The sequence below is a fragment of the Fringilla coelebs genome (assembly GCF_963513975.1).
Source record: "Fringilla coelebs genome assembly, chromosome: 2".
Classification (NCBI taxonomy): Eukaryota; Metazoa; Chordata; class Aves; order Passeriformes; family Fringillidae; genus Fringilla; species Fringilla coelebs.
In genome coordinates, this window is record NC_140029.1 from 13,908,233 (window position 1) to 13,971,988 (window position 63,756).

A 63,756-nucleotide genomic window follows, 5' to 3' on the forward strand; every position below is an offset into this window, starting at 1 on the left:
TAACCACTACCAAAAAAAACACCTGGCAGTTAGGCAAACTCAGAAATATTCTTTAAATTCACAGCTTTCAGACAGACTCATGAGAATTGGTGCCTGCAGATCTCTCCAAAATCCCAAAATGGCTGAGATGGAAAGGGATCTCCAGGAACTGTCTAGTCCAGCTGCCTGCTCAGAAGCTGGGTCAATCACAGTGGGTTGCTCAGGGCTCTCTCCAGCCAGATATGAATATCCCCAAGGCTGGAGACTCCACAGCCTCTCTAGGTAACCTGTGCCAGTGCTTGATCTCCCTTACAGTAAAGCAGTGTTCAGGTTCTGATAAATTTCACCTGTTTCAAATGCTATGTGTTCCTCTTGTCCTCCATTGGGCACCAGCAAGAAGTCTGCCAGAGTCATCTTTATTCATCAAACATTTATAAACAATTAAAAGATTTGCACTGCCAATCCCTCACCCTGAACATTCTCTTCTGCAGGCTAAGCAGTCCCAGCCTTCTCAGCCTCTGCTCACAAGACAGATGCTACAGGCCCTCTAACTATCTTTGTGGTCCTATTCTGGATTTGTTCCAGCAGCACACATCATTTCCCACACAGAGGAGCTCAGCTGAACACAGCACTCCCCCCAGCTGCTCACCAGGGCTGCCAAGGGGAAAGGACCAGCTCTTGACACTTGCTGGTAATGCCCATGGCAGCCTTTTCCCCAAGGCTACAGGGCTGGCTCTTGTCGTGTGTACCAAGATGAGCAAGTCCTTTCCTCCAAGGTTGCTTTCAGCCAGTCAGCCACCATCATCTACTAGTGCCTGAGGTTATTCCAGTCTTCATACAGGACCGTTTCCTTTGTTTTTGTATTTGATGGGATTCCTGTAGGTCCTAAGATCTATCCAGCCTGTCTAAATTCCTTTGACAGCACATCGATCTCATGTATCAGCCTCTCCTGGTTTTGTACTGTCTGCAGACTTGCTCTGTGTGTGCTCCATGCAACCACCCAAATCATTAACAGGATGCTCAGCAGGACTGGATCCAGTATCAACCCTTGGGGTGCACCTCTAGGGACTGGCCTCCACCACTGGATTTTGTGCCAGTGATCACAATTTTGAGCCCAGTAGGGCAGCTGGTTTTCAGTCCACCCCTCTGCCCACTTCACTAGCCCCCACCTCATCATTCGTCTGTGAGGATGCTATGGTAGGCAGCATTGACAGCCTTACTGAAGACAAACAACAGTCACTGCTGCCCTCTTGTCCACCAAAGCAGTCCATCTCTTCCCAGAAGGCTGCCAGCTTGGTGAAGCATCATCATCTTCCCCCTATGAATCCACACCAAAGACTCCCAAGCATCTTCTGACATTGGCCAGCTCCATCTGCACACACGGGTGCATCCCATCAGATGCCACTTGCCTTTATCTGTCCAATTTGTTTAAATGTGCCCTAACCTGATCCTCCTCCTCTGAGGAAAAGTCTTCTTTGCTTCAGGCTTTCCTTCTGGTCTCTTAGCCATCAGAGACTGCTAAAAGCTGGACTAAGAAGTTAAGACCAAGGTGAAGAAGACATGCAGTATCACAGCTTATTCCATGACCTCTGTTACCACACCTCCAGTCCCTGTCAGCAGCACTTTTCTCCTAGTCTGCCTGTACCTACAGCAGCCTTTCCTACTGGTCTATGTCTCCCTCACCAGACCCAGCTCCAGGTGGGATTTGGCTTTCTTTTCTCCACCATGATATCCCTTCCAAAAGCCCAGCCTCTAATCCTGACCAGCTCTTTGCCCACTTCAGGCAGGGCTCCATGCATTCCCACTGTCCTGATACACAAAAGGGCTTCCCCTCCTTGCAATCTCAGCCTGTCTTAACCACATCCTACCCCACCATATGTCTGTGATCCCAGCCAGACTGTATCCCTGTAGCTGCACACAACTCCTCCCTTTACACTGCAGGCTTTTGTGTACCGGCACTTCAGAGAGGAACCCAAGAGAGATGATTTCCCAACCATCTGCCAGCTTTTATCACATGCTCATGGCAGATCATTTCTGTGACACTACTGTATTTTTCATTTCAAGTGACTTAGGTTTCACTAGAAAGTGATCCAGTTTGTTTATGTACCTCTAAGACAGTTAAAGAAGGCTGAAGTTAAGTATCACTTCTGCTTTCCTCAAGAACAATAACAATTTTGTACAACACAGCTTGTCAGTTTCTAAGAATAACTACTTTCATTTTCCAAATTATTACAATATCCTGTGCAACAGTACTCTGGCATCTGCTGAAATGCCATGTTCTACCATGGCATGTGTGTGTTCTACCCTGTAGTACTTTACAAACCATCTGCACCACTGTTACATACTGTTATTACAACTATGCTAGCACATTACTTTACTACAAGAATTCCTAGAGGCACCTTAATTAAAAATCACATATCTCACTGGACAATGCACTGTCACTTTCTACACCAGACTCAGCATAATATGCCACAAGAGAAAGTTTAATAATAAGAAGCAAAATCAACATAAATGGGAATAAAATTCAAAAATTAACAAAACACATGCACAGTTAGGCAATCTTGGAGTTATTTGGTTTGGGGGTTGGATGTCTGGGGTTTTTTTTCCCTAAATTAACAGCATCAGCAATAGTTCCCTCAGGGAAGCTTGGCAAGAGGCAGTGAAGCTTGTTACTCCATGTGCTACTGCAGGTGTAAGGCTGCAAAGTCCAGGCAGGAGAGGAGAGGGACCTCTGCTATAAATAGGAGGGAGAGAAATCCAGAAACTACTATGGCATCACCAGTTTCAGGGAAACACAAGTGTAACATAACTTGACAGAAGAGCACCACTATGAAGCCAGATCAGCATTGCAAATTACCATGCAAATGCAGATCTGAACTGCTGAGCCACAGCAGCACCTAACAGGAGCAGATCAGAGCTGTGACATAATAGATGGCAATGCACTGCTTTTAGCACATATCACTGGTGCTCCCCCTCCTCTTTTTTAATTTTAATAAAAACCTCTCAGGCTTCAAACAAGTTCTTGTTGCAAATGCAGGATGAACATAGTATAAAAATAGTCTGCTGTAGTGTTTCATCTGCGTTATTGCACAGAGCTCAGCTCAATTACACCAGCGTCTGGTCATAACTCAGTGAATGAATGCTTGCTGCAGAATAATCCGCCCTTCAAGTGGCCCTTCAGAGAGCAGAAATGAGCAGCAGTGATTAGCTGCTAAGTTCCTAAGTGGAGTAAGGCTGCTTTCAAATTGATTTGTGAAGACTTGCTAACTTGGCAGCAGTGCAACTCATTGAAGCTACAATTAGCAGCAGGTGCAGCAGGAAATGATACGGCTTAAGTGTGTTCAAAGGGACAAAGTTGGGTGCTGGCAAGGCCAAGAGAACAACCTAACTCAGTGTTTCCACATCATCACAAAAAGGGATATTCTGAATAAAAGAACTCTGTCAGTAAAAGAACTCTGTCAGGGATGTCAGTAACCTTCCTGATTTCCAGCTAATGATGGAAGAAGAGTGGTTTTCATTTTCACAGTACTATGCAAACACTGAGACTTCACGTTACTCTGAATGCATTGCTCACGAGTCTCACCTGAGCAGCACAACCATTTGTTTTAAGTCTTTCAAAACAACAGCCCTTAACAGCACAGCACTGAACCACTGGCTGCACATCACAGAGGAGATCTTCTAAAGCACATTAGCCCTTTACCACATGGAGTCACAACTGGGTGAAGATCACTTCTTTGGAGCATTCCTTTAGGTGAAAGCCACAAACCATTCCAATTTGAGAGCCCTGCACAACCCTATGGACACACAGATGCAAGGGCTGTGTAAAAACACCTTGTTTCTGGTGGTATGAGTACAATGAAAAGGAGGTTGATTGTGAAACACCGACTCAGGTATATAACCAGGCAAATTCGGGTATTTCAGGGGGGAACAGAAGAAAAGGAGAGCACAGTAATGGGACAATCCCATTACTTCTACAATTATCTTGCAGAAAGCACAAAGCCTCCCTGTGGCAGAGGCCTAAGCCTGGCCAGACTTGGTGCCACTTGTTCACAGTCAATTTTGTGTAATCTGGAATATCTGAGTTACTGCAATACTATCTTTGAATATTCCTCCAAGGACCCCACTAACAGCCCTGCTCTACTATCCTGTCCTTTCTGTTACCTCCCATATTACTACTGCCATACCTTCTTACTGTCTCCAGTTCTCATTAAACCCTCCCAGAATGCAATAACTATCAAAACTAACAGAAAATTACATAAGAAAAATAAAGCTGGATAGCTTTAATCCTTTTTATAAAACTCAGTTTACTTAAGAATTCAAAATAATTTGAAATCTTACTGTTCAGAAACAATTCTGGTAGGTTATTTCAGAGCTTCCCTGCACCAACTATCCTGCCTAATTTATTCATGAATTAAAAAATTCAAATTCACTCTTTTGCTAAAACTCTCCTTTAAATAGCTCTCTGGCTGCTCATCCCCTTTTAACGTTTCTAGAGAGCAAACAGGTCTGATCATTATTCTTCACTTTACTAGCTAAAAAAAATTAAAGCTCTTTCACAGTCATCTCTGGTATAACTGTCCTTTTGTCTCATCCTTCTAATTGCCATCTTTTGTACCAGTAGTCACTTGAGTTAATCTTCCCTCTTTCCTTTCACCCTTTAATGAGGGTGATCAAGTGTTACAACATTTAAGGAAAAATCTCAACAGTGTCTTAGTGCTCCCACTTCCCCACTCTTGTGTTACATCCAAGGACCCCACATGTACTGCAGCCATGTACCCAGACAAGACTGTCCGGTCTTTTGCCCTGAGTTCTGTGTAAGCTCAGTAAAAATTTGACAGGTTTTACTTACCTTGATTTTTAAGAGCCATCTTTGAATTTTCAACTACATTACTCTATTACCTCATTCACATTATTTTCACTTGGCACACCATGGAAAACATGGAGGTTTCCCAAGATTCTGTAAGCAGATCTGCATCTTTTGAGACCTTTCTCCTCCTTTCCTTTCTAGAGTACAAGTGTACTCCTCTCTTTTAATGAAAAATTTTGAGCTTTCTCCCTCATTCCTGAAAGGATTTTTGAACAGTGAACAATCAGCAACTTGTTTTTTAATCTATTGTTAAATTTACTCCTTTCACAATAAATTTACTCCTGATCCCACATGTAGTTATGTTATAATCAACTATACAAAAGAAATAACAGAAAACTGAAAAAACTAAATTTACATCACTTTTGAGAGAAAAAATATGCTAGAGCAAAAAAAAACAAAAAAGGTTTAACAAAGTACTGATGCCACATTCATTTTCCCTGAACTCAGTAAATAACACACTAAGCTGTGAGTTGCTGAAAAGATGTCCTGTCTTGCATGATTTTGATATTTGAGAAACATTGCTCACATTTTCACTTTAACAGTCGAAACTTTCAGAATGACTCTAGGTAGCTTTGGATGAGATGACCTCCTGAGAATCTTTCCAACCTGAATCACCACAAAACTGTTTTTATTTTCCCTCATTTACATATTGTTAAATTCCATTCTTTCTGCATTTTTACTTGTCATCTCACTTGCTGATTAACTATTCAGGAATGAATCCTGTAAAATCACAAGATTGCCAGGATGGGGAAAGTTACATCTAACAAAAATCAGCTTTGCCAGACTAATGACATGTTACTTCAAGAAATACAAACTTTTCTGAGTACTTCAGTCAGAACAGATTTTTCCCCTAACTTGAATGTTTGCCACATTTCCCCACCCAAGCTTCCCACCTCTGCCCTCCCCTGTAAAAAACAAATGGTCTATATAAGTGGACAATAAAGCTCTGACACTAGCAAACTAATTTAGTCCAAATCTGCAACATTCTCAGCAGTATCAGCTCTTTTCCTGCAGACTCGTGGTAAGTATTATAGGTATTACATTAATTAACGTGCAAAGTTTCCATCATAGCAACATTTTGTTTTTCCAATGTCATTTTAAAGATTTGTTGAGCAAACAGAGCACAGCAAAATAACACTTTTAAGACTATTGCCCATCACTCTAAGCACAGAACAGCTTTGAAGACTGAATGACAGTCCTCACTTGTTACCCCCTGCACAGCCACACTATGACAATCCACGCTCTGAGCAGCATGCACTCTAAAAGATAAATCCGCGAAGGTGAGAAGAAGGATGAGACATGCCAAGAGAAAAGTTCAGTAAGATGTCTGGTCAAATGCAAAGACACTGTAATCCCAGAGTACTGATTTATCTGCTGGACAACACAATCTTTCATTTTAAACTCTGACAATATGAGCTGTTATTAAGGCTTTAGGTATCAAAATTTCTGTCTGTTCTGCATTCTCAAAAACAGCTCAGCAAGCCATCTGACACTCAACTCAGTTTTACAGAAGCTAATGAGTATTTACAAAAGCACTGTTTAAATTTCTAGTGGAACAACCATGTTGCAGATTTACCATTCTTAAAGGAATATAGGCATTTTGGATGGTTTTTACAAGCAGGCAAATTTACACAAGTAGGAGTTATATATTTGCAATTTGGCACAACCTCCTTCCGTGGACAATGTTTCAACAGCCTTCCCACATTACAAACCAGAACAACAGAAAATGACCAAATAGGATGCTTGCAAACAAACCTTGGATTTGAACTTCATGATCTTGTACTTTGGTGAAATGGTGTCATTAAATTCCTTGAAAACACTCATTATAGTTACTGGAGTTTCTGTCTCTTTACCAGTAGATAGGTCAATTTCCTCAAAAACAGAAGAGAGGTTTTACAAATAAACAAAAATGTCAGCAGACATGACAATAAGTTGAATTTTACTTTGCTATTATGAATCATGTTATCTCTTTTTTTTAGAAAGAACTAATATGCAATCAGCCAAGAAATCCCAAATTTAGAAAATATTACTTGAAATAGAATGTTTAAAAAGCACTAAGTTCTCTAGTAACACTTCAAGCCCACTTTATTTACAAAGCAGCAAGCCTAAGGGTAAAAAATTGTCTGCCTTTGTTAGCTAGGGTCAGGGGAAGTCACAGGGCTCTACTCTGCAGCTCACATGTGATACAGTGTACACATTGTTTTTAACTTTATCACCTACATCAGACAACACTGGCTTCCAACAGCTTCCATAAACACTGCTAAACTCCTAACCTGCCATAAGCAGAATGAAAGGCACTTATGTTTGATGTGTTTAAAAGTCACACTTACTGTTTCACGTGGCAGCAGATAAACAGTTCTCTCAATATTTTTCACTGTCACACAACAGCTGACATAGGTGGTTGCAGATTCAATCCAAACTTTGCCAAACAAAAATACCACACCTAAGGGAGAAGGGCAAAGAATTCAATATGCAATTTTACAATTAATCATTTCTAATCTTCCTTGAAGCAGCTTAAAGGTGCTCTTGCATTGAAACACAACCATTGCTGTGTAAGGTCCTTGAACAACAAATCTTTCCAATGCATCAGCACGTTCTAAATTGTTGTAAACACCAGCTTTACAAACAGGCACCTGTATCATTCTTCCTGTCTCTACCTCCATTGCTATAGTAACACCTGGTATGTAAAATCCAAAATGGCATTTCACAGTCAGTCTCAAAATTCTGTTCTGATATTCCATTGCTGCCTATATTAGTTTGATAATCCCTGGAGAGAGGGAGGAAGGAGAGAGATGGCAGTGAAAGCTGAAGATTATGAGAATGCCTATGCTGTCAATCAATCCTCTAACATGTGTTATCTCCAGTTTTCCACTCTTCAGCTAGACCAGTACAGTTGACTCCTTTTCACTCCTTTTCCCTACACTTCAGTACCGTGAGATCAAAACTCCAATACCAATAAAACCTGTAGAAAAACATTCTGAAGACAACAACTAGAAGCTGATCAGCTTTCAAGTGACTATTTTTAACAAATGAGAACACCAAAAGATGCATGACATTCCTAGGAATCCTGGGTGCCAAAATAGCAGTTGTAACCAAGAGAGACACTCAGAAAGATTTTACAGAGCAGGACTAGTGGCAACTGACTTCACTGTGGACAATGTCCTTACAGTACATGCACATCTTTGAGCCCTGAGATCTTGGCAATAGAACAAAATGCTGCAAACTGCTAATCAAATTATGCCAAACTTAAAAATAACACAGTACCAAGTCACCCAACTGCCACAACTAGTTTGCAAATTACAAGTACAAGAAACTTCCAAGTACAACTCAGAAACCTGGCTTTACCAGGTTCCCTTCAAGCTCCAAATAATTTGGAATTTGATAATATGGATGAAACTCTTCCTACAGCATACTACTATTGATGAAAACAGAAATAACCATGCTGAGACTGTCTCAGAAACAGGGTTTCATGTACAGAATCTGCATTTCTCCTTGGCCTGGCAATGCACAAACAAGTCCTTGGTTAAGAGTTATAACTTCTCTTTGCCAGCAGATCTATCAGACATAAAGGCACCTTTCTTACTCCATTAGATCAAAGATAAATCAGTGAAGATGCACTAAGATGGATGACAGAGTCAACGTGACAGGCTATGAAAAATCATTTTCTGAGTGCTTGGAATAGATGTGAACAAGACTACTTTTGTCAAGGACAGAGAATGCTGCAGTTTTGAAGATGATTCGAGCAAGGATACAAGTTTCAGCTGCACAAAGTATCTTAAGAAATTTTAATACAGAGGCAATCTTGAAGATTTAGACAGTTTGAATAGAAGTATCGAGAAAGAGCTCCAATTGGAGCTCTAAGTGACAGGGAAGATGAAGTTCTTGTCCCCAGCAATCTTTTACTTTTTTGTTAAGGGATAAAAAAAACCCACCTGAGATAGGTTTGTATCATACAGAAAGATGAAACTGTGAGAGAGACCACAAAACAGTAACTGACTGCTTGAACAGCTCGAAATATTAAGAGCATGGAGTAGTTAATCTGTCAGTGGAGTACATATAAGCAGGGTACTCGAGTAGAAAGGATACATCAGCCAGTCAAAGATAGCAACCCAGGCAGCTTTTAATCCTAAGACAAACTTCTATCAACTCTAGCAAACTCTAGCACGGACAAATAAGTGGTCTTAATAACCAGACTTCATACAATTAGATTAATTTAGAATGGAAGGAACCTTTTGAGATCATCCAGTTGAACACTGGCACACACTATCATCTCCACAGACAGTATAGACAGTAAAAGCAGAACTAACTTCAAAGAGTTTTCAGAGACATTTCATGCAAAACAAAACAAAACAAAACAAAAAAAAAAAATCAACTGAGAGATATCAGGCCCTATCCCCTGCAAGACTATGAAAGAATAAAGAAAGAAAAAAAGAAAGAAAAAATACTAATAAAGCTTATAAATCAAAGCCTGTGAAAAGAAAGATCACGCTACCTAAATGAACCAAAAGGTAAGCAAAGTGAAGACACAGGGAAAATGTCTTGCAGAGGGTAAGAAAATAAGGGCAGGTTTTATTCGTTATTTCTTTAAAATGTTAATAGGATCACAATTCTTGAGTTCTCTGCCTAAGATCATAAAGGGAATTATGAAAAGAAAGCCTCCAAAAAATCATTAAGTTTGAAAGAGTCTTATGATTATGCTATAGTATTTACTCTTCAGGCAATGCATTTGACATCACAGCAAATGAGGCACAAACAAAGATCATGAACATGTTAAACAAAAAGCAATATCGAAATTTTCCCTTCTACATTACTAATTGAAAACAGGTGCAGTCTTTATTATTCAATCCTGAAAAAGTCATAATGAGAAAAGAACACTCCTTGCATGCGAGGAACAGAAATCCTTTCATAATTATGTTCCATTCAGCAATCACTGACTTAAAAGACAAAAAAATGGAAAAATAACAATAGCGGGTTCTTTACAAGTAGCAATTTTATATTAGAGCCATTGATTTCATCAAGATATCTATGATTATTACCACTCCCATCACCAAGCTGTTCAGCCCAGCAGAGTCTCATATTTTATAAGTTTGGCATCCCAACTCACAATAAAAGGTGTTAGCAAAGAAATGTATCTGACTCAATGCTTACAGCTTCAACTGAAAAAAACCTGCAACAACACGTGAAAGAACCTTCTGGTAAACACACATGAAGCACAAACTAGAAACCCAATATCCTAAAGCTGCTGATGGAATGAGGGGATAGATGGGAAGTGCTCAGAATACAAATTGTTTTGTCACAGCTGAGCTCAGAATGATGCAACTTGAAGACTACGAGAGCCAGCAATGTTAATTCAAAGACAATCTTCAAGATTTAGATAATTTGAATTAGGTGATAAGAAATACAAGACAGACCTTGTATTTTTCAGACCACCTTCCTCCCTTGAAAGACATACCCTTCCTTTGCATAAAATCATGCAACTGCTATAGTACAGGTTTTTTATTAATCCATGTGAATTTTGAGCTACTTTTCCAAAAACAAGAAAGCATGCTCAGTTGTTGCATCACTGAGCAAGAAATTAACAACTTCAGCTTGCTCCTAGAGCGTATAAAATTTTAAGAAAGACAATGGGTCACCAACACTGAACATTGCTAATAAGTCCCTTTTACTTTCCTACCTCTATCCTAGGCCAAGAGATGACATTTTTCCCCCAATCACAGTGCCCTGCTCTGCCTCTTCTGTACAGAGGTACAGAAATACAAGAGATTAACATCTTAGAGCACAGAGACACAGGGCAACTGGATGTAATTCAGTCAAGTTTGAAAAGTCCAATTTTCAAAAAAGAAAATCTGAACAAAAGGAATCAGATTAGCATTTTCTACCTTTAACTGAACAGTTACCTGGCTGACTGAACTGATCTTCATAAGCATCCAGCCAATAAAATCTGAAGACTTGATCATCACTTTCCCCATTCACAAGTGGAAGGAGATTGGGGTCCAGTTGAACTTCTGCTGTTACTAGATCAGCTTCATCCTCATCAATTCTGTCCCAACATGAGAGACCTGGGAGAGAACAACTTCTGCAGGTTTTGCAGAAGAACAAAAAAAACCAATTAAAATTGTGCCTTTGCTGTAATTACCATTTTGCTTTTTTCCAAGCCTATATTCTCACACATTTTGTTTCTCTTTCCACTACCAAGCAACATTCCCAACAGCTGGGTTTTCTCAGGTTTCTTCTGAAAAGAGGGATGGAATGACAAAGACAGAAACCTACATTTAAGTATGGGCCTTGATACACCACACACAGGCTTTGAAAATCTGTCACCTGCTATTTCAGCCTTGGTCAATTCAAGTCTTTACATATCATATATATCCATCCATCTATACAAGTTGCTTAGTGGGAACAAAGGATTATTTCAGCAAAACTACCTTTTCAGTCACTAGATGTTTAGGTCTTTTTCATCATTCAACTATTTTACAGTTTGAAGGATTTTATTATGGAAACATAAGATTCAAGCTTTTCCAAACAGTTTTAAAAAATCCAAAACCAGGGAAAAGGCCACCTTTTTTCCTGTTTCCAAAGATATAGCTGTTCACTATTACTTTTAGCAACAAAACTTTTACCTACATCTATTACAAAATACTTTCAGATTTAGAGTAAGTATTGTTAGAAATTCCTTGGTTTTGCTTACTGACATCAAAGTTCACTATTCAACACTTACATAGAATCAGCTCAGTGTGCTGAAATACATGTTGTCACATGCTAGATCCCAAAAACATCAAATCTTTTTCAATTAAGTAGCTATCAGCATGTTATTATTCTTAATGTAACTACAAAGAAAAAAGCATTGCATAGCATTATTATCATTCTGTCTATATCACAATTATGCCTTTGGCAAAGACAAATATGAAGCTAAATGTAAGGTTAATGGAAACTGAGAGCCTTCTTAGTGGAAGAAAAAAAAGAAGCAAAAGAGATTCTTACAAGACAGATGTCTCTTTCTTCTCTGACTCCAGCTGCTCTGTCTCTTTCTTCTCAATTTCATTGTCCCTTTTCAAGCTTTCACCTGTCTCAGGTATAGTTTCCACATGCTCTGCTTCCATAGGTTCATCAAAGTCCTCCTCATCAAAATCCATCATTCCCTGATCATCATCTGGAAATGCTGCAGGTAGAACTAAAGGTTTGAATGAAATTACACACTGCACACTATAGCAGTATGCAGAGATAGCACACTATAAGCATGACCATAATATATAGTAATGATAGCTTAAATATGATCCTTTGTTCTATCTAAACTAATAAAATTTAACAAGTGTTTTAAAACTACTAGACCATATTTAAAGAGCTTCCAGAATTGGGATTTAATTTACTTTTGATACCTTTAGTAGCTTTCTCTCCTACTGCCTTCACTATTCCCTCATTTTCTATAGGTTTTTGCACATGCTTGATGTCCTCATTTTCAGAGACTCTGACAGATTTTGCTGTATTATTGGGGTGTTTAGGATGAAATGAAGCTGGAGGAGGAGTTTCCTTTCTGACATGAGCAGGAGCTTTCTTTGATATAGGGGTGATTACCTGAAAAACATTTCCACCATGAGTTAAAAATAATCTTGTAAGAGCAAGGAAGAAAAAGATAAAAAACAAAATCTTTCACTAGCTATTTGCAGATCTAGTAACCGGGGATAGAGGAAAAATTCCACATATTTTGCACCACGATCCTCTCTTACTACATCTCCCCATTTTTTCCAATTGCTTCTAGTTTTGAACACAACTGTTGAGTAGCACTGGTGATTATTTTCAACATAAGAGTTGAAGTCACAGAAGGTTTCACCCATCAGATGTATCTACACCACTCCATTTTCCTTCTACAGACCATTACCAACTATCTCTTCATATTTCTAGCTATAAAGTCCTTTCCATTTACCAGAAATCCTAACAAAATGCTAGCCTTCCATCCTCAGCAGCCCATCCTCCTCTCACTCCAAAATCTTCCACTAGGGCAAACTTCTATCCATAGCAACAAATTTCCATTTGTTTTCCATTTCTGCAAACGATTGGTTTCTTATCCTTTTCCACACTGCTGCTTATTCACCTCCCTTGTGCTCTCCTCGCCACAAGGGTCTGTTCTCCTCTTTGGTAATAAACAGAGCAGAAATTCACCTTCATGTGATGCACTGAACATTGTAACAACAGTTTCACCTATCAAATGTACCAGCTATAAACTCCTATTATACTACAGACACAAAACTAATCGTACTGTTTCTGTGTTCACATGAAAAGCAATGCAGAAAAAAGCACAAAGTTACACTGTAACACTGCTATGGAACCTTAGGAGAAAGTCAACTTCCAGGAAGAGAAACAAAAGTCAACAGTATTCAAATCAGCAAAAACACAGATCAGCACTTATTAATAATGAGAACATTTTTCCCCCCCTTTACCTTAGGAGTTTGGGACTGTACAGAGAAAGGATTGAGCGGTACTCCAGCAGATCTTTTCCTTTTCAGCATTATAACTGGTGGTGGACTTAGCTGAACTGTCTGAATATTGAAAGAACAGAGAAAGTGACAAAAGGAAAAGTTTTTTAGTGTTTTCTTTTGCCTTGTTTAGTAACATTTTCCATCCAAGAGAACAAGGGACACCAATATTTTTGTCTGATGAAGAAAACACCTCCTGATACGAAACCCAGCCCCATAAAATAATGTTACCTGAGCAATCAGTCCATGAAGACACACATTAAATGTTTTGGGAGAGGAAACAATCTGAGAAAAACTGCCATCAGTAAATGAAACAGTTCTCAAACAGTGGGAAGTTCAATAGCTAACTGTGCCTTTATTGCACAAGTATCAGAATAATTTGTGCTGCTTTTCATGTCTGCTGAAGCAGTAGTATTGAAGATACATGCCTCATGAAAGGCTGAAGGGCTCTTTCAGTACTGTTCCACTAGAGGAAAACACATTTTCATTTATTTACATTTTATTGATTTACAGATATTTTATACTTGACCTTATCGACAGCTAATAACAACAGAAATTTTACAAAACAAACAAAAAACCAAAAATTCAGTAGCTAATTAATATTTAAGTAAATAGAAGTCATAGTGCAATTATTTTCTCTAATCAATGTTCCACAAATTTGACAGCATTAAATTGCATTTCTTTAATATTACCAGGGGGCAGGGGCAGTTATAGTCATGGGGGGTTTTACAGCCTCAATCAGACATCATAAGGAGGAGTAAAATAATAAGAGCACAAAATTAAGAGAAGAACTAAGGTTGTTTCCAACAGATTTTATTAACATACTTACTTCAGCACTAATATCTTGAAGAATATCCCCAAGTAAATCATCCTTAGACAGGTCCACTGTTTTCTGTAAGGCAAGATTAGCCAAACAGTTCTCAGTTATATGTGCACACCCAATCAGGAGAACAGCAGTAAATGACTAGAGGATTTCCACAAAACACACACAATGTTTTCAGAAATGCTCCAGACACAAGGGATCATAATAGAAGTTTGTCTCACTAGACACAAAAAAGTGAGTCTTTGGTTTACTCCACTCCCACAAAAACTGTGAACAAGTCAGAAATATTTAAATCCAAAAATGTAAAAACTTACATCTGTGTTTTTCTTCCCAGCACTGGCCATAAACATAGACTTAATTGTGTTTGGTTTTGACACCACAGATTTTTTCACATTCTTTTTATCGATTGTAGATGTTTTGCCACCTTTTCCTACCAAAACAAAAAATTAGAAATCATGCATTTTACATAAGAAAAGTTCAGTGTTTACAAGTCCAGTTATTAGCAGCAATAGGTGGCCAAGGTAGTCTGCTTTTTCTACCTTTACACTTCTGGCTGAAATGAAGCCTAGTCATCTTTCAGCTTTGTAGCACCTGTCATGCACACACAAAAAATGAAAAACCCTCTCATCACCCTGTCTTTCCTAATCATGCCAGAAATGCCTTTTGCATACTCCAGAAAAAGGACAAAGATACTTTACATGGAAGCATTTCCAGGGAATAAAAAATGAGTGTCCAAGCACCAGGCTTGTATTCTCGACATCAGACTCAGTTTCTCAGTTTGCCACCAGATTCCATAAAAAATGGGAAAATCATATGATCCTACATTCTTACAAGCATGTAAGTATTTTAGTGGTCAAGAGAAACCACACATCTTTTAGGCACTGGCTTTGAAAACCAAGACTCCTCCCAGATGCATTTTTTCTAGAAGTGTGTCCCCATTCCACAGAAGACTGAGCAGCAGTGCCCCAGGCGTGCTGAAGCAGTTAAAAGTGATGTGACCTCAATTTGTGAGCCCCCATCCTCTGCACCACTGGGGTGAATAAAATCCACAGGCACTGAATGACAGAATTTCAAATAATCTGTCATTTGGCCATATTTACCACATTTACTGATGGCAGGAAGTTGCCCATTTTGGGTACCTTTTAAAAGACCCTGGCAGACAGTCTCCATTGGTCACATGCAAGTGTGACAAGTGGTGCAAGTGGTCACATACCTTTCTTATTGGAAATAAGAGCATCATCATCCAGATCTTCATCAAAGATTTCCCTTCCATCTTCTACATAACCTATCCCATCTGTAGAAAAATTGTTAAAAAACTGTGGTTTAAATTCTGTCTTCTGATATTCCTGAATTTTTTACATATTAAACACTTTCCCCCCTTTTAATATAGAGCAAAACTTACAAGAGCAAGTATTAAAAACCACAGCACTCTCAGCTGTATCTTCTATTAGATTAAATATATTATTACATATTTAATTAGACATTATCAATAACAGTACTTTTTTTTTTGTAAAACTGTAACACTGATAACTGGAAATAAAATTTCAACAACAGGTCTTCATGGAAAAATATTTTCATTATCATACTAACAGACTACTATGAGAACAATCCCAGATTAATTTCCATTAAAAGAATGCCTTTCTCTTGTCTCCTAAAACAAATTTTAAGAATGTACTAACAATAACTTACCTCAAAGCATGAGCATTACGAAGCCTAATTGAATTATAACACTAGAACCAAAATAACTCTCTAAATTAACTTACCATCATCAACAATCCAGTCATCATCCTGGCGGTCTCTGACCATCTTGGAGTATTCATCCTCATCTATTTCATCATAAACACCCGTGAACTCCTCAACCTACAGTTAAGGTATATGAGGATTAACAGTTACCATACCATCAATACTGCAGATCGTCAGGCAGAATGTAAAAGTTCCTAAGAATGCATGCAGGGTTCCTACACTGTTCACAACTTTTGGCAGTGACAAAAGACAAGTTATCAGTTCTTAAAATTATCACAGTATACTGAAACTCAAAATCTGCTGAAGCACTGGCAGAGATTCCATTTGAAAGCTACTTGCTTTATTGCTCATTTCATTACCAAAAAAGTTTTAAAAAAATAAAAAACCTAGCAGTAAAAACTTGTGGCCTTGGCTCTAGTCTCAAACAGCAATCTGAGCTGAACGAAAAGGAAAGGGATTTGATGTACCCAAGCAGAGTGTTCACAGAAAATTTGCATGATAATGACCTAAGGACTTCTGGTTTCTTTACACTGATTCACCTCAAAGAGGAAGTCACTTCCTGTTGGCACCAAGATTGGACAATGTTACAGTATCAATGATACACTGCCAGATTTCAGTTCCACCACTTAAATTGTGGTCTATTTGTGGAAACACAGCTTATCAATATTAATGGATTTCAGTCATGTAAAGTTCAACATAATATGAAATTTTTTAAAAAAGTACTTCCTATTATAACATTAACTATGCAATTTTTAAAACTGGTCCTTCCCTGTAGCATAGTTGTCAAGCAATGGCAGTTAACAAAACTGGGTTCGTTTTGAAAACAGAAAGAAACAAATAAATTATATTAGAAAGCAGAAAGCTACAGCTACACTCAGAAAAACACACATTATTAAAAACACAAAAGCTGATCTGAAAAGGCTTATTTTGTTTCCTCTAACTTTGACATATCTATAAATGGTGATTAAGCTTCTCAGCTCACATTCACTTTTAATTAAGAAGAAAAGATGAGGAATTTTCACCTCATATTTTAATTTTTCCCCAGCTTTGGCTTTTTTCAGACGTTCAAGGGCTTCTTGTTGGCCTCTTCTATTCTTCCTCTCACGTCTAGAACGTGATGCTGCAAAACTTCCAGACTCACTCATACCTGTAATTAATTAAAAACAGGAGAAATTAGTTTAACAATGAGTGTTAGTTTTGGTACTTAAGCGTCAGTGATGCCTTAATAAATGACTGCAGTTTTGCTAAAAACCAAAACCTACTTGGCTAAAAGCACAGTCACAGATGGCTCTTCCTAAGCCAATTCTGGAATGATACTGAGGGCACGGCCTGACAGGGGGCACAAACAGCCCTCTCATGCCAGCTCACATTCAGCGTGAAGCTACCACCTACATTTCCAAAGCACCTCTCAAATCCCATCAGCCTTCCCCTGTAAGAGAACCCCCCACCACCCTTTCCTTGGGAATTTCCAGCTCCTTTTATTTTGCATGTCTCCATGACAACTCAGGAATACCAGACTTGGCGAAGGCCTACACTGCTACAAAGCAGCGATGTTTTCAGGCGCTTTCCAAAACGTTTGAGTGTGACCAGATTGAGACAAACTAGAAATCTGTTGACAGCTGACACCCCATTTCCTCTTCCACTTCCTTCCCTTCCAAATGCTCTCCCCAGCAAGAAGATGCTTTCTACTTCTCCAAATCTTTTTTTCTTTCTCTTAATTTGGGGGAGGAACACTTATCTGACCAGAGGGAACAAACGGACCCAATCCAAGTTCTAGCAGCAACCAAACAGCCCAGGGACAAGGCTGCAGGCTCAGGGTGAGGAGCTGCACACCCCGCGCAGGCGGAGGAGACCGGCCGGCCAGAGGAGCAGGGCACTTCCCTCCTGGGGGCAGCAGGACATCGGCTTGTGAACAGAGCTGCACCCCGGCAGCGCAGCCGAGAGAAGGCCGGATCTGCATTGCTAAGGGCTGGGGTGAAAGGGGCACTTGCACTGCCCGCTGCCCCGTGCGGGAGAACTGCAAAGACGGACCGCTCTGGGCGCGTTTATCTCCTGTCAATCCTCCGCCTTTACTGTCGCCAGCGCCTCAGGCAATGCGCTCCTCTGGGACAAGTGTGTTTCCAGCCCCAGCCGAGGCCACCCGCGCCCGCCCTTGCCCCCTGGGCTGAGACGCGACCGGGGAGAGCCGCCCCAGCCTGCGGGGCTCCATCGCCGGCGCGGGGCCGTGCGGCCCGAGCCCGTCCCCGGGCGGATCCCCCCGTTCCGCGCCCGCCCGGAGCGGGTCCCGCCGGTGGGGCAGCGCGGGCGCGGCCCCGCCGAGGCTCCCAGAGGACGCGGGACCCTCAAGCGGCGCTGTCCGCCCCCACCACGACCGAACGACCGACCGCCCGCCGCGCACGCGCGCTCCCGCGCCCGGTGCGCGCGCGCTCGCCCTCCCCAGCTCCACTGCCCGGTCGCCCCCCGCCTGACAGCGAAGCGCCGGCGCCTGCGAGGGACGGGGACAGGCAGGAGGACAAGGACAGGAGCCCCAGCCGCCCCGCCGCCCCCGGGTCTCACCGTCCCGGCCCCGAGCGCCGCTCTCAGCCATGGCGCTCGCGCCAAAGGCTCCTGAAAGTGGCGCGAGACGGGAGCCCCGCGCGCCGCCGTCGGGGCCGCAGCCAATCAGCGGGCGCGGGGGCGGGGCCGCCCCGGGCGCGGAGGGAGCGCGGCCCGCGGGAAGGGCCCGGCCGCGTCCCAACCCCCCCGCGGGGCCCGCGGAGGGAGCGGCGCTCGGGGCCTGGCGGAGCCGCTTCCTGCGGGAGGCCTGCACCGCCGGGCCGCGGCCCAGGCCTGCGCTGGGCCCGCTGCTGCGGCCCCGGCTTTGCAGGCGTTCTTTTGGCGCCAGGGCCCGCGGTATCCCGCGAGTCTGAAGGGTCTGAGCAGGGCTCCGTCTGCTGCAGGGGCCCATAGCCCCTACGGGTCCGGTGCCGCAGTTGGGGAAAAGCCATGTTTAAATGCTTTGTCATAAATATATCACGTTTGAATGTCACGTATAAAATACATCTCCTGAGCTGGGAGAAGGCTGTGGTCGATGCCAGTTGGATAAAGGCTGGAGCATGAGGGTGAAGAATCACCTGCAACAATGTTCTCAGCGGGAGAAACGGGGATTTCCCACACGGTTTGCATCGATCTGTAATCCCTGAAGGGCAAATAGTGATCATGCCTATTAACTTATGCAGGAGCCATGGTCTTCTTTTTGCATAATTAGGTATGATGCTCTATTACAAGTTTCAGGAACTTCTTCAGTAAATAACTAGTGTTTCAGAGCCTGGACAGCTTGGTGACAAAATGTGTTTTTATATATATATGTATGTGTGTGTGTGTATATATTTAGCATGCACATATAGTTGGGGTTTTTATATATATATATAAAAAATATTGGATGCCCTCCTATTTTCCAAACCCCTTTTCTTTTTTATTTTCTTCTTCATTACAAATGGGAAGAAGAAAAAAAAAGTAGATTCTGACTGGATTTCTGATATCTCAAGAGGCCAAGTGTGTGTAAGGCTCTGAGAAAAGACCCACCAGACCTTTGTTCATGCATACCCCTGACTTGGTCAGGGTGGGAAGGTGGGATATGTTTTTTTTCCTTTTGATGCTACAGAGATACCTTCACTCAAATTTGTCAAGAGTACTTACACAACAGCCTTCAGCTGAGAAGCAAGGACCGTGTCCAGAAAATTATATATTTCAGTTTCAAGCAAAGATGGGAAAAGGTTTAAAAAGCTTCAATTAACAGAACTGAAATGGTTCAAGTCCTCTCTTCTAAACATGTTCACATCTGTCTATGTGTGAATTCAGAAACCCAGGGAAACTGATGGGGTTCATGCTGTTTCACAACTTAACCTCGATATTTTGTCCAAAAACATCAGTGCTGGCCAGTCATTACTCAGAAAACCTACCACCATCATTTGTAGAATTTTGTGGAGAAGCATTTACTGCTCGTGAAAATATGCAGGCACTGACTCCAGCTTCTTGCAAAGGCAGGTGGCACCACAGGGCCCTCTCCTTAGAGCTGATATGTTGTTGCAGAAATGTGAACTAATATTATTTGGTCTGAATATACTGATTGTTTTCAACTATCTGAATATAATTTATATGGTTCTGAAAATGAAAATTACTTTCCTTCCTTCTCCACCAGGACTCCTTTGCATTAGTAAGAGAAATAAAAATCCTCCCAATCCTCCAAACTTGCATTCCCAAGTGCTAGTACAACATTATCCCACTGCTGGACCTAGTCTAGGTGGAAGCAGAAGAATGACCCCAGCCACCTGTGGCAGCTCCCTGGTGCCAAAAGACGCTGGACACTGACAGCCAGAGTGCCCATTGCCAGGGAGAGTGACACTCCTCTCAGCTGTACCTAGTTAACAGGCCAGCTTAGCTGTAGCAAATGTGCATCCTTGGAAACACTGACGGCCACAGGAAGAATGCCTGTCTGATCTGCTGTCCTGGTTTCCACCACAATCAAGCTAATTTTCTTCCTCGTAACTGGAACAGGGCTGCGCTTTGGATTCTGGCAATACTAATGCTGATAACACACCGATGTTTTGGTTGTCGTTGGGCAGTGTTTACACTAAGTCAAGGGTTTTTCAGCTTCTCACTCCACCCTGCCAGCAAGGAGGCTGCAGGGCACCAGGAGCTGGGAGGAGGCACAGCCAGGACAGCTGACCCCAGCTGATACTCCATACCATAAGATGTTGTGCCCAGTATATAAACTGGGGGGAAAACTGGCCAGAGGCCACTGCTCAAAACTGTTTGAGCATCAGTCAGTGGGTGGTGAGCAATTGCGCTGTGCATCACTTACTCTGTATATTCTAATTATTGTTGTTCTTCTTTTCTCTTCCCTTTTTCTCCTATTAAACTGTTTTTGTCTCAACCCCAATACTTTACTTTGGGTTTTTTCCCCCAATTCTCTCCCACATCCCACGCAGGGGGTGGGTGGAAGAGTGAGTGAGTGGCTGTGTGCTGTTTAGCTGCCTGCCAGCTTAAACCAACACACCTACACAAAACCTCTCCTTCACAGGAGTGTGGCACTATTTGCTTCACTTCTTTTTTTAAACATGTGCACAATCACCAAGAGTGATGTGGGGTTCAAAATCAGAAGGTACTCAATTTTTAAGCTACAATACATAAACATTTATAAACTAACAATATCTCTAAATTCTTCAGTTTGAGTAAAAATAGAATGCTAGTGCATCTCACATATATCTAGCCTTCACATGCTTTGGATTTTTGAATTGGCTGGACTTTATTGCTTTTGATTACAATTAAACAATACTCTTTGTCAGCTGTCATGTGAACAGTGGTATGTTTGTCATTCAGGTGATGCTGTGCTTTGAACACAGTGACACAGTTAATTTCCCAAACGGAAGTTGTTGCCATAGCTCCACTGTGGGACAGCGCAGATCAAACAAAAGACTTTTTCATGGATGCTCCTTCAATCCTGACATTCATCTCTGGCCATAACAAGAATGCATCTGTTTCCCACAGCACAGCATGACAAGCATATTTAAATGCTGCAGGGAGAAAAAAAATAAAAGGTGGGGGGAGCAAGGGATGGGCTTTGCTTTGGGAAGGAAAAATAACCCAGCAAGATTTGGGACTTCCTCTGCTAAAGGCTTTATCACAGCAGATTGCTTTGAGCTGATCTTTACCCTCCCTTTGGCCAACCATACAAGAACAACTTGGCATGACCTTTGCTCAGTTGTCTTTTAAGAACAAGAAGTGGGAATTTTAGTGGTCCAGAGCCAACAAGATCCCCTTGAGGCAAGTGTGATAGCTACAGTGAAAAGTGCAAGACAAGCATAGTAACGAAGATGGTAGGCAGCAAAAAACACAGTACAGAAGAAGAAGCTCAGGAAGCTCCAAGATTTCAACAAAAGGTGACAAAGATGTATTTTTTGTTTTGTTTTCTCAGAGCTGTAATTTAAATATGTAAGTTATTAATAGTAAATTCGGTAAACTCATTGCAAGTATTCCAAGATAATATGAACAGTAGTTTACATTAGCATAGGAAAGTACAAATGTAGTATCAAAATTAAGTGAAATTGACAAAATAATTACTGTATTGAACATTACTTTTTTTCTTCCTTTTAATGACTAGAATGTGCTGATTTGCTGCAAAAACAATAGGACAAAAAATTAAAACACACATTCAGACATTACACATTAAGCTTATGGTAGGCAATGCTTTTGATGATGGAAAAAAAATCTGTTAAAACTAAGAGTGGTAATATAAAAACAATGCCAGTAAATTGTGAATGACAGCAAAACAGCAAATTCACTTATACTATGTCTACCTCAAAATGCTTAAATGTTATTATATTACTTAGTTAAGTCTGTTAAGTACAGACTATCTTTGTGGAGAATGTGTGTGCATGCTACTCAAAATACGAGTGTATATGTTTTATGTGTATGTTTCCTACAAACATGAAGTATTTCATTATCTTACTTTTAATCTTTACATTGGTCTGAATTAATGCACATTATCACTAAATTAGATTAAAGTTTTTCCTTCTAATTTCATCCAGCTCTGACCACTTCTGCAGCTGCTTACTAAACTGTGCTATGCATGTGACATTTCAACAAGAATTATTGAACTGTTTGGGGTACTAAACTCCTAAACAAGTTATTAAAACTAGTTTTATAAATTAAAGCTAAAAGAAATCTCAAATTATTACTTTACATCTTTGCTTTCAAAACTCTTCACATATAGTTAATTGACAGAAGTATGAAAGAATAGATGCTTCTCCTTGTTTTTATCAATAATGATAATGCAGACATTTATGTTAAAAGGGTAAATTCCTTACTTAATAGGCCTCAAATGCCTTTTGTTCACTGCACAGCTCTTTTTAATTTCCTACCTGAGTTACTTGCTAACAAGAGGATGAAGAGAATAAAGTTGTTATTAGGATGTTAAGGCTCTGAAATAAAAATGTGAAATAGAAAAAAAACCACACTAATCTCCATTACAACAGAAAAAGTCTATGGAATGAACATTCAGAGACACTTCTATTCATTTTTAAACAAACACAATTCAATTCTGATTGCAGTTAAATTACTGTAAATCCTAGTAACTGGACCAGAATTGGTGAAATTATGCTAACTGGAATAGAGAACAGAATCTCATCACCTGCTTGCCTAATACAATATTCCTATTCAAGCCTAGAAGAAAAGTACAAAATATTATAATGTACATTAAATAAGGAAGACAAGTGAGAGCAAACTCACAGAAAATGAGCCCTCACATAATTATAATGTCTAAGAATTAAGTCTGATACCAATGGTATTCAAGAGCATACAGTTATTGCCACAGCATGAAAGTCTCTGTTTTAACTACTTTCAGCACTCTCTCTTTACAATTGCACAGAAATGAACAATTAATGTATAAGCAGAACATTATTGCAGAGAGGCTGTTACGTTTCAAGACCTGGCTGAAGATCAAATGTGCTTCCATGTGTGAATACTCTCAGCGTTCAGTATTTCAGATCCCTTGGGCAGAAGGGAGGACAGCATCATGAGATGCTACAGTCTTCTTGTAACCCTGACAGCTCTGGTGCTGGCCTGGTGCTGGGGAAGGCTGTGCTCACACTGTGGGGAAGCAGCAAGGGCCAAGTGCTGCCTGCAGCAGGGGAGCCTGGCAGGAAGCTGGGGCCTTTTCCCCCAGCCTGAGGACTGTGAGCAGGGCAGCCTGGAGATGGGAGTAGGGATCAGCTAGGACAAGTCCACAGTGATGACACTGGTCTCCAAAAAAACCAGAAACATGACTCGAGATCAGATCCAGTGATGATAGCCTGGGTCAGATGCAGCCCAGTGATCACCAGGCAAGTTGTAGAATGATCTAGGTTTGAAGGAACCTTAAAGGTGATCTAGTTCCCACCCTTGTGTCACAGGCAGGGACACCTTCCACTGGACCAGGTTGCTCAAAGCCCAATTCAGTCTGGCCTTGAACACTTCCACTGGGGACTCACAAACAAGTCCATTAAACAAGGCAGGTTCCAGGTCAGGCTAGGGAGCCAGGGGCATGGCTGTGGCTGAGCTGGATGGAGACAGCACTCCTACAGCTCAGCTCCAACAAGGAGCTCCAACAGCACAGGCCAGAACTCAGAGCCCATGAGCAGAGGACCCAAGTGAGGCTTGGTCAGGACTGTCAGTGCCCTCACAGCCTTGTCAGCAACTCCCATTCCCCACAAACAAGGTGTGTGTCCTCACACCTGAGAGCTCAGAACAGGAAAAGGGATTTAGCTGGTGCAGGTTGTCAGTGGATAACTTTATGTCCCTCAATGGCCTGGGAAGGGGCCACATCAGATAGACCTAGAGGGTGGCAGAAACCCTATAGACCAGCCCCTGGGGGCTGCCAGGTGTGTTCTGAGAGGAGGTTCACTCAGGAACTGGGGCTGGACAGGGGGCCAGTACAATGAGGACACCAAAGCCAGTCAAGCTGATGGCGCAGGAGGAATTGCAGAAGATCCCACAGAGCCATGGGCCAGGCCCCACTGTGCTCAACTCAGGACTTAGGAAGGCCTGATCTAGCTGTCAGGGTGTAGCAGGGGCAGCTGCTCCATGAGGACATGGAGACAATGACATGATAGGGCTGGTGGGGGTGGGGGACTTGACACCCAGGGCTGTGTCCCACAGACCCAGGCAGGGTGAGCTGTCAGACCCAGCCAAGAGTCCAGATCATCATATATAAGATTTTGGACCTGCCTCATCATTGCAGGCAAGGTAGAAACAAAAGTTTGGTCAGGCCTAGTGGTGGTGTCTCCTTGTGTGTCGCTATTCCAGTGCATCTGATCTTGCTTTCCAACACTAGCAAGTCACAAACTTTTAATTCCTTTCAAGTCCAGCTTTTGATTCTTCCTGTGGACACTAGCAGGAAAGTAACTGTGAATCTGAGAGAACAGGTCTTTCTAGTTAGGTTTGGTACTTGGTCTACCTTAGTTCAGGCAAAGTGGAAGAAGCTGTTACAGGAAGAGGCATTCAGATAATAACTAGTAAAAGCTATACTAGCTCCCAGATAGCCATTTTACAGTGCATAAAGTAGATGTTTTGCTTTAAATAGAGTGTGTGCCTTTACCCAGATTATGAAACTCTTCAGTTATTAAGTTTTCAGTACCCAAAATATTAATGTGAACCACTAGCAATCACTCAAATGCAACTTACAGTATGATTTCTTATGTTTCACTTGGCAGGTTTGCATTTGGAAGAGTATGGGCAAAAAGCTGTAAAGGCCCTTGCGTGAAACATTGACAAATGGAAAGATAAAGGTTGACAGGAACAGTGGAGAGGAAAAAAAAAGTATTGGAGACTTGTAATCCTGGAAAAGATAGCATGACAGAATACTGATGATCGGTCCAAGAAGTTTGAAATTGAGCTGGCGGTAAAGGAAGGCACCAGAGAGATTGAAAATGGATAGAAGTGAGTGCAATACAAATATGTTCAAGAAAGGTAGTCTTAGCTTTGTGTGGATTTAAGGAGATTGGAGTGCTTGTCTGGAAAGCCAGAAGAAGAGAAAAAGGGATAGAAGGCATAACGATGCAGTTTAAATGTAAATAGTAAAGAGATTTTTCTTAAATTCTATTTTATCTGCAACAATAAGAAGGAGGGCAGAGAATATGAATCATTCAGACAAAGTTTATATTGAAATATATAGAGAGATCTGTAGCATTCAGCATTGTATTTCTTGTATTTCTAGCAGTAAAGTTGCAGCTGTAGTCCTGTGTTTTCACCATTCTGTAAGAAATCTACAGAGAACCCAGAATAGAACAGGGAGGATAATGGAAAGATTATAACATATGACCTATGAGAAATTACTGCAGCTGGGACAGTTTAGTCTAGAAAAGTCAAGAGACGTGTAACAAAAGTACCAGCCTGCCTGCTGAATATCAGCTCTCTACTCCAAATCCTCAAACTATTGTTTCAAAATCTTAACCACAGTAGTCATACAAAAGCCAAGGAGAGTAAATCTGTTCGCTGTGTCCAGTAGCAAAAGCAAGCAGTGGCAGTAGTTTGCAGCAATGGAGGTACAGATAAGACATTCAGAAAAACTTGCTGGTAAGAGTGAACAATGTTAAGAGGGGATTAAATAGATAATTTGGGTTCTGGGAAGGGAAGGATTAACAGAGGTTAGCTAATCCAATTGCTTTCTAACCTCTGAGCATCCATCAGTAAAGTGTCACTGCTGAGAATCCCTCAACCTCCCCTAACATCATTTATTCAATAAGTAAAACCTTGATTATTGAAATTAGCAAGGACAATCTAATAACGGGACATTTCCCACACTAAGTGACCATCTCTCTGACTCGGGAAGAGTGAAATGAAGACAGACACCCTCTTTGTAAAACCCAACCATGATTTCTCACCGTTTTCTTCAGAAATGCTTATAAAAGTAGTTCATGAAAGAGCAAGAACACAAAGAACCTCTCCCAAAGTGGGTAGCCCCACTTATTCAAAACAGTGCTACAAAGCACAGATGAATGGCATCACCAAAGGCCACTATTTTCAAGAATTTGTGTATTTCAGATGATTTACATGTAAACTCTATCAGAATTAACATGACATTTTTAGTTAAACTCTTATATAAAGACTGACTAATTTGATCTTATACAAGTATCCTGAGAACATAGATTTTATTAAACATCACATCTTCACTAAAGAATTGAGGAAAGAACCAGGTATAAAATCACACTGTACCAAATACTATGTTTTTACTTTTCATAATTTATGGTCATTGCATATAGAAAAATTTTGTGGATTTAATCTGCATACATTTTATAAGACTATTTCATAAAAAATAAATATTTTTTATTTATTCTGACAAAAAGAGTATAGTTGTAAGCATTGTGCATTCCACTGGAATGATGAACTGCTCTTAAAAATTAATTAAAGCTACAGTATCAGCCAACATTATATGAAGGCAGCCAAGAGATTGGTGTTGAAGGCAATGAAAATCTATAGGGTGTAGTTTAATTCATACCTTTCATTCTCTACCCTTTTTTCCCCACCTACACAGGAGGGAAAAAAATATCAACCATTGTGGGGTTTTAATCTCATTCTATAAATATGTGATTTAACTAATTGATCATCGCAGCAATAAGGTATCTTTTTCTGCTATTTTTGACTATTAATTCTAGCATGTCTAGAATTAGCATGACATTGATAGATACATAAATACATGAATGCAGGGATTCATGCCTACATATATATATACATAGAAACACAGAATTTTAACAAATCTGCTCCAGACATAAACCACTCCTTTGTCTTACAAAGTCTTGCAGTTGACTTTATGAAGTCTTACAGTTAAAACCTTCAGTATCCAAAATATGTCCATTGAAGCAAAATTTATTAAAGCTCATGAGTTAACTATTCAGTAATTTATTCTGTTTTCTTTTAGATGCTTGTCTTTGAAGTCAAACGCTATTTAACCACACAGGTTTTTTTTGGTTTCCTGATGACTTTTGAACAGAAATTATGTGAGGGTCTGCTTGTCTTCATTTTGACTCAATTATAAGTAAGAAGACTTTTGCAGCCTCTCTCAGGCAAAGACCATTTTAAATGCACCTTCTGCTGTGCTAACTGGTGCTTGAGATCCATGAAGCTCAGAGAGGGATCATACTTTCCGTTTGAGAAATGAGAGGATTTAAATGTAATATCTGAACAGATTTTTAAAAATCTTTTATAATTAATTGTTGCACTTTGAGAACTGAAGTTCTGTATTAAAAAACCCCAAACCACTATGTATCAGGCAGAACCCTCCTAACAACTGAAGTTTTTCCCTGTTTGGTGCCTATTCAATTCAGACCTTGAAATTAGTGGTAGGAGGATTGGGATCATGGTTTCCTGACTTGTTTGCCTGTAATTTGTACACCCTGGGACAAAATTTTTATGCATCAGATGTCTATTCAACCCAAGCAGCTGTTGCAAAGGGCTCAGTCATTAAAGCCTATGGTGATATGTCCCTGCAACTTGTGAAGAAGTGGCAGGAGGCTGTTCAGGAGACCATGATCAGCCTGGCACAGAATATTGGCTACAGAAAAGAAATTAGATGCATGAACCTCCCCACCCATGCCTCTTGCTCCACTGTTCTTTTAAAAGCTGGCTGACTTGTAAGGATTCACAGAAGACCATCTGTTGAGCTTTTCCAATCAAACCTAATTTGTATTTATTTATTTTAGAGAGTAAAGAAGACACACTCCAGCCTTTTGAAAGCTCATTTAGCCCCAACAGCTCGAAGATGCAGTTTAGGATACGTTATTCAAGATATCCAATATGCTATACAAATTCCATTTGGACAGACATGACACACCCTACATCCTTCTCTGCCATTATTTCAACTTCCTCTCTCTCTTGTAATGAGGTACACAATATTTCTTTTCATGCTCTTCAAACAGAAGGACAGAATACATAAAGTATTTACCAGAGATAGAAATTAAATAAGCAGCATGAAAAATATTCCACTTCCACTTTGAAATTCTGGCCCAGCTTAGATAGGTAATAACACTACTGCAAGAGAGACATCACATGTATATGGAAAAAACTATCACTCTGTAATGTTACATGTATATGGAAAAACCTGTCTGTAGAGAGGATAAATCAAAATGCATCTGGAGTCAATAGCACACTCTCAGCGTGAAAGCAAAGATGAAATTTGTCCTTTCATAGTCAAAAGAAATAGAAGGCAAGGGAATTTACATTTCCAGTATATTGGCAATCATCCAACTTCAAGAAAGTCTGCTTTCCTTTCATCTCTATTCCCATTTCTGCTTGATCAGGGAGGGCTGGGCACTCACCTGGGTGTGTCCATACCTGGTGCTACACCTTCAGGACACCAGCAGCAATCCCTGAAGAGCTGGCTTATGTGGTTGGGTTTATAAAAGGGCTGCCTGCTACCTCTGGCTGCTCCAGTCCTAGCACTGCTCATCTGTGCTGTCCAAATATTCTTCTAACAGCGTAACACTCCTGCAAATATTTCTCCTAAGAAAATGAGCTACAAATTTCAGGCCGAGTGCTGCATTAATCATGGTTTAATCATTTCCCTTGAGTATGCTTTCCATAATGTGTGAGTAGTTCTTGCAGAATCACTGATAAAGGAACTTAGTTAATGGGGAAAAGATTCAGCTGTAAGATTTGCTTCGTTTGGCTACCTGTTTTTCTTGCTTAGACACCTCTTTTGACATGTATTTTCCTTTTTTCTTGACAGCTGTCTCATTATTTCTTTTGACTTTCTCTTTTCTTTCTACTTTGTTTCTCATCTCCTCTTATTTACTTATCTACCCCTTTCCCTTTCACCTAGTTCATACATTTTTGTATTACATTTGGTTTTCTTTGAAGATGTGCAGAAGATAAATAGATTTGAAATTCGGGTCTCAAGAGGAAAGACCCTGAGGCACAATTGTCTTGTAACTCCTCACTGTCTGGATGGCCTTAGATGCTCGTATCCTCTGATGAAGTCTGATTTTTAAAAACAATACTGACAGTGCCCATTGAAGCTAAGTACTACTGCAATCCACTTTTTTGATTCTATCAAGGTTATCAATAGCCAATGGAGCCTCTCTGTTCTAAAAATTTTTGGGTTTATATTATCTTGGTCATATTCTCATGCTATTTAAGAGTAAGAAGTATGGTAATTTCACTTCAGCAGTGTTAAAGCTACAGTTGTGTGTGTTGAAGCAGCTGTACAGCAGAGCCAAATATGTGGTCGTGGCTCCTGGCCAGGTGTCAGCCATGTTCCATGTGAAGGGCTTAGCAACTCTGAATTTTCTTATGATAGAAGCATTTTCCTGCATTTAGAGAGAACGGCTACCATTACAGCCATGTTCTTTATCCATCTCTCGGCAGAACAGAACGACGCTTTTGCCAAAACTGTTGTAACAGCTTTCACTAAAAGGCAATTTCTTCAGCACCAAGAATTTGGTACTCGCAGCCCCGTGCTCCTCCCCGGGGAGCGGAGCGGGCAGGCGGGAGCTGTCCGGTCAGCACCGCCCGCCTTCGCTGCTTCTGAAGCAGCCAAACCTCACCGCGGGTCGCTGGGAGGGGTGACCGAGGCCGCCCGGCCCGGCTGTGCAGCCGCGCCCAGGGTCGGGGCGGACACAGCGGTGCGGCTCGGGGTGCCGCGCTGCCTCCCAAGGCCCGCACCGCTCCGGCACTGAGCGCGCCTGCGGAACGGGGCTCGGGCTGGAGCCAGCAGGGCCCTGGGGCCAAGAGGGCCACTGGGATCCTGGGGTGCATTAGGGACAGCAGTGCCAGCAGGGCAGGGAGGTGATCCTGCCCCTCCTCTCAGCCCCAGCGAGGCGTGTCTGGAGGGCTGTGTCCAGCTCTGGGCTCCTCAGGACAAGAGATCGCGGAGTGGGTCCAGTGGATGGCAACAAATAAGGTTAAGGGTCTGGAGCACCTCTCTGACAAGGAAAAGATGAGGAAGTTGGGCCTGTTCAGAGTCTACAAGAGTCGACTGAGAGAGAACCTCATTAATGTGCATAAATATCTAAAGGGGGGACGCCAAGAGGACGCAGCCCTTTTGGAGGCTCCTGTCTGGGTTGCCAAGCTTAGGACAAGAGGCAGCAGGGAGAAACTGATGCACAGGAAGTTCTACCTGAAAATGAGGAAGAACTACTTCACCGTGCAGGTGACCGGTCAGTGGAACAGACTGCCCAGAGAAGTTGTGCAGTCTCCCTCACTGGAGATGTTCAAGAACTTTCTGGACGCAGTCCTATGCCATGTGCTGTGGGACGGCTCTGCCCGAGCCGGGAGGCCGGAGCCGCTGCCCCCCGGTCCCCTCCAGCCGGGCCCATTCCGGCCCCCTGAGACCCGCGGGGGCGGGGCCCGCCCGCGGAGCCGCCGTGGGCAGCGCGCGGTGGCGCGGCGGGGCAGCAGCCAACCAGGAGCCCGCATGCAAATAAGACGGCCCCGCCCCCGCGCGCGCAGAGCGGGGCGGGGCCCGCCGGTTGCCGTGGCGACGCGAGCGGCCGAGCCCCCGGGCGGCTCCCGGGGAGACCCCCCGCGCCGGGCGGGCCCGGGCGGCGGCCATGCCAGTGCGTGCGGCCGGTGCTGAGTCAGGAAGAGGCATCCCCAAATCCCCCTCCGAGACCATGGAGGAGCTGGAACACACCTGCCCACAGCCGCGCCTGGTGAGTCGGGCCCGGCCGCGGCCCGCCCGCTCGAGCCGCCCCGGGTGCTGCGGGGCCGCAGGGCCGGGGGCGAGGGAGGGAGCCCGCGGGCGGCCGGTGCCGCCTCACGGCGGGTCCCTTTGTGCAACGCCAAGGAGAGGGCCAGCGAAGGCTGTCCGAGGTGGTCTGTGCCGTGCCGTGCAGGAACTCGGGGCAGTGCGGTGACAGCCAGGCAGGATCCTTGGTCCGCCCGTTAAAAACCCGGATCCCCCGCGCTCCCGGCGGGTCCGGGCGCGCCCGGGCACCGGCGCGGCTGCCACATGTGTGCGGGTGGCGGGAGCGGCGGCGGGAGGCGTGTGATGGCCAAGCCGTGTTACGGTCTCAAAAGCTGCCTGTTTCCAATAGTGAATACATAGGAGCCGGCTGCGGGGAGCGATGGCCGGTCCCAGCCGTTCCGGTGCCGCTCACGCCGGCAGCCCCCGGGGGCTCCTCAGTGACCGCCCGGCCCCGGGCTGCCCTGCGGGCCGGGTCTCGGACGGGTTACTGCGCTCAGGAACGGCAAATCCCTCTTTTCTCAACTTTAAAAGTCCTGTGAGGAATTGCCGGTCCGATTCAGGATGTGTAAGGAAGAAGAGAGTCTCGGAGAGCTGCGGTTTTTGGGGGGACAGGAGAATGAGGGAGGGCCGAGAGAGTGATGCTTAAAATAACTCCTCTGATGTTCATTGCTTGAAGACTCCCTCAGACCGTGTAGGCAACTTTACAAGGCTGCTGTACCCCAAGAGTTTGGGTTCTGAGAGCTGTCCTTCTTTTCATGTGCTCATTTAAAATTTTGAGTGTTTCCTTGCTTCTTATTTAAATCTGTTATTATTCCCAGCAGGAAAGATCTCTCCTTACCTCAGTATGGTATGCACCATTGGCAAGGTGATAGAAAGTTAATAACAGCAATTCATAAATCCAATCACAGAATTGTGGAGGCAGTGTCAAGATGTGAGAATGCATGATGTATGCAACAGTTTAGTACTAGAAATTAGATCACTTAACACCAGAATTCAGTTGCAGTGCTAATTAAAACATATTTAAACATCAAACTTCAGTAATTAAATTTAACACTATAGTTGAGACATTGTTCTGATTTGACAAGAAATAGCAACAGTCATTGGAGCTGACCTAAATTAATATTTTCTTCCTGCTCATGTTATAATTAGATTCATCTTTAAAGAAGACTGTTAATTTGTTCATGGAAAGCTTTTGGAGCTGTTTTAATTGGGAAGGCTAGCTCAGATGTAGTTACTGCAGTGTGTTCATCCAGGCTAAGATTTCTCTGTCAAAAGCTCACATATAACAACCTGTTTGAATATATTACTCTGTGTAGTCTGACATTTTAAAAGATTTTAAAGAAAGGAGTGACAATATGATACCAGTATTTACAGTATCATGCATTCTGGTATAATTTCTCTGGAAATTAAGGTGACAGAGTACATGAATGAAACAGGAATTCATTATGATGTTTTAGATCTTCCTGAGTACCAATAATGGACAATGGAGACATTTTCAATAAATATTTGTGGAAAGTGTGTCCTTATGAAGTGATACCTCATCAGTCATCAGATCTGTGTTATCTTCCGGCTAAAAAAAAAAGGTTGCCTGGTGAAGTATAATGCAGTACACTGAACTCAGAGCATAGGGAATGAGGCCAACAAGTGTAGTCAAGCAGTGTCTGAAGTGAGAAAAATTAAGGGTGGGTGTTCTGAAGAGTTAAAGTGAATGAACCTTTGACACACAGTCTAATAACATGGACATTGAGTTCCTATGAGATCTTTTTTAAGATCTTCAGTACTTGATCTGATCTCATCCTTTGAATGCAGCATGTGCAGTGGTGGGCCAGTAACCTTGTCACCTTGATTATCAGTGTAAAGGAAAAAGGGTGTCTCAGGTAACATTTTAATATTGTTTGGACCTCAGGATGGCTTTGGTACTTTAGAATTATATAACTGGTGGCAAGTCTGGGATATTTACAGATGACTTCTTAATGCTGTTCATTGGTTCTCACACATCTCTGAAATTAATTATCTGGGCTTTCAGGTTATATATAGGCTAAGTTGAAGGAAGCAGGTTTTTTTGAGAAATCATCTCAAATTTTAGAATGTGAAAAGGGGTTGGTTCTTTTCTGCAACTGTTATCATCCTTTTCATTTGAAACAGGAATTATTTCTTTAAAGCAGTAAAACTGTGAATATTTTTAACTGATATCTGCCATTAGACCTCTGATTTTAGGCTATGAAGTCTGCTAGCTTGTCAGGAGCTGTCACATTAGTACTAAAGAACCTGTGTCCTTCAAAGATCAGGAAATCAGGGGACATTGAAGGCAATTCTAGGGTAAATTTCAATGTGTATTGAAACCTGATGTTTTCCAGTGCCTGGTACTGTTGTCATTCTAAATTGCCATTAATGTTTTCCCAAGACACTCTGTGCATTTTCTTAACCAGCTGGAGCATTAATGAGCATTTGTGTTGCTTCAGTTAATTCCTCTGCTCCATCTCTGACTTAATCTTTGCCTTCTTTATGTTCTCAACTTCCATATATCTTAATGCCAGGAAAACGTCTCTCTGAGTGACCTCCCAGGTCTTGGTTTCAATGCACAACAGAGAAACAAACCCATCTGAGTCACAGGTTTTATCCATAGTGGTGATTTTAAGAGTTTGTGGTCAAGAAAAAACCCTCACAAATAGCATTTCTCCAATCCTGGTTTGCATCCTTTTGCATTTATCCCTTTTCTCGTCTGGACCAAACTGCTATGTTAGGCCATGTTCTCATCTGCTGCAGTCCCATTCATATTTTTAAGCCTTAGAATACCCGTGGTGATGGGGGCCTTCACTGTTCTCAGTGGGATAAACATGACCCCTGGTGATACCGTGCCACACATTGATGGCATGGCAGTTGTCCCTGGATAACTTTCAGTAAGCTGCAGAGTGCTGCTGGGCTGCGGACCTTAGCCGGGAAATCCTGCCCTTAGGGTTTGCCCATGTCCATCAGTACTAAAAAGGAAAGCTCTTAGTCTAACTGAGAGATACCATAGCAGGAAATACCAAAGAAGAAATACAAAACCGTGTGAAATTATTTGCTCATTTTTTTATAAATTATTTAGGTCACTTGGGATCAAGAGTTCCACTTTGGTCCCAAGTGTGTGTAGCTCCTTGAAGGATTGGTGTGTCCTTTGAAAATAACAAATCCTCGTGTGAAAGAAACAAACAGACATTTCAACACACTTTGTTCGGAAAGACAGTTTCATGCAACATCCTTCATAAAAGAAAACAATGGCAATTTATAAGGACAGTGCTGAAGATAAAGCAAATCCAAATACACATTGAAACTTACTTGAAAACAAACTTCAGAATGTACTGCTTGGTTTCCTTGTGTTTCATGTCTCTGTCTTCCAACGCAGGCATCAGTGAAAATGTGATAAAGTACTCTTAGGACCTGGGAACCAATGTCTTATTTTCAAAACTGTCAGAGCCTAACTGAGAGTTAGGTAAGTTCAGGGAATGCAGAGCAATACATTTCCATGACAGTACTTAATTTAAGAAACTAGATAAGCAGAAACCCACCTGAGTTAGCTGGGATGAATTACAGGGGAGTAGAGGGAGTAGATAGGTAGGTATGTGGTTAATTTGGCCTGTGCTCACAGGCACATCAGTGGGTAGAGGGCAAGGCAGGAGGAATTAAGCAGCAGTTTTCATTAATTTAAAGTGAATCTATCTTTAAGATGACGTAAAGAAGCAGGTAAGTGCTGTTCCTGAAATACTGGGATGTTCAAGGGTGTCTGACATCCATACTACCCTTGGATGTCTGTTCTCAAGCAGCTGAAGCTGTGGCCAGCTCTCATTTCTTGTACAGGAGGTGGCACTGGGGCCCTGTGTGGAAGTACCCAAATAGTTTATTGGGGACATTTTCTATCATCATTGCAAGGACAGACTAGCTGGATACTTCATCTATCCATATGGCGGATAAAACATGTTCTGCCAAGGCACTGCAAGTGTCACAGCCACTTGAGGTTCACCCTTGCAATCCCAGCACTGCTCCAAAGCCCACATTTACTTCTGTAGTGTTGTGAGATTCAGAGGCTACAGGCTTTTACAGGTCAATAGGAATTAGGTATTAAGTATCTTGGAGCCACTGAATCTACAGTGCTTGGAGAATGAGACTCAAGTACAACTGAATGTGACAGATCTCACATAATTTTAGGTATCAGCCGCTTCGGCCATTTTGTTAATTTTCTTGATTTTTTAGAAAAAATGGTAGTACATCAATTCAATTTTTTTTCCAATTATTCAAGTACATTTGGAAAACACTTACTTTTTATTTTATTGAAGAGTAGAGGAGAACATTTTAGTGTTTACACACACTGGAGCTGTATAATGGTTCAAGGAGTCACTCTACTTCTTTAGACAATTTCTTGTTGCTGTTGTTAAGCAATGAACTCACACAAAATCTGAAATAATAGCAAGGAAAGTGTACATGCCGTGGATTCCTGTGTTATCATCCCTTCATATTTACAAAGAATGTTTTATGAGGTTCTGATGCAATCCCTAGAATCGTTTCAGTATTTTATTTCCATGAGCTTTCATAGATCTTCATATTCATCTTTCCTATATCACTGGAAGGCAGTTTTAATCAGAGGAGCCAGTGATTAATGTAGGGGAAGTTTATTGTGGTTAAAAAGTGTCCCATGCATCTGTTTCTCTCTCACATGATATTATGACAGGGGGTCTGCCATCTGCTTACTTCCGTGTGGAATTAAGCATAAATAAATATGTAAATAACTTTACATTTAAGGAGCCCAAAATTGTTTTATTTGACTAAATATTTATTTGGTCCTTTAGTAGTTTGGGTTTTGCTCTGGATTAATTTTCATTTTCATAAATGTTGGCTAATATATAAAACCACAAACCCATAAAAACGTGCCAAGTGAAGTTTGTGCTTGAGGACATGTAGCACTTAAAAAAACCTAAATTGCCCATAGACATGAAAAATCTGCTTAGATTTCCCCCTATTACATCAGAGGACCTGCAGTTTATTTGCCTTCTGAAATGCTACAGTTTCTGCAAAAAAATGTTGCAGTATATATTTGTCAGGTGCACAGAACTACAGATACCTTTTCAGGAATCAGAAATAACCTGTAAACACAGGGAGAAAACACTACATTCTATATTTTGCATTCTCTACTTGAAATGCAATGATATTTTAGAAATAGGTTTTATTAGCAGAATATTGCCAACTTCTTAAACTGTGCTGTTGCCATTATAACAAAGGTTTGTATCATACCTTTGAAAAGGAGTGGAAAAATATTGTGAATAGATTCTTTCTGCTCCCTCCTCAGGAGCATAGACAACATTATAGTATAACATATGTATAAAGTGTAAAAAGAACTCAGCACATGCGTGGATATGGAGAAGAAGAAATACAGAATTAGGAGGCAGATTCTGACTACACAGGCAAGAATATGTGTAGTGTATACTCACACATCCACAATCATGCACAGGCATTCAGTACAGCCATAACTGTCTGTCCCAGTGTGTCCTTTGTTTCCATGTAATCTGCTTCCCTGTTTTACACACATACAAACAGATGGTATAAGGTGAAAACCTCTTGAAAGGCACTGGATGAATCAGGGATCTTGTAAAGAAGCCCATCACCCTCGCTGTGGGAAAATAGATCTTTCCCAGCGTTTTTCTGCTGACAGCTGAGGAACTGCAGAGTATGTGTCTCCTGTGCAGGAGGAAAAAAAATGTTTGGGGTTTTTTTGCTTCTTCATAGCTCTGTTTCTGAGTAATTGTGTATACAAAATGCTGTTCTATGTCTGACATTAAATAATTGATAAATGTAAAGTATCTCTGTAAAGAAGCACAAGTAGAGATTGATTATTTGGCCAAAATCATCCAATAGTTTAGCTATATAACTGAATTGCTTTCAAAAGATTAACCCTTGCCTGTGTTAAAGCAGAGTTGAATTCTTTTAGCCATATATCAGGTGAATTTGCAGATGACGCTATGTGGGGTAGGAGTGTTGGTCTGCTTGAGGGTAGGAAGGATCTGCAGAGGGACCTGGATAGACTAATTAATGGGCTGAGGACAGTTGCAGGAGCTCAATAAGGGAAAGTGGCCTGTCCTGCACTTGGGTGACAACAACCCCATGCAGCATTACAGGCTGGAGGAAGAGTGGCTTGAGAGCTGCCCAAGGAACCTGGGGTTGCTGGTCACCAGCCAGCTGACTATGAGCCAACATGTGCCTAGGTGGCCAAGAAGGCCAATGGCACCTGGCCTGTATCAGAAAGAGTGTGGCCAGCAGGACCAGGGCAGTGATTGTAACCCTTACTCAACAATGGTGAAGCCACACCTTGAGTGTCCAGTTCTGGGCCACTCACTTCAAAAAAGGTACTGAGGTGCTGGAGTGTGTCCAGAGAAGGGCAACAAGGGTTGTGAAGGGTCTGGAACATGTTCTGTGGGGAATGGCTGGGTTTGTGTACTCTTGAGGAGGCTCAGGGGGAAGCTCGTTGCTCTCTACAACTGCCTAAAAGGAGGCTGTGGTGAGGTGGGAGCTGGTCCCTTCTGTTGTGCCTACAGTGAGTGCACCAGAGGAAATGGCCTTAAGCTGAGACAGAGGAGATTCAGATTAGATATTAGAATTTTTTTTTCAGTGTTAGGGTGGTCAGACATTGGAATAGGTTGCCCAGGGATGTGCGGGGTCACCATCTCTGGAGGTGCTCAAGAGGCATCTGGATCTGGCACTGGATGTGTTTTGGTGGTTTAGGGGTTACAGTGGTAGAGCTGGGTTGACAGTTGGAGTGGATGATCTTAAAGCTCTTTTCCAACTCTCATGATTCTATGATTCTATACAGTAATGTCCAAGTAAAAAGAAATGTATAATAGACATTCAAAACACAGGAGCTGATGTTATCTCCACTGATCAGTAACACACAGAGTGGCATTAGAGCAATGGTTACACGGTTTTGGTCTCTTGACTATGGCCAGCCTTCAGCATTACTCCTGGGCCAGCAAGCAGCTGCTACTGGGCATTGAGTTGCACATGCTCCACAGCCAGTTTGGTTCTTGGTGATGGTGTCTGCAGGCTGATGGCTGGTAACTGGTGCTCCTTTGAAGGAGCCACAAGCTTCTTTATCCTGGAAGGCTGTGTATCCCTCCTTGGTGCTGGGATACCTGACAGCTTTCCTGTCTGCAGCCATCAGGACAGGAGAACATCAGGCTCACGGGCTGCACAGTGCCATTGCTGCAGTTTGCTCTTCCAGTGAGTCCTGCCTGGATCACTGGCATGCAGAGCTCCTCCCATCTCCTTCTGGCCGTGCCAGGGGAGCAGGCTCAGGTGGATGACTTCCCAAGGGTCACATTTCACTTCTAGCTGGTGTTCATGGAGGCTGAGGTGCTTCATTGGCAGCTCTTTCATTTGAACTCTGCTTGACTTGGGGCCCATCCTACCTTTAGGGATAATTTTGTTTTCTAAATAATGTGTTCCACTTCAGTCAGAAGTCATGGCTGTCATGCAGGAATCTTGTCACAAAATTCTCTGGCATTTTGCAAATATTACACTAGATTACATAATAGTTGTTCTAGTTTCATAATCTATGAATCTCTACATATATACATCATGCTTCTTGAAAAGGCAGTGGAAGCTGTGGAAGCTGCTTTTCTTCTGCAGTATCTTCAATTTGTAATTACATCTTGCACTTAATAATTACGTAATACTAATGATGAGCAAAGTATATTTGATTGAAGATTAAGCCCAGAAAGAGCAACAAAGTTAATTTGAAATGCTTGCAAACAGAATGAAGTTACTGTTCTTATGAGGTTAGTTTGCCATATTTTAGTTTGCATCCATCTTCCTGAGTCAGCAGAACTGTAAGAGAACAGAGACTGTTTTCTACACTGGCATTGATATTAGAACAGTTTGTAAAAAGTTTACCAGAAGACAACCACCAGTAACAGTCAATTAAAATTTAAATGCAAATAAATTTAGGTTACTGACCCAAACAGATAGACAAAATGGTTTTCCTTTTTGACAGTGTTTGCTCCCTGAACCTCTAAGAGAAGACCTTGGTAGTCCTTAACGTGGCCTTTCCACTTACAAAAAGTGTTCATACCTCAGAAACTTGGCACATACTTACTTTTCAATAGTTTTGATAGGGTTTTTTCTTAAATATTCCTTGAAACTGATGTCAGTGTTTGCTGCTCTGTAATTATTGTTTCCCAACATCAGGAGCAGGTTCCCAAAATAATCATTCCTCATATGAGTAGACCTTACCCACGTTATTTGTTCCAGTGAAATCACTTATCTGTTTTAAATACTGCCTCTGAGACTAAAGGTGGTTACAGCATCAGACCTCCCACAGAATTTCCCTGCCAGTTTAATTCTTTCATGAGCACAGGCCCAGCCTGCTTTATCACGTGTTGCCTCTGTAGCTGTACTGGTTCATGATCTGAAATTTCATTGATCTTTGTTGATGGCAAAATCTTAGATGACAACACAATTTTACCAAGAGGGAGGAGAGAAGGTATTGTAGTTGCATGAATTAAAAAAAGCTAGTAGCTCCTTCCATTAGCTGTATTTCCTGCGGTCACCCTGCAGGCAGAGGTATAAAGGCAGGTGCATTATGGCTTGGATGGGTCTACATTTGCCTACTTAACATAATGTTTCTGTCTTCCTTGCTTGTGTGTAAAAAATCCAGCCCAACTACCAAACATACAGAAGCAAGCAAGCAATAACACAACAGGCTGTAATCAAAAGAGAGGGCATGGAGGTGCTTGTGTCCTTGACCTCTTATTTCAGTGGTAGGACTCCTCTCCCTCTACAAATCACCAACTTTCCATTTAATCATTAGAAACACAAGCATGAGTGTTTATCTTATGCCTAGGAGCTAAGCTAAACGGCTACAGTAGCCTAAGAGACTGAATGAAGAGAGATAATAAAAAGGCAGCGTCAAGATACGCCTGAAAATAAGGTGCTTCTAGCTGTCATGTTGGGTTTCTTCATGAAGTGTCCTGGCCCCAGAGCCAGCTCAGGGATGCCAACCACACCGTGCTCTTCTTTGGGCTACTGTCTCACCAAATAGAGCTGTGGTTTACAAAGACATTGCTGGTGCATATGGAGCTGTGAGGTGCTTGCTGGGAAAGCCCCCATTATCCACCTTCCATCTATTAATGTTCTGATGTTTATTGAGCATCGTTCTGTTGATTTGCAAATTTCCTAGAAAGCAAGTAAGACACTATTTAAACTTCTCATAGAACGAACAGCTTCTAATATGCAAGGGTTACTAAATATGATGATTTCTTGTACCCTCATTTTACTGAATGCTGTGTCTTAATTTCCAGGAAACAGGACTCTTATTGCAAGAGTTTTTAATCATCTTCTGAAGTAAATATCATTAATAAGTCCTAATATTATAATGACTTCTCCATTTGTGACATGTGATAAGCTTTCTCCCACATATTACTGCAGCATGATGCAGGTCTCAGGGGCTTACCTTGGTCCCAAATGCAATGCTAATTTCACTTGCTTGACTAATTGCAAATGCAAATGCTTAGAATATGAGGAAGGCAGAGATAAAGGGAAAGACAGAAGTACAGTCTTTGTCTAACCATATGATGATTTGCAAAACTATAGCAAACTTCCAAAATAACTTTAATGGATTAACCAAATTTAAAAAGCTGCTATATAAATTACTTGCTGTTTTCTCACAATTCTAATTATTACCGTCAAGAAACTGGAAAGAATGCAAGTAATTATATATACAAACTGAAAAGGTTTAATAAATTATTTCTGGGTTTTAATAATTTCTTGAAATATTTTCCTTTATGGGCTTTTATACAAACCAAATGGTCTCATTTTACTCATAAGATGTTTTTGTTAAGCTTAGCAATAATTTTTCTAGGACAGATAAAATAAAATAGTAGTGAGTAGTCATTTGGAAGCTATTGCTATAGCTTTCATCTGTCAGCACATGGTGTTTATGCTTTTCTCTGTTTGGTTTTGACAGAATATGGCTGATTTTAATGTATTGCATTTGATGTATTTTCATATCTGGTAACTGTGAGATCAGAGAGTAGAGGGAATATTGACAGGTCTGGTTCTAAGCCCTGATCTGTAAAGTGAGCTTTAATGACAAACATTTATAAAAGCTGGACCGATGGGAAGCTGATAGAGGTCGTTCTCCATTGAGGAGAGACTGAAAGAAAAATCTCAGTGTTGCAAAGGTGGTTACATGGATGAAAAGCACCACTGTGTTTGCCTGGGGGGAAAAAGAGATATCTTCCTGCAAACCAGGTCTATTTTCTTCAGATAACCTTCAAGGAAACAACCTCTGCCAAGCTAGGAGCTGATTACCAGTTGCAGGGCTCAGACCATAGCCATTATTGTTTTAACATTTCTGCCTTCCTCTTTATCTCAGCAGGAACCAGGCTGTATGGGCTGCCGTGTAACTTGACCTTCCTTGGAGATAAAAAGACAGATTAGCACCCAGCAATAGCAAAGCCAGAAGCAAAAGACAGTATTTAGAAAATAAAGGAAAGAGCTGGCACTGTATGATTATGTGTAATGTTCTACACTGTGCAGCGTGGGTGGCCTGATGAACAGTTCCCCTCCATGAAACCCAGACAGAAACTTGGGCTTGGTAATAGTTTCTCCATTTTTAACCTTGTCTGTGCAGAGATGCTGTGATTTTCACCATGAAGATGCGAATGATGATAATTTCCTTTAACATTTGAGAGTATGGGAAAAAAATAAGGAAAGAAAAATGGAAAGGAAAAGAAGGAAACCTACATAAAATTGCCTTACTTGTAGTAAACAAAATGAATAGCAAATCAGCAGAAAGAACTGGATCTGAATCTTTAAGTCTTTGCTGTTGTTTTACTACTGTCCTCTGAGCTTTCCATGCAACAGACCAGTGAGCCCAGAGATCTGCCAGCAATTAGGCATGATGTGTCTGTAAAGTGTCTCAGGGATGCTAAAGAATGCTAAATGCTCAGTGATTAATCATTCAGCATCAAAAATCTGAAAAACCATGTAAAGGCAAAAAGAGATGCTGTTATAATCATCCATGGATACTCAAACTGGTGTGACAACTGTACATCATATGGTCACTGTGGAAACCCAACCAAGCCACACCTGCACAGCCATGAACTCCCAGTTAAATCATGGGGGAGGCAAAGTGACAGATTTCCTTCAGCTTTTCTCAACCACCATTTTATTTCAAAAACAAAGCAAACCAAAAATCAGATATGTTTTTGTAAAGATTTGAAGGCAAAAGCTGTAGAAGCTGTCTGTTTTTCCTATCAGACTATATGGCAGATAATAAATACCTGAAGGTCTGATGGCTGATAACTTCCTACATAGCCATGGGCAGAAAATACAAATTCAGTAATCAAGTTTCCTGACAGATAATGCCACGTCAGCCTTCACACATCCTCACACTGTCTCGAATATCTTTAGGTTATAAGCTCCTCAGAGCAAGTATCCTTTTGGTGCTCTGATCACAGTTAGAGTGTTTTAGTACTATTACAGAATGTGTCAGACCAGAAAGGATTTGCAGCTCAGTCAGCTCTTGTTAAATGGGACTTAAGGTTGCATCCTTGCCTTTATTTTGAATGGCTTCTCAAAATTATAGGAGATTCTGACTAAAGCCACAACAAACCAACCTCTACTCCCAATTATTTGTACTGATGCCAGTGGCAGGAAAGGGTGCTTGTTAAGAGGTGGCTCATTTGCAGCTTTCCAAGTCCCAAGTAGTTTTTCCAGCTGTTACTTATAGGTAACAGAATACATTTTTCCTTGGCCCTTCAGAGTCACTGAGAAGTGTTAAGCTATTCACACTATCCAACCTGACTTTGTTGTGCAAGCAAAAAAAATTGTGTGCCTTCACCCACTTCAAAGATGACCAAGCTTCTCTAACAGAGACAAAGAATTCAGTCACATGACATGTTTAGAAAGCTTTAATTTCCTCACCATCCTACCTTGTGTGAATTCTGTGTGCAAAAATCCCCAGAGAACAAACTGGCATGAAGTCTGGTTACAGCATTCTGCCACAATTAAATGGTTCTTTTATAACTACTTGGTGGGGAAAATAAATTTACTTTCTTTGTGCTTTTTCCTCCTTCCAGACTCTGACGGCACCTGCTCCATTCGCTGATGAAACAAGCTGTCAGTGCCAAGCACCCCATGAGAAGTTAACCATTGCACAAGCCCGCCGGGGAACACCAGGTATGTGGAGAGAGCTACATCCACAGTATCATGGGCACTCCCAAAGCACTGCTTCTTCCATACAAACATCAAGTAACGCTTATATGTGCTTTCTACTCAAAAGCAAAAGCCTAATGTCTAGTGCTGTCAGGTAATGGAGAAGAAACCAGCAACTACAGAGGCATTATGTTCTCTTCGAAAAACAAGAGAAGACATTTCAAGTTAGAATTGGATGTATTTGTGGATGTTGGTTAGAAGGAAGGCTTGCCAGCCCACTCCAGCCAGCCTGAAAATTGTGTTATGTAGTAGCTACCTTCTGGAGTCTCATCTCTGGAAAACTTCTTTCACTGATGCTCCTGATGATTGCATCAGATCTTCAGTGGCCTTAAAGGTTACTTACCAATTTCTTTGTCTGGGCATCTGTGATTGGACTGGGGAAGCAGGATGATTTCACATGAAGTCCCAAATGTATGCTTCAGGCCCCCTATATTTGAAGAGGTTATTTTTTAAAAGGCTCTGTTTACTTACTCTACTTACTTAAAATAAGCTTTTAAAGTATGTACACATTATAGGAGCAAGCTGCAGCTTTCCAGTCACCTGTGCAAGGAACAGTGTTCTCCCATGGACCCTTAGATGTCCTGACTGCAGTGACAGCTCTCTGCTGTCACTGAAACACAGTCCATGGCGCTTTGAGCTCTGTTGATTTCATCTCCACTGTGCTTTTGCTTGGAGGTGGCAAAGCATGTCATTTGAGAAAGCAAATCCTTTTTCAATCTGGAGGCTGCTGCTGAAGGTGCTGTACAGAAAGAGTTATAAAGGTGATAGCATGAGAAAGAGGAGTTACAGGCTCATTAGAGAGAAGAACTTGGGGAAAGTCTGGAAAAAGTGAAGTAAAAGGTTTGCATAGAAGAGGTAGGCAATTGATTTTTACAGCAGTAAGCTGTGGAAAAAGTCAAGGCAAGAGGGAAGGAAAGGGAAATGATGGGAAAAATCCATAAGGCATATCTGATTAGAAAGGCAGAGAGAAAAGAACAAGACATATGGTGGAACTCTGAATGAGGCAGGAAGATGACATTTTTGCTAAATTAGAATATGGGGATGATGGATGATAATAAATAGGATAAGTCTGAGAGAAAACAGCAGAGAGTACAAATAATCAGAAACTGCAGGTTCACCTGTGGGGCTTTTGAATATCAGAACTGGGGTAAATCTCTGTAATCATCTGATCTGGGAACAAAATGCCATCCAGGAGTATTAAGTGCAACTTGTTTGGGATCTGAAAAATCACTGTGGTGTTTCTTTCTCCACAGTTGACAGACCTGTCAGAGTGTATGCAGATGGAATATTTGACCTCTTCCACGCTGGCCATGCTAGAGCTCTTATGCAAGCTAAAACTCTATTCCCAAATAGCTACTTATTAGTAGGAGGTAAGATCAGAGTTATTTATTGCACTGGATTTTTGCTTCTGTGCTTCACTATCAGAAAGTTATTGCTGTGCTCCCACCCCCAGCTGTTTATACACTATGACTTGAATGCTGCTTTCACTCAGGGGCTTTCTATAGGTGATTTGCCTTGAATTACATCTTACAATTGCGTCAATTAAAGTAAAAGTCAAATTCTGCCCTCAGCAGCACAGGCACAATTCCCATTCTAGTTAAAGCAGGTGCCTGCATGGTTCTGAGCTTAAAATAGCTCCATATGAATAATTTACCTTTTTCAGTTATTTGCTCAAAATTGTTGAAAGATGGAGATGAGTGAATGAGAGCAACCATTATTTATTTCTGGCTCATTGGTCCCTTTGCCAGCCAGACACAAACCGTGACCTCTGCCTGCCAGCTCCAGATCCAGCCTTCAGCATCATCACAGAAGCTAAGTCTGGCCCATTGTCATAGAAGACCCAAATGTAGGTCATGAGTGGAATGTAATTTCAGTTCACAGGTGTCCCCAGGCAGGTTACTTTCTTAATCCTTCTTTTTTTTTTTTTTTTTTTTGCTAAGAATATCTTCTTTTCTTGGTGTGTGCCTGGCTAACAGCTGTTCAGCAGTTGGCTTGTGCCAGAGGAGTCACTGGAGGGTGGCTCTTTCCTACCTAGTTGGCTGTGCAAGCCCTGCTCTCATGAAGCCTCATAAATGTGCAGTTTGGTTCCATTTTCCTTGCACCTCCAGGGTTGAGATATTCCTCGCAGAAACATTTCACAGCAACCTTCATTCAGCTGCTCAAATGCTTTACAGTGAACATGAGTGCAACCTTCAGGTACTATAAGGTGCATTATTTTGCATATTTGTCCCAAACAGTTGCGGGGGAGGGGGGTTGGGGGGAAAGACCCAACACAGAGGAAAACCAAAATCTCTTTAGAAACACGTATTTTAGTTTTATTCAAATTTATTAAATGTGGCAATTCCCATGGAGCTTCCTGTGAGGTAAAGGACAAGTCCCTATGTTAGGAAGGAAAGGATTCTCTGGTTTCCTGCTGAGCCAGACAACTTGCAGAAGAAGCAAGTGGAAGCGTAAGACTGTGACGTTTAAAAAAAAAAAAGGCAAGTTATGTACATTTTGTTTTTGTTTTCGAAGGATATGGCATTGCCCCAGATAAGGGAAGGAGCTTTGGGGCAAAAGCCTGGCTCCTTTGAAATTCATGGCATAGCTTCACTTTGCCCCTATTTTTGGTGTGAAGGACAAAGCAGCCAGCACTCATCAGCACCTTCTCCCAGCAAGGCACTGTGTGTTAGCATGTTTAAAAAATGGACACCTTTCCACACCCACATACAATTTGTGCTGCAAAAGCACCGGTGTCATATGTCTTTGTGGGCATCACAACAAACCCCTTCTATTTTACTTGTAAAGACAATTATTTGGACCTAAGATCACTTTTCTTTTTAAAATGGACATTTATACCTCCCCAAATCAGTTATTAGAGCAGGATGACAGATTCAAAAGAAGTACAAAGAAAGATATTATGTCTGCATTTTACATGAACAAATAGGAATCAGAAAATAAAATCAAACCTTTCTTCAGAATTCAAGCAAAAATTACTATTTCCCAATAATTTTGGCTACCCTCTCCTTTTCTTCCAGGAGAGGGTAGCCTAAAGATGTCATAAAGGCTGTAAATAAATACAAATACAGTCTCTGAAGGGATCTTTCTCCTGGAAATGCTTTGATCACCATTAAATTTGTCAGCAGGCATCAAAACTGACATAATAGGACAGAGTAGCATTTTGCTTGCTGAAATTCATACATATGTTATTATCTGGCTTTGAATTTTGCACAAGCTTCAGGGCTGTCTAAGCCTTTCTACATTTTTCCTACTTTGAAAGTCTTTAATGACCATCACAGCAAGAACATCCATTTCAGATCTCAGAAAAGACTTCATCTTTGCCAGCACCTTGCCTGATAGGTTGATGTTTTCAAATTAGAAAGAAGCAGCAACTGTAGGGCTGCTCTCACACTTCACTGCGGCACTGGTAATGTTACATTTATCATTTGTCAAGTACATTTACAGACAAAGATCCACAGGCACAGGTTTGACCTGTGGTGAAGGACAACCACTGGCAACCCAGCTATAAATGGGTATCACATTATTCCGTGAGGGGTGTCAAATGACTGTTGTAGCTGTAATGTTGGACAGAGGTGGTTGTGGAGAAGGTCACTGGTTTTTACACAATGTTACGTGGGTAGAAAGATAATACCTAACTTTTACAGTCCTCTGGTAATGTGGGTCCTGCTGCATGTAATTTTAAAAGCAATGTGACAAAGTATTGGTGCATCCAGAGTTAAAGATGCAGGATTTCTGGACCTTTAATTCTGCTCATTTCACTAGAGCATATGACTTCTCCCAGTCCTTTCCTTGGGGCTTCCTTCAGCAGCTTTCCATTTGAACATGGCACAAGCCTTACTCTTCTTCCTGTGAAACCTGCTGAACTCAAAGCTAAGCTTGGAGACAGAGTCCTAAAAAGTTTTCTATGACTTGTTTTCCATCAGGATTTATTTAATGAGAAACTGTCCCGCTGTGATTTTGAGCTTTGTTGGCAAATTTACCTTTTAGAATGTTGTTTACATAAAAATAAAAAGCAGGAAGGGGAGGCCCAGAGAGACTGAGGGGTCTCCATCTTTGGAAATCCAACTGGACATGGAGTGCAACCTGCAATTGACTCTGCTGGGAGGAGGGGGTTTGGATCAGGTGGTCTCGAGTGGTTTTCCTGCTTCGACCATTTTGTGATACCTGAAGTTAGTGAGCACTCTGTGATTGTCCGTGCTGTCTTCTTTGATTGGTTTTAAAGCATTGGCCATCACCCCTGAGATATCACAGCCCATGAAACCTCCACTTAAGAGTTGGGATGGTTTACCTTAGCATATAAAGGATCCCACCTGAAGTGTCTTAAAATATCATACTTGGCCTCTGGCTGCAGCTCCAGAAAGAGAAGGTGGTCTCATTATTACACAGTTATATCTGCCAACTCCAAGCAGAACTCTTAGATGCTCTAGAACACCCCAAAAATTGCTAAGCTAATAACGAAGTGCTTAATGGATTTACCTAGTATAATCAACTCCTGGTCATGCTGATTTTACTGAATGTGGAGCCATTTTGCTCATACTTCTATATTTTAGTTTGCAGTGATGATTTAACTCATAAATTCAAAGGCTTCACTGTGATGAATGAAACTGAGCGATATGAAGCCCTCAGACACTGTCGTTATGTGGATGAGGTCATCAGAGATGCACCCTGGACACTGACACCTGAGTTCCTTGAAAAACATAAGGTACATTTGTTCCCTTATCTCTCCCTTCCCCTTTGTAGGCTGACAATTGAGAATGAGCAAGTCTGAAATCTTATTAGGTGGAGCAAATTATTTTATTCAGTTAATTCCAGTCACTGAAATTAGGTACCTAGCATTCCTTGACTCCATCTCTGTCAGAAAACATTATATTTATTTTGCCTTTTTTTCTCAACAGCTGCGATGATTTCTCTACTGGGATTTTTGAAGTGTAAAATAACACTGAAAAAATTACTGATAAATTGACTTTCAGAAAAGGAGATGGTAAACCAGGAAAGTTGTCACCTAGTTACTGAAGATCTAAATTAAAGGCGTGTTTCTTAGGAATGGCAACAGGTGCAATATGTAAAAATACCACATGCCCTCCAAAAGGCAGGATAGAGTGTTTTACATGCTATTGATTGCCTTGCAACGCATACGAATCTTAACAAAAGCATAACTAAGTAGGATGTATTTTAGTGTCTACATCACTGGGTGACAAAAGGACAGTATGACAATACTAGGTATACATGTATATATGCACAGCCCTAAGAACCCAACATCAATTATCCTTCCTCCATAGTTTTAAAAACCAAGGCTTCACTTGCTTTTGCAGTAGGAATAAAAGTAGGAGCCTGTGTCTTAGGTTTTGTACTGCATATCACACTGAGCCAATCAGAGTGATGTGGTAGTGGCAGTGCTTTTGGAGAGAAGATTTCTGTTTTTTCTTAATTGATCATACAACCCAGCAATTACTGGCCCAAATCTAGTACAATACACTGGTGACGGCTTTAGGATGAGAATGTCAAAAGCAAGTTAGCTGAAGTCAAGAAAAGAGAGAACTCTCCATAACAATCCTCCAGTGAACCAAAATCTGGTGATGGTGATGTGATTCTTCTTCTGTTCACTGGCAGATTGACTTCGTAGCACATGATGACATCCCGTACTCTTCCGCTGGATCGGATGACGTATACAAACACATAAAGGAAGCAGGTAAGGGCAACTTTACATTTTTAGCACCTTCTTTTTCTGCCTCAGCTGAAATTTTTTTACTGTCTTTTAACCAGAACTGCTGGGAGAGAAGCAGTAGAGGTAATATCACATTGTCTTACACCCTTATGGTAGGTACTGCTGAGTTGAGCAGAAAGAAAACCTCAGAGGACATCCTTGGCTGAATTCCTGCTATAACCCCAAGGAAACCATTCAGATCTAGCACAAAATAGTCCCATCTGCATTTTTAAAACAATTTTATAGTGCTTGACCAAGAATTTTGAATGGATGAAAATGAGTTCAGTTCCCACAGCAGCCCAGCCAACTTTAGTAAGTTCTTGATAACCACAAACTTGACACCTCCTTGATACATCCCAGTCCTTAATATGGGCAAGCACAGGCAACCTTCAGGAGCCATTAGGATCCACTTGCACTGAGGCTTCTTTTCATTACACTGGCAGAGGGTTTAAATCATTATCAGAGTAATTAATTTCCCGTGACCATTTAGCAGTTTGGTTGACTACCATATTACATAGAACATGAAGATGCTGAACTTAGGAATTTGTGTCTCTTCAGTTGAAGGAAGATGAATTAAATTTGAGGAGATAACATTAAGTCACTGCTTGCCAGTAGTAGCTGTCCTAACAGAGGGAACAGTGGAAAGAGGAGGAACGAATCACATCTTTCTTCTGCTGCTCCCTGGAGATGCTGCTTTGAGCTCTGGCAAATCCAGCCTCTTTGTTCTGCATAGACATGTGTATTGGAGGCTTGAAAATATTCCAGAGCAATCTGCCTGATGGTAATATGCCATGCAAAGTGACCTCAAACTATACTATGACAGCTATAGACCAGCTGAGCTGAAGGAATAAGCTTTTTATAGGAGCAGTTTTTGATCTTTTTCCACTTGTGAACCTCCCTGTTGTGTCAGACTCACAACCTTCCTTTATGAATGACTGTTCTATAGTTTCAGAGCCAATGCCAGCTTCCTTCAGTAGGCAGTGAAAAAAGGCCCCTCTGGTAAGAATGGGTCACCAAGAGACATACTGCACACATGCTGGACAGACAGCTATTTTGCTTTTCTTCTGTAAGGTGCTGAATGCACAGGACAGCACAACAGGAACTCTTGGGGTCACTGGATCATTACCAGACTTGGTGTGAGAGTGCCCAAACTAGGCACACCCTTCTCTGCTGTCCTTGAGCACAGGCACAGTGCACACACAACCTGATAAGAAGCTCAAACTTGGCAGAAGAGAGTACAGACTTGCAACTTCAGGGAGCTGTGGTCCATTGTGTCTGTCACCACGAGATACCAGAGAAGCATTGTGGGCCTTGTATGGCTGAATTTTACCACGTATAAACTGGAAATAATGTTAACTTATTTGTGATGAGTTTTGAGATCTAGTGCTGTTATAGTCCCTAATGCAGAGCAGCATTATTACAATAATGAATTTCCCCTTTCTCCTGGGGCATTTGTTTTAAATAGACCAGGGCTGTTGATGCATTTGTGTGGATGCCATGGGACAGAGAGGGGGAAACAGCAAGCATTTCTCACAGCAGCTTGTGAGAAATTTTAGGGAGCTGAGAAGATGTGATAACCGTTGTCTGTAAACAATTTGCAGGTGCTGTTTTTCTATTTTATTTTTCTGTTCCTCTCAAGGACAGTGCGTGAGAAGGATGTTTCTGTTAGTTAGCCAATAGAATAGAATCTTTCGTATCACTCTATAAAAACCGTGCAGTTCTTTTGAATAAAGCCTTCTTCGCCTTTGCTACGATCCTGCCTCTCGCCCCGACCCCGGCGCGTGAGTGACACATTTGCACATTTTTCCATAGTTCCAGTACTCCCATTTTCCCACATCAGGTTGTTGGAGAGCAGAAAAGTGGATGGGAACCAGGGAGCTCCTTGGGTAGATTCTCATGGGCTCCCAATTCCCAACTACCTTCAGTGGATGGGAGGGCATATGGGCACTGGTGAGCTGGATAACAATGCACTGACTGAAACTGTGCACATCTGTGAACAATTAGCTTGGAAAACATGGATCAGTCCAACATGTGAAGCAGATGAAAGCAAAGTCAGTGACTAAAGGTAATGTCCACCTACAGTTCCACTTTCAGCTTAACAAAGGTGGGGTTTGAATTTTGTCCATGTATTCTTGTAACTCTTATCTAGTAAGGTTTCTGGCTCAAAGTGGGTTTCATTGCTTCCAAAAATAGTTTCCTGAGTGACTGGTGGAAGCCTTAAAAGCAACAGTCAGGGAAACATGTCTGCTCATGATTAAAATAATCTATTTTTTTAGCAGAGTATTAATTAGAGATCAGAAAGAAAAAATATCACATAGAATTTAGTCACAAGAGGCTGCTAAGCTTCTTGATTCCTTCTCTGAGTCTTTTTCCAGCCCTGTAAAATTAGGTACCAATGGCTGCTTACTTTAAGTGAATGTGTGAGGATTCATTTGCCAGGAGTTATAACACCATTTTAAGACAAAGCACTACTTTCTTTTCCCAAACCATCTCCAGTCTTCTCTCTCTCTTTCATCAGCAGCTTCATGTTGCAATTACATGTAAGTGAGAGTAGTAATTTTTTTTTTAGCCCTAAATAACTACTAAACCACGGTGTGCCTGCACTCTGCTGCTATTGCATTTGTGAATTGCATTAACAGTTCAGGTGCTCCTGCTTTAGTGGGGAGCAATTGGAAAGCTACATATATCTCAGTTGTGTTGAGGAAAACATGAGCAGTATTGATAAATGGCCAGTTTTCTTGGGGACTGATTTGTCAGAGCAGGGAGGATGGTTATGCAGTTGCTGGCATGGCTGGATGGACATGAAACACTACACTTCACACGCATTACACTTCATCTTTTTGTCACAAACCACTGGCATCTCCAGGGTGTTTTCCAGTTGCTGTAATGCATCTTTTTCCTGGCTTTTCTCAAGGCCAGAGGCTGGTCTGTTCTACTCAGCAGAACAGAGACTGTCAGATGGTGCAGCACAGGAGTGGAAATAAAGGAGAGCAGCAAACCTCCCCGCTCCTTTATATAACATTAAATAAGGGCTGTGCTTGTGGAAAGAACTGCTCAGTGAATTGGCCACAGCTGTGAAGCTTGGCCTTCCTGGCTCAGGAGCCCCTGCCAGTCTAATAACTTCCACATCACAGCTGACACTGTACAGGGGGCAATTTTTAGTCTTTCTAAAGACTTGAGAGAAAAATGAGTAGTATAGCAATCTTGCCTTCCCCAAACTCACACAGAAACAACAGGAGAGAACTCAGAATAAGGCAGAATTGCAAGCCTCTTACCTTTGTCAGGCATTTTTAAGTTCATCCTCAGCTATCTGCCACAGTGCCTGGTCCTGCCAAGCTTTATCAGCAGGCTTTCTTTTCCCACTTTGCTCAGGAATGTTTGTACCTACGCAGAGAACCGAAGGTATCTCCACATCGGACATCATCACACGCATCGTGCGCGACTACGACGTGTACGCCCGGCGCAACCTGCAGCGAGGCTACACCGCCAAGGAGCTGAATGTCAGCTTCATAAATGTGAGTGCACTGATCCACGTTTGCTCCTCAAACACTCTCTGCTAGCATCCTGAATGTAAAGTAAAGGTTAAGAAATTATATCTTCCTTATGCTGCTTTTAAAAGAGCTGGAAAGAACTTAATTTAAAAGACGCTGGTAAGCTGAGGGTAGTTTTAATTGCTCCTATTAATTAGCAGCTTCATTTCCATCTTACACTTTTAACAAAGGTGCTGCTCCCCCTTCCTCCTTGGGCTGAAGATGACAATGACACACTAGGAAGGAGCCCACCCTCCCACCAGAAGCTGCTCAACCATTCACCCAAGACATGATTTCTTTCTATATTCCTATTTCAAGAAGGCAGCCCAGAGAGAATGGATTTTGAGATCCAAAGTTTCTCTACAATGTGTTTAAAAAAACCAACAAAACAAAACAAAACCCCTAACAAAGCCAATCACAGAGCAGTGAAATTACTAGGGAAAGCTAAAATGGTTTTCAAAAGACAAGGAAATATGCTGGGAAGCTGGTACATAAATGATGCTGCTGTAGAGCTCAGAAACCACAATGGCAGGAGAGCCATGTGAAAGGATGGCTCAGATTATTCATCTTCCACATACAGACCTGCCCCTCCAATGAGAAGTAAAGACTTTATGGAAATTAGACTTTACCTTCCTTCATTTTCTGTGTCAAGTTTTGACTTAAGACCTCAAGATAACCCACATAACTGAAATCTCTGTTGTGATCTCTGAGATGGCTCGCAGCAGGACTTCCCACCTCCCTCCCTGGAGCTTGGAAACCCCCTTGTGAAAGACTGAATTGTGTCATTTCATTAGAGTTTATCTTTCTTATTTTGAAGTCTGGCAGATAAACCCCAGATCACAGGGCATAAATATTTATTTTACTGTGCTTTTTTTGAAAGTTTTCTACACCTTTAAAAAAATCTTACTTCTAAGTACTCCACTCAGAAGGATCACCGTTGCAAATATCCATCAAAATAAGGCATGCTGGATGCCTTGGAGATTCTCAAATTTATCCTAAATTTATCCTTGAGCAGCTGTGAGGTTAAGCTACTGGTGCATAAGTTATGCTTGCCCCCATCTCAAATGATGATGGCTCCTGAAGAACCTCCAGGCATGATTGTTTACCTTGCAGTAATTTAAATGCAGAAATACTGATTTGCACTGGAGACTGTTCATCTCAAAATTGAATCCCCAGGATTTCACAAGAGCACTGGTCTTGTTTGCAGACAAGCACTGGTTTCCTAATTAAAGGGCTGATCAGCCTTTAGGTACAGAGGAAGTGAGGTTTCTTTGGACCTTGGGGATTTTGTTTGTGCTTGTGGCTCTTGCAAAGACAGTTCTTTTAGTGATTTGTGAGCTGCAATAAACCCCACTTCAGTGCTTGTTTTTTTAAAATAAATTCAAGTGTCCATTAAATGGAGTTAACAGAAAATTAAAAGCCAATAGTGATCTGTGCTTCTACACAGACCACCACACCTTCAAGAGCACAGCCTTGCTTATTTGCTTGTACCAAAAATTTGTGGAGCACACAAGCATTTCAAGACAAAAGCTCTTTATTCTGAAGTATTTCAGAAGCTTTTGCCAGGAGCTCCCTAATATTATCTTCTCTCTCTCTTTTTTTTTCTGTATGACTTAGCAATTGGGAGTTCTCTCTTTTCTGTGAAGTATCCTGGCCACAAGCCATTGGCCTACACACATCTGTGTTGCAGCTAGAAGTCCAGTATTAGCCAGGCTCAGAATTTATGAGAGTTTTCCTTCTGCTCTGCAGAAATCTACCCAAAGAGACATTTTAGTCCAAGTTGATATCCAGGCTGGCAAGTCAGCAGCATTTGCTTGGAAACATAGGGAGATTTACCTTTTGCCTATTCTTAAGTTTGAGCTGTTAATTTCCCACTCCTATCCTTCACAAGATTCTTATAAATTTCAAAGTGCATTCAGTTTGAAAATACAGGAAGATTCATGTAGTGGATTAAACACAGTAATCACACAAGAAACCTTTACAATATGTACCTTCTGCATTTCATTCCACAAATGTTAAACTTGCATTTATAAAAATAATGTGGGAATAGCTAACCAAGGCCATATGTATTAGGATGCATTAATGCAATTTTTTTTCTTCTTCTCAACTGTCTATGACTAATTATTTCTAAGTTTTTTATTAATCTTTGACCACACTTTTAAAACAGGAGAAAAAATATCGCTTTCAAAACCAAGTGGACAAAATGAAAGAAAAAGTCAAGAATGTGGAGGAAAAGTCAAAAGAATTTGTTTACAAGGTGGAAGAGAAGAGCCATGACCTCATTCAGAAATGGGAAGAAAAGTCCAGGGAATTTATTGGCAACTTTTTAGAGCTGTTTGGACCTGATGGAGCTTGGGTAGGTATTCTGCCATCCCAGGAAGTCTGAGTGTTTTTATTTCTCCTCTCTAACACAGGTGAAGAGCAGATTCTTCTGCTGCAGACTTTGTCTCGAATGCCAGCACAGCAGGGTAATGGCAAACCTGGCTGCTGAAGCCATTAATGCATACCAATACTGCAACAGCAGGATTTGCTGCTTCTTGCTGTTGCTTTTTTGGGATATCTGTATTTTGTGAAGGTGTGATGACGAATTTAATACTGCATTCAACAGAGCTGCATCACAGCACCACACAAGCAAACAGGCCAGTACAATCTGTTGGCCCTGTTAGCATTATATGCAAGCACTCCTACATCAGGGGTCTTCACTGGAAGTAGTGAGGAAAAACAGGACCATTGGAAAGGTTTTCAGTAGTTCTCTTCCTTGTGTGTATTCAGCAGTAGAAGATTACAATTTTCTAACTTCAAAAACTACTGATAAAAGTTCAAGAGGTTATTTTACTTGTCAAGTCAAGGCTCATCTAACTGAAAGCAGGGAAGGTTCAGGTGGGACTGTAGCACTTGCAAAGCCCTCCTTGGTATGTGCTGCCTTCACAGAGCCATTTACTAAAGGTCCCTAAGTGCCTTGGAAAGGCAGTTCAGAATTTGCAACAGCATCTTTCTGGAGAGAAACCTGCGCAAACCAAACTCATGCACTGAGTGGTGAGCTGGTGACACTTCAGAGCCCCAAAAGAGTCCTGGCGCCCCTCTGTCAGTTCTGATAGCTTGCCAAACCTCAAGAAGCTTTGTTTGCTTCTATGACTTTTCTTTGCTGCATTGAAACCAGTAACAAAGCTGAAATTGAATGTAGAGTTTGTGTTGAAATGAAAGCCCAGATCCTCCAGTGCAGGCACCATCTGACACACTGCTCTGCTTGCAGACTCTGAGAGAAAAAGGCACCTTCTGTTGGAACTCAGCAGGTATTTTGTTCATAAACAAACATGTAGGAAGAGTCACAAAGCTTTTGTGAATTAAGTAGCTCACATCAGTGCTGTGTCACAACTCAGTGCTACCAAGTCATGCAGTGCCTGCCTCATACTGGAGTTCTCATCTTTGCACTGACTTGCCATGTTGATTACCACTCAGTTGAGAAAAACCCAAAATTAGGCTGTGAAGGCTTCAGGACAGAGACTGTCATCATACAGCTACTTCTGTCCACCCAAAGGCAGTGATCACTGACCAACACAGGCCCCAGCCACACAAGGAATGAGCTTATGTAACAGATTGTTCATTGACACTGGCATGTTCCTGGGGGAGGGCAAGAAGGCAACTCTTCTGTTGAAATGCCCAGGTTTACCTGCATTGTCCACATCCACGTGAAGCTTCCTCTGTGACTTGTTGCCCATAGAGCTTGGTGTGTGTTCCCTATGTGGGATGGTCCTTTGGCCATATGTGCTGAATAACTAAACCTGATGCTAACAGAGTACTTGAAATTCACAGGAGGTGAGATGAGTTTAGCTGTGCAGAGACAGGGGAAGAATTCAAAGGCATTGATCCTATTTCCTGGCTCTACCCACTCAACAGTGCATGCTAATGGCATTTTTTAAAACCTTTGCTGATAAAACATTTTACCAAATTGAATTAAGGAAAAGGTGCTCTGCATATGTCTTTTAAAATTAGAAACTCTTGTTTCCTGAGTAAGTGTTTGACCACAGAGTAGGAAGTCTGGCGCAATCACAGGGACCTTTGCTAAGAACAAGAGGAGTGAAATCTCTTCACAGTGTTGTAGGAAAAGCATCAGTGACAGCAAGCTGAGAGGTGGTGTAGCTTTTTTAAAATCAGTTTGAGCCTTGGCAACAGGAAAGACTTTTTAAAAAATGATAACTTACTATTAGTGTCAAAACTGTTATTAATGCTAATTTGCCTTATCACTGTTAGTTAGAAGTTGCTTTTAATGTTGACATTAAAAGTACAGGAATCGTTATGGGCATGCTGGATTCCTAGATCAGTAATTTGCATGCCATTAATATGCTATTATTATTTCACAAATAATTATTATAATATACTTTATGCTAGCATCAATTTTCTAAAAGTAAGGGCTATGTAACCCACAGAAAAATGCCTGCTTGTGAAGGAGGTCAAGATGTCAGTTTTCAAATGTCTAGATGTCTGTAATTCATTGGCAATTTTGCCCACCTGTGCATATGTTTTCTGCAAGAGAGTCAGAGAGGTCAGAAACAATGATTAGTGTGGCACGAAACTTCTCTGTGATGTGAGACAGGACCACCACACAGTCTGGCACACAGGGCCTAATGGCAGAGACACCACTCCAGGGTGCAGGTATCCATTCCAGCTCCTCTCAGACATGTACAAGCAGGCAGCTACAACTGAGGTCAGTAGAGAGAAAGCACAGCTCACAGGGCAGGGTTTCTGTGCCAGTCTCTCTCCAAAATGTCCCTTCAGATGAGGTGTCCCTTCAAGGGGCTGGCTTCCCCCTGCTCAGCACACAGGGATACTTGGGGAAGGTTGCCTTCCAAACAGCTGACACGCCTCAGACATCATCAGGGGCTCAGGTAAGACAGGTCGCAGCTGGAACCTGGGGATGGTGTGTAGGCCACACCACCTAAAGTGGCCTTGGAACAATCAGAAGCTCAAAAGCAGACACCCAGCTGGCACTTGCTTTATAAAGCAAAAAGGTATCAACATACAGGCAGTAAAATTCAGAAACAGGCAAAATATTATTTCCCATTAGTGTGTTTGCCAAAAACAAACCCTAAACTGGTTGGGTGTACCTGAGCTTGCTTGAGTCAAGGCTTTGAAAATATTTCCCTACCTGTGGTAAAGGACCACAGTGCATCCAGCCTTGTCTAACCTTGCAACACTCCAAGGAAGCCATTAACACTTGTTCTACTTCTTCAGCACCCAATGGCCCAAGGAGCTCCTTGCCTGCAAAGGGCATGGCTTACTGACTCTGCTAGGGCACAGCTGGAGAGAAATGTGTTCTGAGGCAGGTGAGTGACACCACCTCCTCCTCCTGCAGAGCTGTGGTTTTAGCCAGCAGCCTGGTGGTTCCAGCTCTAATGCAGGAGGCAACGTGGAGGGGCTGGGCTCTTGCCCTGCTGAAGGTGTGAGTGCATCAGTTTGTTCAGCAACAAACTCTTCACTGAAGCCTAGGAAGCAGGTGTCCTACAGCCTGGCTGAGGGACTTAGCAGGAAGGTGGGATTCTCCTTTTCAACCTGGCCTCTGTGACTAAGGCACAGTCAAGTACTCCTTGCCACATGGGATGGTGCAGGCCAAGCCAGGCTGGGGCACTGAATGTCCTCCAGCACTGCCACCACACCACCACAAAGCACCACTGTGCCACTGAGTTGTTAGAAGTGACAGCAGAAGGGAGTCAAAGTATTTTGATTGGCCAGGAAAAACATACTTCATATCAAACATGGGTTTTTTTTTTTTTTTGTTGGGAATTATCTTCAGTGAGACGGTGAAACAAGCCAACAGAACCTCACATTTCTGTGATCTAAAGAGAAATTTTGCCCCCCTACCACTGAATTGCAGACAGGCTCTGGGCCTTTGCCAGCCCTGGTGACATCCTTGCAGCTCTCAGCTGCAGAAATCCTCCCCATCCAAATGCTTCCTGGCACCATTTATCAGGAGCAACCACCATCTGCTAACTATTGAGGTTTTAGAAGTCTTGACTAATTTGAACCTAGCAGTAGTGCAGCGGTAGGTTACACACCATGGGGTTTTATGCTTGAGAGTCTTGAGAAGTGTAGCTTCAGGCAGGAACTGTTCTTACACTCTGTTCTGCAGTGAAATCCAGGCTCTAAAACTAAGTCAATAAAGGCTAATGTGATGAAGATGTAAATTAGGAGAGGGAGCTCACAGAGGAACAGCTAAGTTCAGTATTTGTGCTTGATTTTTAAGCCCTGGGATTTAGCAAACACCCAGAAACCTGAGGGGGAAACCAGCATCTGCCTCTCCACTGGCAGGGAATACTGAGTTTCAAAGAGGAGGAGAAAGAACAAGATGGGCAGCCAAATACTGTGTCAGCACAGGGCAGAGTCACTGCAGAGGGAAGGGGAATAGGAACAGGATGAAAACTGGGCAACTGCAAGCTGGATCTCAGCTAAAACAGGCAAACCCATACATTCTGCACAAGTACTTTCCTCTCAGACCTGAGTGGTAACTTAACTTTGTCGGGGCTGGATCTTCCTTTCAGCCGAGCATCGCCTGTGACTCACCTGCCAGTCCTGCAGCCAATGTTGAGGCTTCTTACTCCCCATCCCCAGGAGGAGCAGCAGGGCACTCGGATTTGGCATGTTCCATGTGAAGCCTGCAGCAGCTGCACAGCACACACCATGTCTTCCGTAACCCAGCGTGACGCAAGGCCACATTGCTGCTAAAGAGTAGAGGCACTTGCCTTAGTGTAGCAGATTGCTTGACTGCAGAGGTGTCTCTTCCACCCCACCAACTCTGGCAGGCCTCCACTCAGCTTTACAAAGCAAAAGTGACAATAAAGCTCCAAGCAAAACATAGAGCCTGCAAGTGTTTTCTCTTTTCGACAGACACCCAAATTCTGACATTCCCACCCTCAATTTATGGGTTTGGGTTGTGCCTGCTCCAGGCAGCTGGGGAAGTGGCTGCCAGTACTTGGCAGGCTGTCTCTCTTAAGAAGGGACAGAGGAATAAAGGCTAGAAAAGCCAGGAAGCTCAGGAGGAGAGGGGTCATCCTTCCCAACTTTCTAGAAGGAAAAGGTTGTGGGAACTAGGAATACTGGGTGTTCAGGCAGAAAAGTGACCTTTGGAGACAAGAGTGTGACCAATACGTGCAAAAACCACAAAGGGAGTCCCCTGTGTGTGGCTCAGGCCAGTACACAGAGTGTCCCCACACTGGGGGTGGCCCAGCTGAGGTAAAAACTTGCATGCAAGGACCAGGTTATCATGAGCACAGCAGAGGCAAATCAGCCATGCTCCAGGGCTCTGGCTCCCTGCTCACTCCCCGATGAGAGGCACAGTGCAACCCCTGCCTGCCCCCAGCCTTGCCCTCTGTGCAGTACTCAAAGAGCATCTTTTCACTTTGCTTTTGCAGAAGCAGATGTTCCAGGAACGAAGCGGCCGAATGCTCCAGGCTTTTTCTCCCCGGCAGAGCCCCAACAGCAGTCCTACGCGAGGCCGCTCGCCGTCCCGTTCTCCATCTCCACCCTGGGTCATCAATAAGACCTCCCCTCCCTCTTCTCCAAAAGCTGCCTCTGCCTCCCTCAGCAGCATGAGCGAGGGAGATGAGGATGAAAAATAAAATATATATTTTTTTAACCATGAGACAGAAGAACAAGCTATGAACTCAACCACTGGATGGGGAGAAGCGTGAGGAACACCAGGGGTATCTCTGACAGCAGGGATCGTGCTCTGGGAGATGTCAAAAATGAACTGGAGCACAGCAAGGGAGATCTCAGGAAGAGCTTATCCCATCCCCACTCCCTCACGGTGCTGGAGGCCCAGCCAGCAGCACTTGCCAGGCACAGCCCCAGGGACTGGCAGAAAACCACACCCATGTGCAAGTTCCTGCCCTTGCCTTGCTGCTTTCCAGCTGCTGCTCCAGGCCAGGCCCGTGGGAGCTCTGCACCGAGGGGGGCTGGCAGGAGGAGCCCAGCTGGCTCCTGATCCAGACCCAGCACACAGGGAATGCTGGCTGCAGCCTGCAGAGAGAGAAGATGCAGTTGTACCCTGCTGACCTTGAGTTCTTCTGGCACGTGAAGGAATGGCATTGCTGCAGCAAATATGTTGAGAAACTGGGAATAAAGTTGGGGTTTTTTTTCTTTTTGAATAACATCTGCCCCAGAGCCCAAATCATGCACTGAAATGAAGAGATCTCCAGGCAAGTTGGTGGAAATCCATTTAACATATTCAGTGCTGCTTGTTGACCAAGCCTCTGTGTGGGGTGTGGGTAAGGAGTCAGGCTTTTTGCTTTATCAAACCACTCTCCATGTTCCTGGTGCCTCAACAGCTGCCTAATCACTTCTGGTTTGCTCCCTGGCTTTGCACTTTGAAGGCAAGAACGTAAATGAAAAGACAGCCATAGTTGGAATGTGGTGGTGTAGGAAATAAGACAGTTTGAAGATGCTGGTGGTTTTTACTGGTGAACTATAAAAATATCCCAAGGCCTTTGGACATGGCCTCCTAGGAAAACCTGCTGCTCCCAGCTATGTATCAGCAAATGACAAGCAAACAGTGCTGTTGTCACATGGTCCTCAGCCAGTACAAAGTTCTCATCAAACTCTAAACAAGATGTGTTCACAGACATCAAATTCTAAACAAGATGTGTTCACAGCCTCTGCCCCTGCAGACGATCCCAAGGCTATTCCTCTACACTAATATGGAGAAAAAAATGAAAAAAAAAAAAGCCAAAAAAACCAAAGGAAACTCTTTGAACTGGATTAGGCACAACTATTTTCTTTCTCTGTCCATGACAGGTGTACAGCCTCAAGCAGAAACAGAGGTGAAGCTCTCCCTCAATGCTGATCTTCCTAGTTGGCAAAGCCAGTCCTGCCTGACATCTGGTTCCACATTCAGTCCCTCAGCTGTAACTGCTGGGGTGGCTGCAGGAGCTGGCAGGACTCCCTGGGGCTGCTCTGCTCCCCAGGTGCAGGAAACCCCCAAGCACTGTGCCACTGATGGGGCTGTGCCACTGATGCCATTTCGCTCCCAAGCGTGCCTGGCACAGCTGCCTCAGTGCCCAGGCACGGTTGAGGCTCTCCAGCCCAGCAGCAGCTTTGGTGCCAGGCCAGCAGGTAAAAGCTGCCACTGTCCCTATCTCACAGGCAGCCTGCTGGGCACAGCCTCAGGAAGCCTGGGCAGGGGGCTACAGCCACAGCAGCACTCCTGTGCCACCACTGCCTGCAACTGCAACCCCACCAGGACACGCTGGCTGCTGTGGGCACCACCAGTCAGCATTTGCTGGCTCCCTGTGCAGGCAGCACAGGAAATGCTGGAGGAGGGAGGGCTCCACTTCTCTTGGAAAAAAAAACAGAGGGACCGAGATGCCCAAGCATGTGAGGTGGCTGTGCTTGCTGGCAGCAGCAGCCCCTGGCTGGTGTCCTTATCTCGCAGGGTGACCTGGTTGGTAGGCAGACACCTTTCCAGATACTTTTCTGGGCAAGTAAATTACAGACCTTGGGACCAGACACCAAATTAGCCCCACACTCTGCTCACTCCCTACAGCTTTCATCCCTCCTCCACTACAAGGTAACTGATTTTTCTTTGGCAACATTTTGCCAGACACTTCTCAGACCACCACAAGACCAAGTACACAGCATCTCATGCACTTTGTCCTCTGGAGTCAGCTAGATCCTTCACAGAGCTGCAAAAACAGGTGAGCAGGAAATAGGGTGGAATGTGCAAAGGGACAGCCACAGAAATTTGAGCTGCTGCCAGCTGTGTGCCTGATGGGATGATGCAATTAAGACCTTTCTCAGCCTTAGGCAACCTGTTACTGTAATTTCATACCTGGGATGCACTTGTTAGTTTTTCTGATCCTTTGCAAGTCTTAAGTCTTCCCATCACAAACCACTCTTCCACCACAGGAACTGTCTGCTTCTACTGGTGCTGTTGATAGATGAGCCATATCCAAATGCAATGGAGGTGGGCAAGGATTTGTTGTTCTTGGCTTTTACCGTTGTTTCTTGTTCATTTTACTTTCCTAGCACTTACTGTTCAGCAGCCCTTGCTCAGTGGTTTAAGTGGAGACAGCACCATGACTTGTACATGGGAACTAGAGAAAAACTCACCAGTGACCTGTTCTTAACAGAAGCTGTTTCTCAGGGTCACAGGTGGCTACCCAGCAACAAAGCCATAATCTGTACCAGGTGTCTTGTTTGCATTTAGGATATCACTAAGCTGAAGCCTTTGCTCTGCTGGTACATTCATGTGCTGTCTCTTGCAAACCAGAACCTCATGGTGTCTGGACATGTGGAAGGCAATTTTGCACTTCTGAGTCATGGTTGGGTTTTCCTTTTCACAAGTATTGTTTTAATTTAGTCCTATTTATCAGCCAAGCTCCACATGAACAATAAAGTGTATGACAGATACAGCTGCCTCTCCCCTTCATTTTACAGCATCTTGGGACACATGAACACAACCTGCAGAGGAAACCCCAGTGGTGGCACAGAGACTGTCATCCCCATCCTTGGTAGCCCAGGGCTTTACACCCCACCAAAGCCACAAGAGCAGCTCTGCCAACATGCCCAAAAGGCTGCTGCTTGTTCTGCTGCTCTCTGCACTAACAGGATCTCCTCTCCTTGCCTTTACCTTGCAGCCAGAAATGTGTGGGTGCAGGTGAGGAAGTGCTTGTCCCAGCTGGAAAGGTGCAGCATTAGACATCAGCAGTCTGACACCTTCTTTATCCTGCCCCAGCACAGTGGAATCAGGAGCTGATATTTTAATTCTTACTTCAAGGTGGAAGAAAGAAACGGTGCTGTTGCAGCCATTCTGGTTCCACTGCTGAAAACCATCCCCAGCAGCAACTTGAGTTGCTCTTGTGGGTGCCAAGATGATGTATGGCTGTGCCAGATGGAAAATGGCAGCAGCAAACATGAGCCACAGGGACAAATCCTGACACTGGCTTTTGGACTTTTCCCTGAATCAAGTCAGTCTGGTGTACAAATATTCCTGCTTTGCTCTTTCCCATTTGACCTTTCTGTAAGAAGTAAGTACCTGCAGCAGCTCTAAAGATTATTTATTCAACAGTCCTGCCTCAGGCAGGGAGAAGCTGAAACAGCAAATGGACGCCAGGACTTCCTAGCCAAGACATTTTTAATTAGAGAATAAGCAAATTTCAAAGTCATTGAGCATAGGAGAGAAACTATTTAATGGCACAAAGTCTAC

General features: G+C 42.5%; 2 protein-coding genes across 2 annotated transcripts in view; one reads left to right on the plus strand and one right to left on the minus strand.

Annotated features, from left to right (window-relative positions):
* The window catches only part of POLA1 (DNA polymerase alpha 1, catalytic subunit), a 184,153-nt gene extending 165,673 nt beyond the window's left edge, over positions 1 to 18,480 (minus strand). Inside the window, 12 exon segments of the mRNA XM_084226424.1 lie at positions 6,602 to 6,718; positions 7,177 to 7,289; positions 10,744 to 10,922; positions 11,828 to 12,017; positions 12,223 to 12,418; positions 13,282 to 13,380; positions 14,147 to 14,209; positions 14,455 to 14,570; positions 15,354 to 15,434; positions 15,904 to 16,000; positions 16,906 to 17,030; positions 18,440 to 18,480. Coding sequence (XP_084082550.1) covers positions 6,602 to 6,718; positions 7,177 to 7,289; positions 10,744 to 10,922; positions 11,828 to 12,017; positions 12,223 to 12,418; positions 13,282 to 13,380; positions 14,147 to 14,209; positions 14,455 to 14,570; positions 15,354 to 15,434; positions 15,904 to 16,000; positions 16,906 to 17,030; positions 18,440 to 18,470 — 1,407 coding nt within the window. The 5' untranslated portion in view covers positions 18,471 to 18,480.
* A 12,465-nt stretch (positions 18,481 to 30,945) lies between these two features.
* Positions 30,946 to 60,467, plus strand: PCYT1B (phosphate cytidylyltransferase 1B, choline; the record flags this gene model as incomplete). The annotated part of the gene is made up of 8 exons (XM_084225322.1): positions 30,946 to 31,047; positions 43,190 to 43,289; positions 44,579 to 44,695; positions 47,876 to 48,027; positions 48,936 to 49,014; positions 52,336 to 52,544; positions 54,727 to 54,915; positions 59,966 to 60,467. 8 exons carry the CDS (start codon positions 30,946 to 30,948, stop codon positions 60,170 to 60,172), a joined length of 1,155 nt encoding a protein of 384 aa, XP_084081448.1. The 3' UTR covers positions 60,173 to 60,467.
* Between the last annotated feature and the right edge of the window lie 3,289 nt (positions 60,468 to 63,756).